This window comes from Balaenoptera musculus, chromosome 4, assembly GCF_009873245.2.
Source record: "Balaenoptera musculus isolate JJ_BM4_2016_0621 chromosome 4, mBalMus1.pri.v3, whole genome shotgun sequence".
In the NCBI taxonomy this organism is placed as follows: domain Eukaryota; kingdom Metazoa; phylum Chordata; class Mammalia; order Artiodactyla; family Balaenopteridae; genus Balaenoptera; species Balaenoptera musculus.
Window position 1 is genome coordinate 143385283 of NC_045788.1, and position 70465 is coordinate 143455747.

Here is a 70465-nt window from a genome sequence, read left to right on the forward strand (position 1 = left end):
TGCAGGGCTGGATGCCCAGGCCTGGGGCCCATGAACACGTCCACCCTTGTCGGGGCCCCTGAAAGGAGATGACACCACCAAGCCGCCCTGGGACTCGAGGGAGGGCCTCCACGGCGCGGCTGCGCCCCTGCTGGCTCCGCGAGCGCCCCCAGTGTCACAGCAGACACTCCCCACCCCGGGGACCTCTCCCTGCCATGCTCCGTGCGTTTTACACGTCGTCCTTCACGTGACAAGTGTAGTCAGCAGAGAGGGTGAGGCCAAAGACGCCCCACATGTCGTGTCCGAAGGGCGGCAGGTCGACTCGCCCCAGCAACGCTGCGACCGCGGGGCCACAGCGGAACCCACCCGGGCGCCGCGCCCCACGGGCGTTCAGATGAGGAGCCCGGGGCGGCGGGGACCCGCCAGCTCACCGGGCTGACGAGGGCCGCGGGGACGCAGGCAGTGGCGGGCTCCGGGGCCCCACCCTAGGACGGAAGGAGGGGCGCAGCCAGGCGGGGGACAGAGCACTGCTCCCCCGGGGCTGCGGGCGCCGCAGACAGCTGCGGGGAGTCTGCGCCCAGGGCACACGCAGCGGCACCCAGCAGGGCAGGCGCTGGTGGAGAGAGGCTCAGGGTGACAGGGCTGGGGGCCCAGGCAGATGGTGCTGAGGGGAGGCTGGAGGGGCGGCCTCGGTGACCCGGCCGGGCTGGCATCCTCAGGAGCTGGGCTTCGCTCGAGCGGGGAGGTGGTGGGCCCGGGGTGGGGCCACACCCAGGACACAGGCCAGATGCCGTGGGGCCCGGGCGGCGGGGGCAGGGCTTGGGGACATGGTCAGGGGTGGGGAAGGCACACTTCTGCCTCTGCAGGGACTGGACCGTGGTTCCATGCCCTCTACAAAGGCCAGTCCAGTGTCCTGCTGTGCTCTGAGCTGACTTCCAGGGCTGGGGCATGGCCTTCTGGCCACATGGCCTACGGTCAGGCCTTGGGGGGGGCCGGGGGAGTGGCAGCAGGCAATCCTGAGCCTCCCCCATGTAACCAGGGTGGGCTCTGTATTCCACCCAGGAGCCCTGACTGACGCACAGGACGAATGCATCACACCAGCACGACCTCTGAAAAATCAGCAACCTGACCTGTACAAAAACCAGACGGAGAGCAGCCACAGCCCACACATGGGAGGGAAGGGTGGAGTGGACCCTGGGGGCTCCGTGTTTCCAGTCATCCGGGGCCACAGGGCCGGCAGGGACGCGCCCCTCCCCCCAGAACACGCCCAGGACAACGCAGTGGGGCTCCCACACCCAGAAGATAAAACCCCGGAACTCCCCTCTCTGTGCCCGGAACCAGACTGGCAAACAGGAAGACAAGGGTGGGCATTCACCTCAAATATCCAAACATTTGCGGAAGACCAATGCCATGGAGAAGGGGCACCAAACACAACACATGAAAAATGAAACACAAAGAAACCTAACAGGGCAAACCAACCTTTTCAATTAAATCTAATTAAAATCCCCAAAGGGGAAAAGTTCAGGATACCTGTGCGGGAAAGAGCACAGCTGGCCTGGGACGGCGTTCTCAGGCAGCTGGGGACGTGCGCTTGGGGAGGGGGTCCCACGTGGTGGGACAGGAGCGCCTCACTGGCCTAAGCAATCTGCACCACAGTATGCCGTGCGCTGCACACCTGCTCTCCCTTCGGGGGCTGGAGTCTTGGTGCCAGGCAGAGGGTACCCACGTGACCAACCCCAGATAAAAACCCTGGGCGCTGGTCCCCCAGGAGCTCCCTGCTGGGGAGTCAAGCGCACCCCGTGTGGCTCCGCTGGGGGTGTTCGGGAGGCCTGTGCCTGGTGCCCCCCAACCCCTCCCCACGCCACGTTCCCTGTGGTGCTCGAGTCCCTGGGCCTTTGGCTGTAAAAGTGGTCCCACGGAACCACTGAACACGGGGGTGGTATCGGGGCCCCCAACGCACGATCACATCAGAGATCGTCAGCGGTAAGAAGTGCGCTGGAAACCCCTGGGCAGAGGCAGGATGAAGGCTGTTGGAGGGCGGGCCCAGCCCCGCCCGGACACGGCGCAGAGGGCACTGGCGGAGGGAGAGGAGGCCGAGGGACGTAAGCAGGCTCACGTCAGCAGCCGTGACGAGACTGGAGACGCGAGAGCGGGACAGAAGCGCCACCTCCGCGCCTCCTGGTCTCTCCTCGCCCGACGGCCGTCTCTGCCAACACTCACAGGTCGAGGAAAGGCCGAGGGTCAGGGGAGGCTGGTGAAAACGTCTGCAGACCCCAACAGGGACACCCGGGAGTTCCAGGGGAGACCAGCGGGCGGAACGAACAGGAAAGAGCAAAATTTCCCGAAGCTCACGTGTCTTGGGAAGGAGGTAGTAGTGGGAGTCCTGGCGGCCGTGCCACCTGTCGGGGGGCACCCCCGCCACCCGCCGGCCACGGGGTTCCCATACGATTATATTAAAACACGGCAGAGAAAACACTGCTCGGGACAGGGGGAAAATATAGCTTTATTTTACCATAGGAATTAATAAACTCCGTCACAGAATAATGACACCATGGGACTCCTTCTCTTTTGTTTCATTTAATAAATACAAATGAATAAAAATACTTTCTTTTGCAAAGAGACTGCCTCTTTCTTCTCCAGATTTCCTGAGCCCCCGTGGCCACAGGCCCACACTCCACCACACCCACCTTCTCCTCTCTCTGGACAGGGCTACGTCCCATCCAACACGCCCGCAGATACTACGTAGGTACAGTACCTCTCCTTTCCCCGCCCCCTTCCGAATGCAAGTCCTCGTACTGCATTTCAACTTGTAAATGATTCCCTTCTGAGAAGGAGAGTCTGGTTTCCACAGAAGCCCTTTAGCCAGTACCACGTAACACCAAGAAATGAGCGAGGTTTCAGTAAAAGACTCCTGCCCGTGGGCACATTATGAAAGGGAAAGGATAACGTAAAGTAAAATGTACGTCTTGTAGACTGTCCCTTATTTCAAAAATAGAAACTCCTATTTAAATTTAACCTGTTTGAAACAGGCCAAATATTTGACTGCACGCAACAGATCTGTTATTGCTTGAAACGGAGCCCCGGCCCCGCGGCTGAGCTACCCACGCCGGAGGAATCCAGACCACCTCAAAACCACGAGCCGCAGCTGAGCGCCCCCCACCGGCCCGGGGACGCCGGGGACGCCGTGTGCCACGCTCCCATGAGCGCCGGTCAGGTCTGGGATGCAGCACACCTCCGTGCCCTGCGCTAACGGCAGCGGCCCTTCCCAAGTGGCGAGAACGGTTTTGTCCCAACAGTTAAAGTTCCTGCTGCAGCCACCATGTACAAACGCTTAGAACTTTCCAGTTTTCAGATTGGAATAGAAAAGCTCCGACACACCCAGAAGACACTCTGACTAAAATCTCGGTCTCATGTGCCCCTGCTCTGGTAAATGCACTAGGAACTGAGACACGAGCGTAAAGTGTGATCAACACCAGCAGGGAAAACGCCGGTCTTCATGGCCAGCAGGAAACTTCTTTTCTATGTGCCCCATTTTTCATTAGTCCACATTTTAAAAAAGTATTTATTTCCTGAAAGTATTTCTAAATGTGATTATTTGTAACATACAACAAATGAAAAATGTGACTAGATTGCAAGAAAAAAATCTGCTTGTAAAACAAAGTACTGAAACAAAGTCATGTCCTCCTCACGGGGGACACGGGAGCCCGGAGGGGCCCCCAGGGACAGCCGGCCGCCGCCCCCCTCCTGGGCTGCAAGGCCCCGCGTCTTCGGAAGGAGCGGCACTGGTTCTAGTCTCTGGGGGCCGGCGCGTACGCCCCGCCCCGCTCCGCACTAAGTGCTGGGTCCGCAGGCACGTCCGCTGGAGAGGTAGTGGTGACAGCTCCCATCATCCCCCTGGGCCACCTCGGCAAGAACGAGGGGTGGGTCCCTCAACTGCACCCAGCTGTCATCGTCCTACAGAAACCATCACTGCAGAAGAGAAGGCTGTTTGGGGTGGGAAAGGTAGAAAAGAAATAGATGCTGTGGTTCTGCAAGCTTGCCTTTTTTGGTACCAGCACAGAGTGTCACTGTCACTAAGTGTTTTGGAGGAGAAACTCCAAAATCTGCTCGGTGGTGTGCCTGCACGCACGCGCGGGCACACGGCGGTGCACACACGTGGGCAAGGCTCAGAGCCCCAGCGACTTCTGCACGATCTGCTTGGCGATCTTGTAAAACTGCTCCCGGTCATCCCGCCACATTTTGGAGGCATCCACGTTGGCCCCGCTTTCATCGTTGGGCTCTGAAAGAGAAGGAGAACCTCCACGTGAAAGGGGCTCAAGGAAGAAGGACCTGGCAAGACCTCCCACCCCCTGGAAGGACACCACTGATCTTCCCAGAGAGGTAACCGGAGACAAACCGGAAGCACCAAGGGATGTGGAACTCCGGGCAAGGACATCAGTTCTGTGGAGACAAGAGCCTTCTCCTGAGGGGCGGGGCTGAGCAGCGAGAGGGCAGCGGACAGACCCACCCTCAGGGCTCCTCCACCCGCGTCTCCCAAGGGCCCACACCAGCCAACTCGGCCTCACTCAGGAGGCACCAGCCGAGCAGATCAAGCGGCCGCTGTGGGCCTCCCCCTCGGGCCTACCGCTTGGCCACCAGCTCCCTCCGTTTGATGCGCCTCCGTTTCACGGGTGCTCTCTTCCCCTGGGGCCGCCGGGCCGTTCCTCTCTCGGCTCCCTCCCCCCACGCGCTGCCCCTCACCTCCACGGCCAGTCCTCGGAGAGCCCCCGTCAAGGCAGCCACTCACACAACACCCCGAACTCTCGTCTCCCCCGAATCCTGCTCCCTCTGGAGTCCTGTCCCCACAGTCAGCACCCCTCCACCCCGCAGTGAGGGCAGGAGCAGGAGCGCCCCCAGGACGCTGAGCCCTAGAGCCGGAGTCTCCAAGGTCCCCCTCCCCAACCTCTCCCATCCTCTTGGCCTGGGACCCACCCCGCCTGTTTCAAGCACGTGGGCTGCAAGGGCGATCCGCGGTCTAACAGCCCCACGAGCGGGTGTCAGCTCCGGGCACGTGCAGGTCCACAGGGCGCCCCGCCCCCAGCCATACCAGTCCTGGCGACGCCCCCAGAGGGTCCGCGCCCCCCACCAACCTTGTTAACTCCCACATGTTCTACACTCACCTTGGGAAGTGGCCTCTGTACCCTGATCTCAGAATTTATCACAGTGTCCTGCAATAGTCGGTGGCTGTGAAAGTTCCCTGAGAATGTGGGGCCTTAAGGTTGGGGTCAGTGTCACCTGAGCTTTACACCCCAGGACACGGTGTCTGCAATATAGCGCCCACTGAATGAATGAAATGCCCACGGATACTCATGGCCAACAATGTGATACGCACGAGACCATCTTTACATCCGTAATTATAAAAAGCAGCTTACGCTTGGAGAAGTGTGTATGAGTAACATTACATGAAAAAGCAGAAAAGAAAACAGTATATACCGACTCCTCACGGCGGACAGGGAGCTGTAAGACAAGGGTTAACGAGGAAAGAGAAGCAGCACCGAGCGTCGGGTCGGGTCTCCCCCCTGGACGCGAAGCTGCGGCGTGTCAGGAGCCGGCGGGGCGGGCGTTACCTGCCAGCATGCTCACCACCGACAGCAGGATCTTCTCCACGCTCTGCACGGGGCTCCACCGCTCGGCGCTGCTCTCGTAGCCCATGGGGTCGTCGCCGGGAGCGTGCAGGATGGAGATGCAGACTCTGCCGTCGGGGTAGACTGCGGGGTCAGAGCACACCCGGTGAGCGGGGGGACGGGCCCGTGACAGGGCGCTCGGTCAGGCCCGCAGAGAGAAGGCAGCAAGCGGCGCAGACACCGAAACGGAGGTGTCTGCACGCGGCACAACCTGCGGCCCCAGCGCCACGCTCACGGCCATGCTCGCGTCCGCGCGCTCCCCGCGGGCCCGGCCGGGCTCCCAGGGCACCGCCCACGCACGGACAGGGTGCTGGGCCGGTCTGAACAGTTCTAGTATCATGGGGTGACTCCACCTTCATATGGATTTTAAAAGCATTATATCCAAAGGGGATAAATGAAAGGCTGCCTGGCAGCCAGATATTCCACCAAAATATCTCATGTAATTAGGACTCTTCACAACACTTTTAATAAAAAGTTTCTTAGATATCCCTCGGTCTGCCATTAAATCCCTGAAATGGACTGTGTAAAATATACGTTGCCATAGCTGGGAAAAACGCTACAGGAATTACGTAAATATCCAGAGAAAGACAGATACCAAGATTTCTCCTGGTAACTTACAGTAACAGAAAAACGACCGCCTGTCTTCTCTGGAAATCAGCTGTGCCTGAATCTAAATGCATCTCCCATCAACAGCATCCCTAACAAGACCCTCAAGATCTGATTCAAGAAAAATAAATTTTCAATTCAAAGTCTGGGGTTGGTCCTGTCAAAAAGGTCAAAAGCATCTGTTATCTTTCTTTTACACGTACTCGGGGAAATTCTCAGATGATTCAGTATATGCTCAGATATCCAGGAATCACTTGTAAAACTGTAAGGCTATTAAGTTATAATAATAAGAATACCAGACAATTTTAAATAAATTTAATTCACCCTCACTCATGAGCTCAGCATTTCGTGACCATTTAGAAATGTGAGTCGTTATAAACAGCCTTTCTTTTACACCTGGTCCCTCGTTTTCCCCATGCATCCCTTGTTCTAGTGGTTTCTGCGCTTTGAAACTGTACCGCAAACTCTCACTGAAGGGTTAGGAAACCACGCGCGATCTGTCTCAGACACCAGGATGTCCGTCTGAAGTCCACACACACGGGACCTGGCGCCCAGAATGCTCTGAACAGTTCTCTCTGCCACGGACAGAGAGGAGGTGTTGCAGAGTTCTCAACTTCAGTGTCACTTCCTCAAGGTGACAGCACCATGTGATGACACCGCTGACCCCAGAAACATCAAAAAGCAGCTGTGTCCCTGCCACACCCCCCACCACATCAGCGTCACTTCCTTACCCTCCCAAGTCCCCGCCCAGCCGAGTCCCCGCCCAGCCGCAGCGCTTCAGCGCCAACAACTCCCGCTGGTGCCAGGCTGGCGGTCTCCCCTCCAGGCCACGGCAGCGACCCAGCACGCGCTCCGCTCCACCTCCAGCCTACACCACAGTCACCCTTCAAAGGCCATGCTGGTCACGCCGCCCCTCACGCTCACTCCCAGCCCCTCAGCGGGACTCCACTGCTCCTCGGATAAACATCAAAGTCCTTAATGCTGACTGAAAGGCCTGAACCGGTTTGGCCCCTCCCCCCTCCCCCTCCCCCTCCCCCTCCCTCCCCACACTGGGCCTCTGCACCTGCTAGACCCCCTCCCCGCCCCAAACAGACCCCTGGGCAACTCCTACAGCTCCTCCTGCAGGTGGTGGGTTCAACCACCACCCCTGCAGGTGCCTCCCTGGCCTCCCATGTGGTTTCACATCTCCCTGTATGATTCCTTCATCAGCGTCCATCGCTGCCCTCAGACTGGGAGCTCCTGACCGTCCAGCCCCTCACCTCTGACGGTCTGCTCACCACCCCATCCCAGCAACTCTCAGTGAATCTGCTGGATTATTTTTTTAAGTATTTATGGACCGACCAATTTTTATGACATTGGTAGACCTACTGAATAGCTTTTCTCAAAAATAATTTTTACAAAATAAGAGTAACACATACCCACCTACAGTAACGCCAAATTTAAAAACTATTTGCATTGATTACCTGAACATCAAAAATAATATTATCAGGCTATTCTTAGTACACACATAATTCAATCAGTTTACTGGCCATATCTGTCTTCAAACCACATCACAGATATCGTTCTAAAGAATGTATTTATCTTCAATATAATCTTATTATTTATTTATTTATTTTTGGCTGCATTGGGTCTTCGTTGCTGCGCGCGGGCTTTCTCTAGTTGCGGCGAGCGGGGTCGGGGGGCTACTCTTCGTTGCGGTGAGTGGGATTCTCATTGCGGTGGCTTCTCTTGACGCAGAGCACGGGCTCCAGGCGCTCGAGCTTCAGTAGTTGTGGCACGTGGGCTCAGTAGTTGTGGCACACGGGCTTAGTTGCTCCGCGGCATGTGGGATCTCCCTGGACCAGGGCTCGAAGCCGTGTCCCCTGCACTGGCAGGTGGATTCCTAACCACTGCACCACCAGGGAGGCCCTTATCATTTATTTTTTAATTACCCATAATCCTCTTCATAGTTGCATTTTATGATTAATCACCTTGAACTTGTTGACTTCCTCAATCAACTCTTCTGACCATAATGAATTTTTAAACTTTGTATTATGGAAAATTCCAAACACAGAGCAAAACAGCAGTATACCATGAATGCCCACAATCTCTAGGCCTCTCCTGGAACCATCGAAACTACTTCAAAAGCACTTACTGTTGGGATGAAACATCTCACAGGTAAATCTCATCTTTGGAGGACTTAACGGGTAATCAAGTGGGAAACTCAGGATGGCAGGAAAAACCCCAAACTCAAAACAGGTGTCTTCTGGGCCCCTAAAAGATACAAAATACAGAGACAGAACTTCAAGGTAGATTTTTTTCAATGTCTACCACACTTTAGAAACGAGTTAAGGAAATATCTATTGCTTTACAAATGCGCATGAAAAGATTATCTAAATATTATAATAACGATGAATTGGTATTTTTTTATGGTTGGAAAGTAACGTGTCATTGTTCTGTTCCAATCAGGTTGAAATCACAAAGACCGGATCACAGGCACAGTTTTCACATTAATAAGGTTGAGAGTGGGGCAGCAACACCTGCTGAAAATGATGGGATCAGAGAAAAGAACTGCAGCCGACACTGCAAGATCGCAGGGATTCTGTTTTTCTATGTGGTACGATTACATTTTAGGATAAAGATAAAAATCATGGTACATGTTAGAGCAGGATTCTATTGTACTAAATGAATGAGGGGTTAAGAGTTGTTACTTCAAAGCCTATTTTTAATCTTTAAATGCGCCTGAGAAGTGGTTTGGTAACCTTCGAGAAACAGGTACAGAGCACACACAGATCACCGTGACGCTCGCGCGCACGTGCGTCAGCCGCAAGCCCTGACCTGCAGGCCTGGGCTCGTGCCACATCCTGGGACGACGCAGTCACCTGAGTCCTCACCGTCACCAGGCACGTGCCTGCCTGCCTGCCTGCCTAAGTTCACATCCTCCTCACATGGAAAAATGGCAGAAACGGGCCAAACCACTTCCAAAGTCCTGTCAAATTTTAAAGCTCTATATGTGTACATGAACGCTATCTTGACCAACAGACAAGACGCGAAGGCCAGCCGGAGAGGGAGGGGGACAGCAGCCCAGCTCGCACCGTAACAGACAGAGGGACGCCTCCTCCCCTCACAAACGTCCTTTATACAACATGCACGACAGCAGTTTAAAATCTAAGACCACCCTTCCTCTGTACATTTTTATCAGGAGGCAGAGCTGCTGAATGACAGCTACACACAGCGACACCAGACAAGCACTCTGGGAAGACGGGTCAGTTCAACAACGAAGAAGAATCCCGTTCTCTTTCTGGGCGCGGAGAGGGCAAGGCCCCACGCGTGTAACACACGAGCCCCGAACCAGCACAGGGGCCGAGACCCCGCGCTACAGCAGCAGTTCAAGTAGACAAAAAATTCTCAAAGAAAGTGTGCAGGCAGCTTCACTTCCACCCGGTGACAACGCCCAGGGATTTCGACGGCACCAGTGCAGTGGAGGCCAGGACTGCAGCACGGGGTGCGGAGCGCGGGGGTAAAATGGCCAAAACAAGAACAAGGCAGCAAGTGTTTGGTGGAGCCACATTTTTTTCAACTGAAGACACACATCTGGATTCTGAAAACTGTGTCCTTGCTACTTTTGGGGAAACCAAGAGTGGAAAGCTACTCTGTCGTGGAGGGATGAGCGTCCCCGGACAGCGGCACCCAGAGCCCCGGCAGGAAGCAGGGACAGGACGGCCGCACGGAGAGGGGAGCTCGGGGGCCGGGGCTCCCCGACAGCCGCCCTCCAAGCCCTCCGCTCTGAAGGGGGTCAGCGCCGACGGCAGGGGAGAGCCTGCGCCCCCTGCCCCTCTTCCAGCCTACAACTCACAGTAAAGGATAAACACCACAGCGCTGGCCCTCACACGGCCTCCCGAGGGAAGGTGCCAGGAAGCAGTGCTGTCACCTCAGCGAGGGTCACCTGACTCAGGCCAGGTTCCCGGGTCGGGTGGCTCAGTAGGGAGCAGAGGGCAGCTCCGGCTGCTGACCCAGGAGCCTGCGAATCAGGGCTGCGGCCACACCACGAATGCTCGCAGCGCCTCGGTATTCCTGGCACCTCCAAGTTAGAACGGAAAAGAATGTCTGGGTAGTTAAGTGTTTTTGGACTGAGCCAAATGGTATTTTCTCAAGACTTTGATATTTGCTCAGGTCTTTGTTTCTCATAATAGAGCTTTCTTTAAAATAAAAAAAAAACAAAACCCACTAGGTCGTCCATAGCTTCAGAAGCAAGATCAAACATTTCCTGAAGTGCTCCCACATCTGAAACATCAAAGCCATTTTCAAATGCTCTGGTTTGCTACTGGTTTGAAACAGGGGCTTCTTTCTCTTCCAGAATGCCCAGTGCCTTGGCCCAGCATACAGGTGCGCCCACGTGCACGGGGGCCTGCCCGCTGACTTCATGGAAAACGCTATCGAGTAAATTCCTGGACCAAGACAGGCGATATAATTAGCGTTATTTTTGGACACGCTTTCCTGTCATACTCAGGACAGCCTCACTCCTCTTTCACCAAAGAAGGCCTCACCTCGAAATCAAATTTATCTGAGGCAAATACAAACTCTTCAAAGCCTGCAAGTTATTTTCTATCTTAATTGATTAAAATAACGGCCTAAATTATTTCAGAGCTCTGAGGCAAGTGTTTTATTTATTTTCTGAGACTAGTATTAAGAGTAAAGCAGAACGCCCTTGCTCCCCTCTGTAAAGGCAACAGTGCACTCTGACCTCCCGGCTTCAGGGGAGCGAGAGGCCAGGGAGCCAGCACCGGGGGAGTAGCACCCACGCTCTAAGCCCAACCAGGGCCCAGCAACGCTCAGTCCTCCCAAAGGGCAGCGCTGGCTCAACACCCGCAGCCACGCGCCGTCACTGGTGGTCGGTCACTTGCAGAGCCAATAAAAACTGGAGACACGCTTGGTTAGTCTTCCAACATTAAACTCGAGTGAGGCACCGTGCTTTGCCTTTCATCTCTAAAACTGTACGGAGAGAACAAAAGCAGCCCACGGCCTGCGTACTGAAGGCGGCAGGGAGGCCAGAGTGCTCCACCGTGGAAGCTGGGTGTGTCCGGGCGTCAGTGAGCCATCTGCCCGCCAGGCATGTTCCAGGGCCGCAGCCCGCACGTCACTCCAGCTGCGGCAGGTGTGGAAGAAGCTGTTCTTTTGCAAGTTTGTCACAGCACACAGACAAAATTCTCAAACATACATACGAGGCTTGAAATAATGGAGACCGTAAACTCATTCACTAGCGCACACTTGAACTGGATTACCAAGGGACAATTATTCTCCAAAGCCATGACCACTTGAAGCATAAAAAAGAAGGGCATACTGCTTCACAAACACCCTCCAGCCCAGGCGAGGGTGTCACTGCCCTCGCTCTCTCGCTGCAGAACCCACACGGAGCACCCGGCGGTGGCGAGAGGGGGCCTGGCGTCAGAGCAGGGGCGCCACCTCCTTCCTGCGCCCCTGGCTCCGCAGCTCGGCCGAAGCTTCTTGCCAAAGCCCCCACCTCCCCAGTGCAGGTGGGCTGCAAGCACAGCCCCCAGGCCAGGGGCTCTAGAAGCCACGACTCCAGCTCCGGGGTGCCCTGCTGTGCCTCTAAGCCCCCAAGTCACTGAAGGAGCGCCTGTTGCGTGAGGGTCACCCCGCCAGCAGCAAGGCTGCACAGAAACTGACCGGAAGGTCCCGCTCACAGGACCTTCACACCGGCAGGAAAGCCAGGACGGGCTGCAGGGAGCTGTCGTCCCGGCGACAGTGCCCTCGCTGCCTCTCCCCTTGGGAGCCTGGTGGTCTCAGCCGGACTATGTGTCTACACCCATCTGGCACCAGCCCTGACTCAGCGCCGAGTCTCTGGGGATGGACCCAAGAGCCGCTTTCCTCTTCTGTTGTGTGCTAAGCACCCTAGCGATCCTGATGTAGAGAACCAGCGCTGGTTAAACTGTGAGGGAGGAAAAGGACAGGGCCTTCCATCTCAGGAAAGCACGGTGGTAACAAATACAGGCTTCCTTCCATATAATTATGGGTCAACTGATTCTGACAAAGGTCCAAGGCGATTCAATGCAGGAAGGATTTTCTTCTCAACAAATGGTGCAAGACAGTTGGACAGCCACATGCCAAAAAATGAAGCTGGCTCCTACCTAATGCTATACTCCAAAATTACCCAAAATGGGCCAAAAACCTAAATTTAAGAGCTATAAATATAAAACTTCTAGAAGAAAACACAGGAGAAAATCTTTTCAATCTTGGGTTATATGACACCAAAAGCATAATCTATACAAGGAAAAACTGCTGAACTGCGTTTCATTGGAAATGAAAACCTTTGCGTTTCAGAGGACCCCATTAAGAAAATGAAAAGGAGGGACCTTCCCTAGCGGTCCAATGGTTAAGACTCCATGCTCCCAATGCAGGGGGCATGGGTTTGATCCCTGGTCAGGGAACTAAGATCTCGCATTCCACACAGCTCGGCCTAAAACATAAAAAAGAAAAGAAAAGAAAAATGAAAAGGAAAGCTGCAGAATGGGAGAAAATATCTGAAAATCATATTGATACATCTGATAAAGGACTCTGTATCCAAAATATATAAAGAACTCTTAGGACTAAATAAGAAGACAACCCAATTAAAAAATGGGCAAAAGTTCTTAAGTTCACCAAAAAAGATAGGTGAATGGCTCATACGCCCATGAAAAGATGCTCAACAGCATCGGTTATCAGGGCAATGCAGTCCAAACCCACGAGACCCACCTCACACCCAACAGGACAGCTGGCATCAGACACCACCAAGAGGGTGAGGAAGTGGAGAGCTGAGAACTCAGCACTGTGGGTGGGAGTGTAAAATGGTGACACGACACGCCGGGAGGCCCACTCCTGCGCATCCAGCCGAGGGAGGGGGAAACCCGTCCGCACAGACTTAGGTCCCGTGTTCGCAGCTGCACCGTCACAACAGCCAAAGAGGGAAGCAGCCAAATGCCCGTCGACGGGTGAGCAGGTCCATTCCCGGTGGACACAGCTCGGTGGTGACGGAAAGGAGCCGCTCCCACAGGCTGCGCCGGAACCTCGAAGACACCACGCCCAGGAAAAGGAGCCAGACACCGAAGATGCTGTATCGTGTGATTCCACTTGCAGCAGAAGTCCAGAAAAGGCAAACTGACAGAGTCAGAGAGCAGATCAGAGGGTGCCCGTGGCTGAGGGGGACTGAGTGCACAAGGGCATGAGCACGTGTTTGGAAATGCTCTAAAAGTGAAGTGTGATGACTGCAAAACTCTATAAATTTAATTTACTAAAAATCATTGACTTGTGCACTTAATACAGGTGAAACTCTGCATGTAACTTCTATCTCAATAAAGCTATTGAATGCACCCGGCCACACCAGGCTGAGAGATCAGCCTCAGTACCACTGCCACCTCGGGCGTCCTGGGCACGGCGGGGCGCTCAGCGCTCTCCCACCCGGGGCCAGTAGAGATCTCCCCCTGCTACCCTGTGTGACAGCCACAGTGTCTCCAGACACTGCCCAAAGTCCCTGGGGGCGAGGCCACACCTGGTGACAACACTGGTCTAGACCCGTCGTCCAGCGTCTGCCTGAACCATGGCAGTGCTGCCGGCATCCTGCTGATTGGATGTCCGTAACTTATACTGGACAATGACGTTTCCACTTTCTTTCATGACTGCAGTGAATGTTGTAATAAACTTCCTCACACAGAGGTTTTCCTAACAGAATGTCTGATGAAGACATTCCCAGGGTGGGAACCACTGGGTCAGAGAACATACAGTGCAAATTATAAACATCTATTGTAGTATCTCAGGTTTATCTGAGCAGGCACAATCCTGACAGGAGCCAGGCTTCTGTAAAGAAGAAAGGCTGGTGCGGAGGGCAGTGCTGTGACCGTGGCCTGGGCACCCAGCATGAGCCAAGCACGGCCTAGGAGGAGCCGCAGCCGGGGGAATCCTCCCCGCCGCAGGTGTGAACCAGCTGGGACCCAAGTGCGCCAGCGGAGATGCGGGATAGGGTCAGCCAAGGGCTCCCAACCGCTGGGGAAGGGAAGGGCCTTCTCATCTCACCACAGCCTCGGGGCCCTAATCTGGAGACGGGACAGCGGCTCGGCCACAGACCAGGCAGGGAGGTCACCATGCAGCTGCTTGAAGAAACCTGGGGCAGGACAGAAACGGGGCAGCAAGACGCCAAGGGCTTCATGCCTCTTCCAGCCACGGAGGATAAACCGCCGTCCTGCACGGCAGGGCTCCTCCTGTCCTGCAGAAGCTCGCGTCGACCCTCCACAGCTGCCACGCCGCAGCCAAGGGCCAACGAGGTTGCACAGGCCAGAGACCCTGCAGCTGGAAGAGGTGGAAGTGAAGCCACTGGTCTAAAAAGGTGTTGAGGCTCTGTACTGATCCTAATAAGTGAAGGTCAGAGAGGCAGAGTGACTGCCTAAGACCATAAAGCCAGGCCAGCCACACACGGCTCAGGGGCCGGCAGCCGTCAGTGTGACTGACCGGAAGCCCCAGGCCTCTCCCACTGGGTCACAGGCTCAAACTCCGCCCTAAGCTCGGCCGGAGTCACTAGAGTTCTTGTCTCCTTTTAATCAGAGAACAGGCTGTGGTGATTTTATTGCTGTTGGTTAATTTGTTGTGTTCCCCACCATAGTCCCCTAATCTTGTTCTTTCAGGGTAGAGATTTGGGGTCACCTAGAACACGCCTGTATCCTCAGACGAGGGCCCTAATATAACAGGCACTCAGTATTTGTTGCCTGAACATCTGAAAAGATGTTCTCTTCGTTGCACAGCTGAGGCTCCGAAGGTAAGCACTACTGCAACAGCACCAGACTCGCAGAAACGGAGGCAAGTGTGGTTTTTAGAAGCAGTAGGGTATGGAAGAAACTCTGGAAACAATCAAAGAATAAAATGAGAGAAGAGAAAACCTATCACTAAGGAGTGAAACTCAGCCAGCTGTCTGCCAAAACAGCGGAGTGAGACAAATCAATAGGAGGACAGTTAATTCCTTAATAGATGTTTTAAGTACATTTGTAAACGGCCTCTTGTTTGTGAAAGGATCTGGAACAGGACCAAAACCCACAAACTCACCAGATCTTGAAGCAGGGGAATTCCATACTAACGCAAAAGCCTTATTCAAACATAAAAGTGTTCTACCTAAAAATAGTTCTAATTACTTTTTAAGATAAGTTTTCAAAATATTGGTTTAATTTTACGTTATTTATCTGTAATTAGTAATATTTATCCTAACGGATTCTTAACAATAAACACTTTAAAAAAAACCATACTGGGAGGCTCAAGTGTCCCTGGAAGGGCTTCGCAATAGTCTCCCGTGGGTGCGCACCAGCCTCATCTTCCAAAGACGGAAAAACCGTCAGGGGCCCGCTGACCTGTGCACTCACAAAGGCCTTCCACTCATCTGTGCACCCCAGCCAGGCCAGCTGCCCTGGGGCGTACTGTTTCCCTAAAGATGAAAAGCTATAGCTGACCCAAGTGCACAATGCCCTGTAACATCAAACGAAGGACACCACTGACCAGGAGACCCACCACACAATTTGTAAGTGCTTCAGGGGGTGAAAGACACAACACCATATTAGATACAAACACAGACTGTGAAGTCATCATCATGCCAGAAACATTTAAACAGAAAAAAAATGGGTATCACAGGCCCAAACAATTAGGGTATAACAAATGATCAGGAAATGTTAGGTGCGCTGTACTTTCTCTGGATAGTGTTTATTATTTTTAAAACAATCTGCTTATCAAAACAACTCATTTTCACACCCATTTTCATGTACTACTCTAAGCTCCACAGACAACACTGAGCAGCAAGCTGTTTCTCAGACTAAATGGGATACAAGCACGGGGCAAACGCAGAAGGTCTGGCGAGGCTGACACTACACCCCCTCACACACCTTCCAGGCCCACCCCACTAGAGCACGCCTCAGCCCAACGAAACCCCACCTGAAAACTTTCTAGCTACTTTCTCATTTTACTAACGAGACTACTGAAATGGATTATAAATTTCAACTTCCTAAAGTCTACCTAACCACATTTTGTTAAAAGTACAGTCTGAGAATGGCCAAGAATTGCACATCTAAGGTAGAAACATGAGAAAAAAAGGGCCTGGGTCATAGGGCCAAAGAATACTCTGGAATCAGGGGTCCATTTGGCTCTTTCCAAGCAACATCACTGTAAGTGAAATATGAAATCCAGTCAGGATCTTTCTAGAATGAGGTCAGGACCCACACTGCTCACCTTAGAACTAAGCCAGATCTCTAAGTCAGGGACAAGGGAAGGCCAGACAAGGAACACAGAAAAGGAGGAGCAGCAGAGGAGCTGAAGAACTGGGAAGGGAAGGGAGGGGGAGGGGAGGGGAGGGGGAGGGGGAGGGGGACGAATCCAGGCACACAGGTGGGCAGGGCCCAGGCGGCACCAATAGGCCTGGGGCGTCACCCACACCCTGAGGACCCCTCCGCACCGTCAGAGCCCCAGGCTCACAGGGACTCCTTGAAGCCAAAGCCCATTCTGTTTGAGGCTAACCCAACACGCAAACTTCATTATTTTGAAACTCTACAAATATAAATACTTACAACTAAACCTTTTACTGGTTCTAAGGAAGTACTTTCATTTCTTTTGGATGAACGTACGTGTTGTCTGCTTTCAGATCCGCGGACACAGAAAAGCTCGATGACAGAGGCGCACTTGGCCTTTTTTCCCCATTGACGCTTCTGATCACTCACAGTGCAGAATGTGATTCATGGCTCTAATTTCCAATAAAGGCTTAAAACCAAACAACACATATGATTAACTTACATGATCAATGCCTCCCATTCAAAAAAATTCTCTTCATTCATGGGGCCTGCAGGAAAAGAAGAAATTCCATAACTTTACTTTGAAGGAAACTTTGGCAATTAGGAGTAAATGATAAAGAGGCGAACTTCACACTACCTTACCTGCCACAATTCCTTCCGGAGGATTCAGTGTTAATTCTATAAGGTTAAAAAGTAAAACCATTATGAAAAAGAATGAATATTATGTTGCATTTTAACAAAAAACATTAAAACGTATACAAGGCTATAAATTATATGGCATACATATTAGCAGATGAAAATTAAAATTCTGCTTGTCCCAAGTGAACACCTGCTGCAGTTACATTTCTGATCAAGACTATGTCAACAGCTCTTTATACCAGCAAAAAGGAGAATTTTAGAACTGTCAACACTTTCACTTTACAATGAAGAAACAAACAAAAGGTGTTGTTAACTCTCTTTCCAAAATACTCCTGCTGGTTATTTTGATTAAAGCTCATAAATCAAACACGGTATATTATTTCCTAACTGAAGGGATTTCCTGTCATTTTGAGAGTGGGCACAAAGCTTTCTGAATGAGACAAAGTAGAGCTATGAGCCCGCGCCAAGGTTTCAAAAGCCTGGTATTATCAAGTCCGTCAGCGCCGTATAGGCTGGCTGTCGACCTCCGACACCACGCTACAAAATCCATGAGCCCCCCCACGTGTGAGGTCCCGCAGAACAGCAGAGTGAGAGAGAGGCAGGAAGAAACCATCGGCAGCAGCATTCCTCAGCAACTGAAGGCTAGTAGTTGTTCTAAGGCTCTGCCAACCTGGAAGCTGTCCTTTCCACTCCTGGCCTCCTGGCTTTGTATGAGATACGGGAGGCTACAGAATGAAACCACACCTGCGGGCAAATGTGGCAAATCTGGCAAGGAGAACACCGGGCGACGGAGGAGCACTCGGCAAGAAGGACGGCCACGGGAGCGAGGGGTCAGGTGGCAAGGGCACCCCCTCTGGGCCGAGTGCAGGGCCGGGACATGACTAAAACAGTGAGAAACACACAGGAGATCAACAAAACCAAAAGCCAGTTCTCTGAAGAGACATAAAACTAACAATTCCCTGCCAAGTAAACATAAAGCGTAAGGACCAGAAAAGAAAAAATAATCATTATTCACAGATGCTCCGCTTACCTACATAAAGTCCAAAAGAGTCAAAAGATAAATTATAATAAAAAGTGATTTTGTCAAAGTTGCTGAATACAAGGTCAATCAATACATACAACTGAACTGTACTTCTATATATCAGCAAGTTAGAAAAGTCTAAAAAAGACACCAATTATAATGGGAAACATGCAGAAATTAGCTTTTCAAAAATGTGCAAGATCTGTAACAGAACAGAAAACATCATTAACAAAAAATTTTAATAAATGGAGATTATATCACGTTCATAGACTAAAACATAATGGAGTTATGACTAAACTAAATGGAGACCTTAATAAATGGAGTTATAGACTAAACTAAATGGAGACCTTAATAAATGGAGATTATATCACGTTCATAGACTAAAACAGTCAACATTGTCAAGTTATCAATCCTCTTCAAACTGCACCTACGGATCGAGCGCAACCTCAGCCAAAACCCCACCAGGTTTTCTTGTCTGCCTCTGCCTAGGTAAACACACGTGAACATGTGAACGACCAGAGCAGCCAAGGCATTCTCTAAACAGGGTAAACTGAGAACCGTCCATGGACTAGCAAGGCTCATTACAAAGCTGCAGTAAGCAGGCAGCAGACACTGGCACAAAGTTCCGTAGACGACGGCACAGAAGCGAGCACGCCCAGCGCAGGCCACGCACAGAGAGGTCCTCCACCTGCCAGGAAGGTCGCCCACAGGAAAGAGGTGAAAGAACAGAAGAACACAGGTGAAAAAAGAAAACCCTTTTCCCTATCTCAAACCACATACAAAAATCAAAGTATATAAGGAAAAGGGGAGAAGGGGCATGAGAACTAGTAGAAAATATACACATGGGCCTCTGCCCCAGTTCCCAGCAAAGCTCCTAAGTCCCTCGTAAATTCCCAAGTGACAAGAGCACCAGGCGCATCTCCCACTGTGGGTGGCTGCTGGTCACAAGACCGAGCCATGATTAGAAGGTTTCAGGCCCACCCTCCATTCTCCAGAGTGAGAGGGGCTGGAGATGGAGTTAATCACCAGTGGCCAGTGATTTAATCAACCAATGCCTACGTAATAGAACCTCCATAGAAACCCCAGACAAAGGGGTTTGGAGAGCTTCCGGGCTGGCGAGCACGTGGCGGGGCTGGAGATGGAGTTACGGGTGAGTGAGGCCCACGTGGGGAAGCCACCATACAATCCCACCAGCATAAGGGCAGGGAGCTTCCGGGCTGGCGAGCACGTGGCGGGGCTGGCAGGGAGAGGCGCCCAGAGAGCAGGAAGCTCTGGGCTCCTCCCCACCCCTGCCCTCTGCTTCTCTTCCATCCGGCCGTTCCTGGGTTCTACCCTTCTACAATATACTGGAAACCATGCAAGTAAAATGCTTCTCTGGGTTCTGTGAGCTGCTCTGGCAGGTTAATCAACCCCAAGGAGGGGGTCACAGAAACCTCCAATTTATAGCCGCTCAGTCAGAAGCACAGGCGATACCCTGGATTTGCCATGGGTGGGGGAGGGGGAGCAGCCTCGTGGGACTGGGCCCTTAGCCTGTGGGATCTGACACACTAACTCCAGGTAGGTAGTGTCAGAACTGAGTGCAATCGCAGGACACCCAAGCTGGGGTCACAGAAGTGCCGGGTGCAGGAAGACCCGCACGCGTCTGTCGTCAGAAGTGCTGTGAGTGCGGCAGTTGAAGGAGCGTAAAGGAGAAGTACAGGACAAGTGAGGTTTTCTAAACAGGGCAAGAGAGTGCAACCGGCCCATCACCAAAGCGGGCACGGAGGCAAACGAGCATGTGGGAAGATGCTCAACGGTGACTCAGAGGGAAACGGAATGAGGACCACTAACAGACACTGCTCTACAGCCTGACTGCTGAGAGTCTCTTCACTTGGACCAGAAGAGCTAAAATTCAAAAGACTGCTAACACCAGCATGGGTAAGTTCTGCAGCTGGGTCTCTCACGCTTCACCAGTGGGAATGCAAAATGCTTTGGCTGCCCCTGGCGAACAGTTTAAACATGTACTCACCCTGAGACCCTGCAACTCTACTACGGACTGCCTACCCAAGAGAAATGAAAACCTGTTTTCTTGACTACCTTGTGCACACGCAGGAGCCCTGTCCTGGTGGTCAGTGAGCCCCTTCTCAGCACCTAGCAGAGCACCTGGCATGAAGTGGGTGTTCAGGAAATACTTGATTGACTACGTTGTTTATAGAAAAGGTTTACATTGTACTTTCATTTGCTTGCTTTGGTGCTGTAAATCTGTAATATTTTCTTATGCTTGATTCTCAGGGATTAAAGACTGTGGACAAAGCAAAGTACCTCCTTCCCCTTCCCCAACAGAAATGTATATTATTTATCTTAACACAAAGTGTATACGTTCAGTTAATAAAAATGATATAAATAATAGTTTTATCATCAAAATGGTAATACTGCATTGAGGATCCTGAGATCTCTTGCATTCCTCTCTGGGAGCTGACCCCCCGGCTGCAGCAGACCCAGCGTTCAACACCTGCTGCTAAGGTAGATCCTGCCACACTGCTCCTACAACGGAGCCAGCGAGCACGAAGCCCGAAGGAATCCTGGAGCCTTGATACCAGCTGCACGGCTGCAACCAGCATAACAGACAGCGCGTGCTGAACTCTGTAGGCAGCTAAGGACCAGGAGAGTCAGGGATGCAGTAGCGCGTCGAACTTGAACCACACGGAGAATGCGTGCCACTGAGTTGGAAAACCCCACCAGAGAAACACGTTTCAGAGGGAAGAAAATAGTCTAGTTCTGAAAACATCAAGTTAAAGATGCTTGTAAGTCATCTAAGTGCGGACGGTCAAGGAGGAAACTGGACGTGAGACTAGAGCCCTAAACAGTAGTCCAGACTGGACACATAAAACAGGGGTCCTGAAACAGGATGGTACCTGAAAATAGGAATGGAATACAAACAAATGAAATTAAAACTTCTGTCCCCAAGGACTTCTATGTGAATGTGCCCAGCAACTTTACTCACAATAGCCCCACACTGGAAACAACCCAAATATCCATCCACTGGTAAATGAATGAGGGGTGATCCATCCACACCAGGAATACTAGGCAGCAACAGACAGGAGCAAACCACCGGCACACGTGACAACAAGGGTGACTCTCAAAGCACTGGGCTGGGTGAAGGAACCTGACATAGAGGCTACACACTGTGTCTATTTATACAAAATTCTAGAAGAAGCAAAGCTATAGCAATAGAAAGCAAATCCAACATTGCCAGAGACCAGGGGCCAGTCACAAGGGAACTTTCCAGGGCAATGGAAACAGTCTCTCACGATTGTGTTGACGGCTATACACAGCATACACGTGTCAAAGCTCAAAGAATGGTATACTTGGAACTTCCCTGGTGGCGCAGTGGTTAAGAATCCACCTGCCAATGCGGGGGACACGGGTTTGAGCCCTGGTCCGGGAAGATCCCACATGCCGCGGAGCAACTGAGCCCGTGCGCCACAACTACTGAGCCTGCGCTCTAGAGCCCGCGAGCCACAACTGCTGGAGCCTGCACGCCTACAGCCCGTGCTCCACAACAAGAGAAGCCACCGCATCGCAACAAAGAGTAGCCCCCACTCACCACAACTAGAGAAAGCCCGCACGCAGCAACAAAGACCCAACGCGGCCAAAAATAAATTAATTAATTTTTAAAAAATGGTATACTTGAAATTGACACATTTTATAGTGTGTAAATTTTATCTCAATAAAGTTGACCGCCCCAAATTAATGTTTTTTTATGAAATATAAAACAATAAGTCTCCTAGAGGATAATGCAGAAGAATCTCTTCATGCTCTTAGTGTAAAGACTCCTTAAACAGAACTAACTGTAAAGTTAATAACCAAAAAGCACGAACCATAAAGGAAAAGACTGATAAAATTAAGAGCACTAAAATTAAGAACTTCTGGGAATTCCCTGGCGGTCTCGGGGGAGGGAGGGAGGCAGGCACAGGTTCCATCCCTGGTCCGAAATCCATAAGCCAAGCAGCGCAGCCAAAAAAAAAAAAAAGAAGCAAACAAAAAGTCTCACATCAAAAGATATCTTTGTTTTTAATATTCAAAAGAGACAAGGCAAGGCCACCCCCCGCCCAGGGCACAGTCACAGAGCCTCGCTGGAGAGATGGGAGCGGATCAGCAATCCCGGGCCTGGGCCTCCGGCAGCCTGATGTCCCCCTCGAGTCCTGACAGCCAAGGCCCGGCCACCACCTCCTCCTGACACTCAAACCCACAGTTCTTTTAACCCAGCTGACCCCTGCTCTACCCCTGCCTGAGTCACTGGCACCGACCGCCAGGCCAGCTCCCTCCACTCCAGCCAGGGGGTGCCAAGCCCCAGAGTCACCTCTCCTACCTGCAGAGCCCGCCCTGAGGAAGCACTGCTGACGTCCAAGCCTTCACTCCCTCCTGCCCACCCACCCTTCCTGCCTTTTCCCCGAGAAGACCCTTCTCAGAGGACCCTTCTCAGGAAGGCGTGCTTCTCCCCTATTGCCCACTTTATACAGTTTAAAGGCTGTTCTTATTTTAAATAATACTAAAATAGCTTCATTACCCTAAAAAAAAACCCAAAAAACAAAAAAAAAACCACCTTTAAGAGAATGCAAAGGTGAGCCCCGGAAAGGAAGAAGACATCTGCAACAGATATAGCCAACAAAGAGCTACTATCTGAACTTTGAAAGAATGCCTTACAAATCAATACAAATACATAAACAACCCAAAAGAAAATCAAGCACAAGCAAGCCTTGAACAGGCACTTCACACACACACACACACACACACACACACACGACACCTAAGTGGCCAATAAACCTAAGACAAGGTGTTCAACCTCATTAATTGTGGGGAAATGCAAACTAAGCCCACAATCAGAGTACTACCCCAACCAGAATCACCCAGTGACCACAGCTGAGAGGGCTGACCCTACGAAGTGTCCACACAGAAAAGGAGCCACAGAAATAGAATGCCGGAAGGAGTGTGAATTGGTACAACCACTTTGAAAATGAGGTTGCTCTCACCTCCTATGACCTAGAAATTCCTCTCCAGAGTGCAAACTCACAGAAATATGTGCACATGTGCACCAAGAGACATGTTAAAGAATTTTTTTTTTTTTTTACTGTTGATGTCATGACTTAGAAGACTAGCTTCAGAATCTAGGTAGCAACCAACATGCAGAGCAACTTGAAACAAATTATAACAATCCCCATATGTGTCAACTTCTGGAAAAACATGGGGAAATAGCAGGTGAAATGTCACTGGATGTGATTAAGGAATTTTATATTGTAACATGTGGCACTCTCCCAAAAGGGACAGAGAATGGGCTCTGACCAAGGATAGTAGCTTAAGCAAGAGTAAGGAGGAGAATTCGCCAGTACCACTGCTGAAGAGCCTTGATGAATCTAAATCTTGTAAGACAAAGGACAATCTAAGTATTTCTCCATTGTCATGAAAATATTGTTGACTGGTGTTTTGAAAGTTGGTCATGTGTCTCTATTTTGCTATATAATGTTTTTTTGTTTTGTTTTTTAAATTTGTTTATTTATTTTTGGCTGTGTTGGGTCTTCGTTGCTGCGCGCGGGCTTTCTCTAGTTGCAGCGAGCAGGGGCTACTCTTTGTTGTGGTGCATGGGCTTCTCATTGCAGTGGTCTCTCCCGCTGCAGAGCACGGGCTCTAGGCGCACGGGCTCAGTACTTGTGGCGCTCGAGCTTAGCTGCTCCGTGGCATGTGGGATCTTCCCGGACCAGGGCTCGAACCTGTGTCCCCTGCATTGGCAGGCAGATTCTTAACCACTGTGCCACCAGGGAAGCCCCTATATAATGTTATAGTTACAATCCTAATCACAGACTCATTCAATTCCAGGCGGTATTCTTCTCTCTACGCTTGCTTCGTGGTGCTATCTGAAGCTCTGAGGAGCTAGACAAGCCGCAGGGCGATGGCTTGAGCACCCACACCTGGCCAATACGACCAGAAGCAGCCAACCACAAATCACGTACCAACTAACAGATACCAACTACACTTCCTCCCTGCAAAGCTATTCCAGGCAGCAGGGGTGTCGTGGTGAATGAGAGACAAGGTCCTGCCTCCAGTGAGCTTCAGTGCTAGTGGCGGAAGACAGGCAGTGAACACGGAGACATATAAACACAAAGAGTGTTTCAGATACTGACGAGCGCAGTGAAGAACACAATGAAGTGACAGCACGACATGGCCAGGTGGTCAGGAGAGGCCTGCTGGGCAGGTGGTACTGGAGGTGGGCTCTCTTTTTTTTTTAACTGAGGTATAATTGATATGGAACATTATATTAATTTCAGGTGTACAACAAAGCGATTCCATAATTGTATCTATTGTGAAATGATCAGCACAATGCGTCTAGCTAACGTCCATCACCACAGAGAGTTACAAATTTTTTTCTTGTGGTGAGAACTTTTAAGACCTACTCTCTTAGCAACTGTCAAACACACAACACAGCTTTATTTACTACAGTCCCATGCTGTACATGGCATCCCCAGCACTTCTCATCTTCTATAAGAAAAAGCCCCACGCCAGATTAGGGCGGATGAATTGCAAAGTGCTAAGGAGGGGCGGAGGATAGAATGTCGGTGGGAAAGGGAGCGGGGCACCTGAAGCCTCGAGGAGGAGCTTACACCAAAAAGAGCTGGCCTTATTTCTCCTTTGCGGAGATCCCCTGGGAACTCCCCTACGTGACACCCTCCCTTCAGGGTCACAACTGCCACCTCCAGCAGCCTGCCCACCTGCATCCTTGGTCAACAGCGGCATCTACCGGTCAGCAAAGAATAACAGCAACCGAGTTTTCCAGACGGAGGGAATGTTTCTAGATTACATTGTTTCCTTGTTTTGTTTTTTGTTTTCAAAACACACACCCACAACCATATAGTTTCATGTTTAATGATAAAAACAACTTCAAAAAGAGAAACAAAATCTTAACAATATCAGAGAAATTTGCAATGACCATTCGTTGGCACTGATTCCTTGAGAATGTTAATTGGTTAATAAAAACACTGCTTTAAATAAATAGTGGCTTTAAAAATAGACACCACACAAAATAAAATATAAATATAAACTTTGACCAGTAGTCCTACTTCTCAGAATCTATCCCTCGCCAAGAAAAGACACATGCGTAAAGTTATTCATTTCAGGACTTTTTGTAATAGCAAAAAAAAAACTGGAAACAACCCAAATGTCTATCAATAGGGGACCAGTCAAATTATGATACGTCTACTGATGGGACACTTTGCGGCTGTAAAAGGGAATGATGAACACCTCTGTGTCCTAGTACAGAATGAACTCCAGGACATAGTAAATGACAAAAAGTGCATTAGAGTGTGTAACTAGGGTCTTTAAAAAAGAAGTAATTAAATGAGGTCATCGGGGTGGGCCCTAATCCAATCTAACAGATGTCCTTATAAGAAGGAGATTAGGGCACAGACATGGACAGAGGGACAAACGCTGTGAGGACACACGGAGGAGGTGGCCGTCTACACGCCCAGGAGAGAGGCTTCAGGAGGGACCAGCCCTGCTGCAACTGGATCTCCGACTGTAAGGGAATAGTTTCTGTGGTTTAAGCTCCTTAGCCTGTCATACTTTGTTACAGCAGCCCAAGCAAACTAATACAGTGCTCAAACAACTGGACGGCCATTTGCAAATCATCTCCAAATAAACCTTGACCTTTATCTCATACCACATACAAAACTTTACTTGACATTGAAACGTAAGAGCTGAGAGTATAAAGAAATCATAGGACAAAACCTTAGTGATCTTCTGTTAGGCAATGATTTTCTAAACACAATACAGAAAGCAAGAAATGTTTGAAAAGTCAATCTACTGGATGTCACTGAAAATTTTAAAACCTTTGCTCTTTTAAAGGCAATGTTATGAAAATTACAAGGCAAACCACAGGAGCTGTCATTCAAGGGACAGAGCCTTTCCGTCCAGCCTAGTGAAGGAGCAGCAGAGCCCTGCCACACAACCACATGCACACGGCTCACAACAATGCACTGTACACTTCAGATGGCAACAGGGCAACAGTATGTGTTTCTTACCACAATTTTTTAAAAGGCAACCTACAGTCTAAGTGAAAATGTTTACAAAATATCCAACAAAACACCTGTACCTGCATTATATAAAGAACTCTTACAACTTAATAAGGAAACAATAAACTCGATTAAAAACTGAGGAAAAGATTCAAGACACGTTATCAGAAAAGATATGTGGATGGCATATACAAACATGAACTAAAACCACAATGACATGTCACTGCACACCCAACAGAACGACTAAAACTTCACAACTGACCACACCAAGGGTCAGCAACGAAGTGGGACTCTTGATACACTGCTGGTGGGGATGTAAAATGGTACAACCACTTGGGAAAACAGTTTGGCTATTTCTTAAAAATTAAACACACACCTCACATATGACCCAGGAATTTACTCAAAAGAAACAAAAGCATATGTCCACGAAAAGACAGGTTTCACCCTAACCCTAACCCAAATGTTCACAGCAGGTTTATTTGTAATAGCCAAGAACTGGAAACAATCCAAAGGTCCACCAACAGGTGACTGCAGCAACAAGCTGTGGTCTTGAAGGGACTACTGACCCAAGCAACAACCTGGATGAACTGCAACATGATTATGCTGAGTGAAGGACCTCTGACAAAGAAAGCACAAAACAACTACAGGAGTGACCGAAGGCAGATCAGTCATTGCCTGGGACCTGGGGGTGCAGGAGAGAGAAGGCCAAGCCAGATTACAAAGAGGCAGGAGGAGACCGGGGGGCGGTGGTTACTCAGCACCCTAACTGTGGCAATGGCTTCACAGGTGTGTGCACGTACATCCAAACTCATCGAATGTACGCTTAAATACATCAGCTTACTGTATGTCCATTATACCTCAATAAAACTGTTTTTAAAAGGGTGGCTAGGGCTTCCCTGGTGGCGCAGTGGTTGAGAATCTGCCTGCCAATGCAGGGAACATGGGTTCGAGCCCTGGTCTGGGAAGATCCCACATGCTGCGGAGCAACTAGGCCCGTGAGCCACAACTACTGAGCCTGTGCGTCTGGAGCCTGTGCTCCGCAACAAGAGGCCGCAATAGTGAGAGGCCCATGCACCGCGATGAAGAGTGGCCCCCGCTTGCCACAACTAGAGAAAGCCCTAGCACAGAAACAAAGACCCAATACAGCCAAAAATAAATTAAAAAAAAAAAAAAAGTGTGGCTAAAAAAAAAAGACACCACAAAGGTTGAAAAGACAAAGCACAAACTGGGATAAAATACTTGTAACACATATAACCAACAAAGGATTAGGAATATAAAAAGGGATAGGGAATTTATAAAGAACTCCTACAAATCAGTAAGAAAAAGAAACCACACTATGGAAATCTGGTAAAAGATACGGACATTTCACAAAGGGAAAACATGACAGGATGCTCACCTTCATTCATTAGTCATGATCTACAAATTAAAACCACAAGGAAGCACATCACACCCACCGGATGGGAGGAAACAGACCCCACACAACACCAAGGTGTTGGTGAACATCCACAGCGATGCACGCGGAACACACACACAGGGCAGCATCATGCATAAGGCCGACCCGCGAGCGCTCCAGGGCTGCGTCACACCGTGCACAGGCACCAGAAATGTCCACAGCAACCAATCTGTATAATAAGCAAAGGCTGGAAATAACCTACATGCCCAGCAGTAAAGGACAAATTGTGGCTTATTCATAAAACGAAATACTACACAGCAGTGAAAATAGACACAGCTATATGTTTCAACATAAATGAATCTCAGAAAGAGTGCTGAGCAAAGATTCAATTTGCAGAATACATACTGTGCAATCCTATTTCCACTAAGTACAAACACAGGCAAAAGTAAACAAAATGTTGTGTAGGAGGATATTAAGTGATAGAACTACAAAGAAAAAGAAAAGAACAAGTCACACAAAATTCGGTGGTGGTAACTCCTGGTGGGGGTGGGAAGGAGCACAAACCAGACTGCTCAGTTCCTGCTAACGTCCCACTTCTTAGGCTGGTGTCACAGGTACAGGTGTTCATTTCACTGTGTCATCTGAAAGTACACCTTTTATATCCTTTACATACGTAACATACTTTACAATAAAGGATGCTTTAAAAAACTAAAACGGGTTAATGACAGGGAAGGATGACAGTAATGGGAAGGACAGGCTGAGTCTGGTGGTTCAGAGAAGGTGTCTCCAGGGGAGCAGGGCGAGGAAGGGCCGACACCCCAAGAGGAGTGCGCTGCTGCAGCCACCAAGTGGGGCTGGGGAGACGCGCCGGGGCGCAGGGGTCAGTGAGGTCAGAGGCAAGAGAAGGGCCGGAGCACACAGAGCCTGAGAAGTCACTGCAAGGGCTTCTGGACAGAGCGACCTGATCTGACTTTGCTGTGCTGAGAACCGAGCCAAGCGGGGCAAGAGAGAAGCAGACCGCCGTCAGGGCTGGGCTGCAGTTACTCAGGCCGGAGGCGAGCGGCCTGAGCCAGCACTGGACTCCGCATAAACGAATAAAGTCTGAAGGCAGGTCAACAGGTTACACTTGGATACAGAAGAAGGTGAGTCCTCAAAAGACCAATCTAAGGTTTTGAGCCCAAACGGCTGGAAGAATGAGGCCGCCACTGAGACAGGTAAGGCTGTGGGACAACAACGAAGCAGGAGCACAGCGGCTCGGTGCCACACCTGTAAGTTCGGGGTTCCTACTAGACACTGTACTGGGTTGAACAGTGTCCCCCAGAACCTGTGAAAATAACCTTATTTGGAAACGGGGGCTGTGCAGATGTAATCAAGTTAAAACGAGATCACGCTGGATTAGGATGAGCCCTAAACCAGTGACTGGTGTCTTTATAAGAGGGAAGACGACCACGGGAAGACAGGGGCAGGGACGGGAGTTCTGCTACCACTAGCCAAGGAGCACCGTGGGCTGCCAGCAATGCCCAGAAGCTGGCAGAGGCAAGGAAGGATCCTTCCTAGAGCCTCTGCAGGGAGCCTGGCCCTGCCAACACCTTGATTTGGGACTTCCGGCCTCCAGAGCTGTGAGAGGATACATTTCTGTTGTGTTGTGCTACTCTGTTACGGCAGCCCTGGCAACTAATACCTAAGTCCATCTCTGATACTCCTAGAAAAGGCTAGATGAATGCATGAAGATAAAACAGATAAAACATGGAGAAAAGATATCGGTTTAAGACACCTTGTTTCTTTTCCTGTCTTTCCTTTTTTCTGGTTGTAAGAACCTGGGCAAATCATTTTGTCTGTTATTCAATTTCCTATAAAATTTGTAAAATTAGGGGCCTGAATGGAATCATATCCAAGGTCCTACCACCTCTGAGTTTCTGCAGCTCTGTGACTATTCCAAATACAAGACAGGGGGCCTGAACCCCATCCAAATCTACCTAAACCCATTCCGCACAGAAGTTGCTTCTGTAAAGCCTACCTTTCTACTGGATGTGCCGCCTTAGAATGTGGTAGGAGGGCAAACCAGATGCTAAGACACAAAAGACAAGAATCACTAAGTGGGATTTTATCATGTTCCTAAGATACCACATCAACAACCCCCGTCCCCAGCAACACAATGGAGTCATTTTCTACGGCTGATGTGACGATGACCACAAACTCAGTGGCTGAAAACAACACCCACTGATGATCTCGCGGCTTCCGTGTGTCAGAGCCTGGGCACCGCACAGGCCACTTGGTTCTCTGCCAAGAGCCTCACAAGGCTGCCGCCCCAAGTTCATTCAGAGGGTTGGCAGAATCCTGCTCCCTGCAGCTGCAGGACGGAGGCTCCAGGGCCCTCACCGCTGTCAGCCGGGGTCATTCTCAGATTCTAGAAGCCACCGTGTTCCTCAGCTCCTGGCCCAGCCACGGCAGGGGGTGCTCCTCCTGCGCTGGGTCTCCTGCCTCCCCTCTCCTGTCTCCTCTCCCGTCTGGGGGCCTCACGTGACAATGGGGCTCCACCTCCATAACCCAGGACACTCTCCCCATCTTAATGTCAGCTCGTTAGTTATCCGTAAACAACATCTCCAAAGTCCCTTCACACGGTGCCCAGGTCGGTGTCTGATTGAGTAACCGGGGTACGGGAGTCTTGGGGAGACACCTGTAGAGCTCTGTCTGCGACACACTCCAAAATGTCGTATATTTACACATAAAAACACACACGATACGCTTCTGTGACACAGCTTTGGAAGTCAACTGCTATTTACGTTTTATTACTACAAATTGACAACATGGTTGAGATACTGGATGGGACTTTTGTAAGCACAGAAAAGGGGAAAATATTAGGAAATACAAGTTCAACAATGCAAAGACCGGGCTGAAGCAGTCACCTAAATTCCCCATGCAGGGGTTTAACAGAGTCCTTCTCTACAGAAACGAGAAAATAGTACCTGCTGGCAGTCTAGAAACAGGGCCAAATAAACTAAAACAGATGCAGCGACACAGACCAGGATGGCAGGAAATGGCACGTGTCCCCAAACATCTGACCCCCAGCCAGGTTTCCCATGAGGAGACAGAGGCAACGGCCCCCATCTCCAACCCTCTGTTCAGGGGGAACCATCTCTTCCCCCACTCTGCCCCCCAAAGTCTCACCTAAATATACATTCTTACTTTAGAGAACACTAGATGGTGAGCGTTATCTAACCATTTATTTTAACGAGCCTGCATTTGCAACTCTGTGGTTTGCTCTAGCCAAACACTGACACCCGCTGCGCAGTGCCGCCAAGATGGTTTAGGAAACTCAGCTGCGTGCGTATTTACCAGTTAGCTTTACGACATTCGTTATTTTAGTTTATGTTCCAGTTTCTTCGGAAAGTGTCCTCAGTGTAATGACAAAAGGAACAGCTCACGCTGCGGAGAGCCAGCTGTCAGGTACCTGGCTAAGCACCATCTCCACAGACGCGGAGAGGCAGAGGGCGACGTCCGAGGTCAAGGTCCACAGCTAACAAGCAGAGGCAGGTGTGAACCCCCAGCAGGCTCCCGCCCACCTTGCGCCCAGCAAACACAAGGGCATCCATCCCCGGCTTCTCACAGCGACTCCTCCAAGGGAGCCTCCGCTGTAAAAGGGAGAACACGCTTCTCGCTTCTCCCTTTGCTTTCCCCAAACATCAGAAAATTCTGCGGGCTACGAAAGCACGAAGGAGGCTTTTGCAACGCTACCCGGGAAGAATGGCAGGTGGCACTGTCCAAAAACCCTGTTCCCTCGTTAAAGAGAAAACCCAAATCTGACCTTTCGCCTCCGCCTCATCAGTACGCGCTTCCCCTCCTAGGACGCTTCCCGCAACTTCTCACTAGGCCGGTGAGCTCTCTCCGCCCGGCCCGCCGGCGTCCGCGAGGCTGGGTCGGGGAGCCCTCCGGTTACTGGCACAGCCGGAGCCCAGGGTCCCCAGACCAGCGCCGCGCCGGCTTCTCCCCGCCGGGGGTCGCGGGCGGCCCCCGGCGACCGCACGAAACCCGCCCCGACGGCGCACAGACGGGCCGGGCTCGGCGGCGGACCGAGTCCACGCCCCGCACCCGAACGTCGGGGCGGCCGCCAGCAGCGGGCGGGAGGGGGCGCGGGGCCCGGCGGGGGGCCGAGGGGCGGCGCGCGGCCCCGAACTCACGTTTGTATTCGGCCATCAGCCTCTTGAGCGCCGTCCCCGCCATCTTCCGGGCAACAGCTGCGCCGTCGGCCTCGCCTCCTCAGCGCTCCTCCCTCCCGCCCGAAGCCCGGGCCGCTTCCGGGTCGCCGCGGGGGCACAGGAGCCCTTCCGGGACGCAAGGCGCCTGCGCGGGGTGGGGCGCGTGCGCTGTGGGCGGGGCGGGGCCCTAAGCCGCTTTGTGGGGTCAACGCCGCTTCCGGGGATCCGGATTCCGGTAGGGAGCTCTGCAGAAGATCCCGGAGCAGCGAGTGCCTGCAGAGTGTGTGTGAACCGCCTGTTCCGGCCTTTTGGCCTCAGGGCGGCCCCGACGGCGGGGACGGGGATGGAGGATCGTGGACAGAGAATGGAGACGGCGGGGAGGGCGGACGAGGGGGGCGGTGGGCAGGGCTGGCCACTCGCGGGCCGGATGAGCAGATGTCGTTCAGACTATTTGCTGAAGGTACACCGTGGACCGTGTCGGGGCTCTCTCGCTGTCACCCGTGCAGTTCAGAGGAGGCGACTTTCAGGCCCAGCTGCAGTAAGAGGGAGAATCCACGCGCAACACATTTGGTGCCCCGGTGGCTACCCTCACAACGCTTTAGGTTTGAAAAAGTGAGATTGGCGATTGTGGCGGTTTTATGCCGTGTCGGTGTGGTTCTGGATTCCACTCGGCCAAGAGAGGAGCTTTGGGAGCTCGAGGAGGGAGCAGAGCAGCGGCCAGACCTCCCCCACCCCAGGTGTGGATGGGCTCCCCTCCCAACCGCCAGCCTGCTGACCAGCAGCTCCCAGAGGCAGCGGGTCCAGACTTCCCCACGGCCCCCTTGGCAGTCCCCCAGGCCACTGCTTCAGGAGGCTAGCAAGGGGCTGTCATCTTCCTCAGGCCATACATCCCCCCCCACCCCCCGCCCCCGCTGCTGCTCTGGCTTCTCCACTGAGTAATGTGCATCGGATAACTAGACGGGCGAGTCTTTTTTTTCCCGTAACATTCATGGTGGTTCTACTGACTGGCCCACTGATCTGTTGATCTGTTTATGCCTCTTAGAACCCCATTCTTACTTCAGAGAAAGTCAGCACCTTTAGTGCTTTGTGGCAAGGATATATGCACCTTTTAAAAAAGAAAAGTTTTTATCTTCACAACACATATCCAACGTACTCCTCTATAGAATTTCTACGTAATGTCCTGTATAATTTTCTAGCATAGTACACAACTTATCTGTCTCCTGTAACCAGAAACACGTCCCATGAGGGCAGGGTGCTCTTGTCTCATGTGTTCCTGGATGCAGCCTCAGTACCTGGACGTGGCAGGAGGTATCTGTCGAGTTCAATAAAATCAAACAATTCGCACAAACCTCACAATGGTGCATATTTTGCGGTAGAGGTGTCACAAAAATTCAGTCTGACACTGTCTTTTCAAATGACCATGGTGATTTATAGAAACAACACAGTACTTTTAGACAGTTCCAAAGAGTAATGGATTTGCACAAATACTCATGAGGTTTCCTTCTCCTGTTCAAGTAGTTGCCCTCTCTGCGATCAGACCACACCCCACCCCCCCCCCAGCCGGTCAGGGGTCAGACGGTGTGGTTCCCATGGAGACGAAAGGAAAACTCCACTTGGCCACCTAAAGGAAGTGTGGGTGATGAAAAGCATTGTCATCAACGTTATGACGCTCAGACAACAGCGCCTGTCAGATGCAGGGTATTTTCTTAACTGCGTCCACGTCTGTGTCACTGCTGTCTTTGTGACATCATTTTCCTGTTGTAGAGCAGTGTGTGTATTCACAGCTTGTACCAGGATTAGTTTCAAGTGACAAAAACCCAAAATATGAGGTGCTCAACGTAACAGAAGGCTCTCACCTCACTGTGGCTGGTGGGACGGCCTCGCCTTCAGGGAAGCGGGCCCCCTCCGCACGTCTTCTCTGAGATTCAAGTGTAACTGGGCACCCTGTATTTTATTCACTCAATCTGGCAACTCTTTGCTCGGTCAGTCGGTCCTGGTATCCCCAGGGTTCTCAGTAGCAGGTGTGTGGTATCAATAGTTAGAGGCTTTGGCCCACTGGACAGGCCAGCAAGTTCAGAATAAACTAGTTTCTTTGGGAACTGAAGTTCTGAGGTACAAAAAGGATCTGCTTTTTGCAGTTCCTTTCCATGGAAGCTGTGTCTCGTGGCAGAGCCAATGTTAACACATGCTTCCCCACCTGTGCCCTGCAGCACAGCCAGGCTGGCACCGCCCATGTACCTGGAACTGAGGGGTCCTGGGACGTGGGACTTGCGGTACCGAAACTGAGAAAGTGCCAGCTGGGACCAAGGGCACCAATAACAGCATCAATAGGGCCTGTCTCCTACTGAAGCATCAATTTAACCCAAAGATTCTGGGAGTTGGGTTTAGGTAACAATATTTTAAAAACACTGGTATCAACAGATTATTCCGAATGCACAATCTGCATACATTTCTAAGATAAAAGACAACCTCCAGGACATTGCCTGCTCTTCGGTCAGGCAGCACTGTTCTAAGGTTCCCAAGGGAACAGCGCTGCTCCTAACCTAAGGCACCCTGACGTGTCCCTCTCGGCTCAAGTGCAGGGGCTGCCCTGCTGGGCTTCACCCCCCGCCGCGGCATCTGGCAAACGACCCAATCCCTGTGCTGTGCCTTTACCCACCTCCTGCTGCTGCTGCTGTAAGCGAATCAAGTGCTCCATTGCCCAGCTGCCCTTGAGCTTTCAACTCGCGCTCACCTCACCCAATGCACCCTGGTGCTGTCACAGCGTAGCACGCAGGGAAGTTCTCAAATTAGTGCCAACTCACTTCCGTGTCAAACAGATGAGTGAGTAGGTTGTCAACTGCACCAAGGAAAAGTCTTATACTCAAACACCAAAAATATCGAGAAGCCCAGAGTAACGGCGACCCTCCACCCAGGACGCCCAGGAGAGGAAGGAGGAGAGTTCTGAGGGTGAGGGGGTGGCCTCGGCAGGAGACGCCACCCGCCTGGGAAGCCTGCGCGGGTGCAGAAGGGGGGCAGCGGTGAACCGGCCTTTAGATCAAAGTCTGAGTGGCCTCGCTGGAGGGTCGCTGCAAATACTGAATGTGACACAGTGCCCAAGCTCCAAACGCAGTATTGAATACAAGCCGAGAGACAGAATACCAAACTATATTTACTGTTGACAGTAGTAAAGGACAACAAATAATGTACAAACAGGAATAAACACAACAGAGCCAGCAGACATCCCACCCGTGCCCGAAGAGCAAAATACAAAGGAAAAGCAGACATCTTCAGCGAGATGCCAGCCAAACAAGAGATGACGGTGGTCGTGCTGCCCAGGTGACCCGAACAAGCAGTGCCGGGCCATCCGGCGGCAGTGGGTCCACACACAAGGGCAACAGGACAACTATCGGAGTTTAACCGGGACAGACCCCAAATGCTTCACAGAACTGAAATCACATGTAACACGTAAACTCCATACCAACTTGGGGAGCAGAGCACAGCCCATGGGGAGAACCTGGAGCCGTCTTTCACATCATAACCGCATGACCTGGAGCCGCCAAAACCATACTTTGAAGCAGCTCTTTTACACAAAAACGTTAACTGCAAAACAGCAATACTCAATCTTCCTTTTTTATATACAGACCATCGTTATTCATCAGAAGCAAATACTGGAAGAAATCTGAGGCCCCGGCACTATTACCAGGTGAGACATGTGGGAATTACTTCTTCCCTGTTAAGGAAAGGGGAAAAGCCAATTTTCACTGCACCCGAACAGCATGACTGGCCATGGGTGGTGATGGGTCCTAGGCCCCAGGCCCCATACGGGGCCACGTTACTGAAGAACTTCTTACCTTTTAAGAAACATTCCAGTATTTTCCCTTCAACTTTACTATATTCTGACAAAGCTTACACTTGTAATATTTAGCATTAAAAAAAACCTGTGCCAGCGAGAAACAGTAAGTGAAAGTTTGTCTCCCATCCCGACCGTGTCCCCAAAACTCACCCCAAAGAAACACCCCCAGAGCAGTGACGTGAGTTCTCTACACGACTGGAATAGGGGCCAATAGCTGGGGTAAGAGCCCCACCTAGACGGAAAGTGGGCACTCAGGCCACAAGTTTGGGGGAAATGTCATAGGAGGGAGAAAAAACAAAAATGAAAGTAAAAACAAAACCAAAACCCCTCGCCATGCATTTTTCCCAAACAGAGGTACCGGGGTGATGGGCTGGGGGAAGCCGTGGACATCCCCGCGGCCGCACTCAAGTACGTCAGAGAGCAAAGTCCTTCTGGGGAATGTCCTCGGTGTCTGAGCCTCCCTGGGGTGGGCATGGTCACACCTTCACTGTTCAATAGCGAACACGAGCGCAGTGACACGAGGGGACGGTGGCTCTAGAGGCTGCACCGCAGAGGCAGCTGGCCGCCCCGGACCCCCCCGTCTGCTGCTGGAACACGTCGATGGTGTCCTCGTCCTCCATCTCCAGCTGCAGGCACAGAGGGGGCGGTGAGTATCCTCACGTCACAGGAAGGGCTCCCACCCCGCTGGGCGCCAGGGTCTCAGAGCTGCCCCCGCCCACGCCAGGGACACCACCCTGAGGTGCCTGAGCCCCGAGCTGCCCTCGGTGGGCACCCGGGGACAGAGGCTGAGCTGTAAATTTCCAACAAGCCCGCTTATTCCCCAAGCTTCCCCTAACAAAGAAACGGTCAACATTAGGGGCTTGACCTGATAGAAACACTAAGTCCTGTTACAAATAAACAAGTGTCTATAAAGTTTTACTGAAAAGTACAAACTGGCTAACGTTGCAGACCCAGTGCCCAGGCTGCAAGTGGGTGGTGACCGCATGTGCCCGGCTCGCCCACAGCCTGGAGACGGCGGCGGGGATGACCAGGCCCAGGCCTTGTCCCTGTCTCTGGAGCACCTCTGCCGAGCACCCAGCCCTCCTACTCCTTCTCCCAACACACAAGAGGCTGACAAAGGACGTTTTCCTCATTCGAAAACTGAGCCTCAAAATTACAAAATCAAATGATCTAATAATTAAAGCCATTAAGAAAATGTAGGGACTTCCCTGGAGGTCCAGTGGTTAGGACTCCACGCTTCCACTGCAGGGGGCACAGGTTCAATCCCTGGTCGGGGAACTGAGACCCCACATGCCGTAGAGCACAGCCAAAAAAAAATTTTTTTTTAATAAATAAAGAGAAGGTAAGGTGGGTATTCCCCGGTGGTCCAGTGGTTAGGACTCTGCAATTCCACTGCCGAGGGCCCAGGTTTGGGGAACTAGAATCCCGCAAGCCACTTGGTGCGGCCAAGAAAAAAAGAAAGAAAATGTAAGGTATTCTTTCTATGTGAGAAGCAATCGGTGACTCTCAAATGCAAGTATTCCAAATGGCAGTTATGAAATGCAGATCAGAAGAAGCCCTCAAGTATAGACAGGGTTGGCTTTCCTACCTGTGCTGGGGTGTCTGTTTCATTAATTGGTTGTCCATCAAACCTGAATCGAATCTGTCTCATTGACAAGCCCTGAAAAGAAAAAGCAATCATCATGAAACATTTTCAGCTAACACATTAATTCAAAAAGAATCACACATTTATGTGGAAACACCAGATTTCTGAATATACAGATTTACGACGCAGTGGACTACGAAGCCTCACCAGTGGGGCTGCAATCTAGCTCATGTGATGCCCCCAGAACAACCTTTCAGACATTGCCGTTCTAGCACCTTCTAGCTCCTGGGGCTCCGCCCTCATCCATCCCTCTCGCTTCCCTCCAGGCGCTGAGCAGAATTTCGACACCGTTGGCACCATCACTTCCTCCCCTTTAAACAATTCTCAGAAATAGGTCGGGCGACCCTGAGGCATGTGACGAGCAGCCTGCCTGAAGCTGGGAAGCGGCCCTTCTGCCTCCCGAGGGAACAGCTGGACGTGGTCGGGGGCACAGCTAGTTCCTCAGGACAGACAGGACTAAAACACCCATCTCTGCTCCCTCCTGAAACCTACTGCTGTGACATACAGAAACAAAAAAAGGCATAAACAAGGACAAAGAAAACAGGAGAGGGGCCAGGCCAGCAGACACAGGGCGTCACCTCCGGGCTGGAAGCTACAGGGCTGTGGACCCTAGACCCCAAGGTCAGGATGCGGTGCACTGGGGGGCAGGAGGGCGGACAACAAGAGCCCCGAGAAGGGCAGGGGCCGGGCACACAGGTGTAAGAGGCAGCGATGCAGCTGATTTGGGATGACTGCTGGCAAGTCCATATCCGACTCCCAAAGCAGGGCCCCCAGCCCCAAGGTCGGGCACTGTCCCTCCCACAGGCAGAAGGTCCCCGTTCTGGAGAGGTGGACTCAGAGCCCTGGGCTGGGGACACAGGCACAAACGGGGCAGTGACAGGTGGCCAGCGGAGGCAGGCGAGTGACGGCCAGTACACCCGGCGCCCCGCCGGGCTGCTCCTCCCAGCCGCCGCGCTCCCAGGCGGGAGCCTGGGGGCCACTCCGGGGAGACTTAAAGACTCACAGATTGCAACACTGGGACCCCCACAGAACACCCACCCGGGCAGGCCACCCCGCGACAACACGCGGGCCCCATCCACACACCAGGTGTGCAGCTTTCCACCAGCTTTTTAGTGCTTCATGCTTAAATACGAGCCGTCACCCAGGGAGAGAGAGCAGTTAAAGAAAGACCAATGTGTGAGGGGTCAAAGCAAAGAAGAAAAAAAGGGATGAGGAGGGCACAGCGGGAGGAAGGATCAGAGGACGCCGGGACACGCGCGCACACGCGCACTCAAAGATGCGCACAGAGACACAGCCACGCACACACGCGCGCACACACGCGCACTCACACGCACGTGTACACACGCGCACACACACACGCACTCAAAGATGCGCACAGAGACACAGCCGCGCACACACACACACACACTCAAAGATGCGCAGAGACACAGTCACGCACACACGCACGCGTACACACGCGTGCACACACACGCACTCAAAGATGTGCACAGAGACACAGCTGCGCGCACAGGCACGCATACACATGCACGCGCACACACACGCACTCAAAGATGCGCACAGAGACACAGCCGCGTGCACACGCAAGCGTACACATGCACTCAAAGATGTGCAGAGACACAGCCGCGCGCACATGCACGCGTACACAAGCAAAGATGCGCACAGACACAGCCGCGCGCACAGGCACGCGTACACATGCACGCGCACACACGCACTCAAAGATGCGCACAGAGACACAGCCGCGTGCACACGCAAGCGTACACACGCAAAGATGTGCAGAGACACAGCCACGCGCACACACACGCGTACACACGTGCACACATAACCACGCGTACACACGCGCGTACACACACGCGTACACACACACTCGTACACACGCGCGCGCACACACACATACGCACTCGTATACACGCGCACACAGATGCATACACACACCTGAAGCTCTTAGGGAGACAGAAAACAACAGAAAGTTCCCCCGGGGAAAAAGGAGCCTCAGAAAACGGGAAAGAACAAGAACTTTTAAAAATCAGAAATCATGACAGAAACAAGACCGTCCATAAAAAGTGGGAAGACGGGAGTTGAGAAAACCTCCCAGAACAGAGACCAATAGCAACAAAACGCAGTGCACGATGGGAGGAAATGATCCAACTGAACACACCTGGAGCAGGTAACTGCAAGCCGGATGGGAATTCCAGTGGAGAGGGACACAAATTACCAAAGAACTAACAGAAGGTCTAGTTCCTGAACTAAAATGAGTTTCTAGACCGAAAAGGCCCAGAATGTGCCCAGAAGAGTAAATGGTAAAACTGCCTCAAATCACGAAAACAAGGTCCCAAAAGCTATCAGAGATAAAGCAAGCCGCAGAGGAGAGAGAATCAGAATGCCATTGAACTTTCCACACCAGCGTTGGAAACTAGACGAAAATGATGCAATAGCTCCAAGAAAAGAAAACTGCAACCTATGTGCACTCAAACATTCAAGCGTGAAGGTTTATAAAGCAAATCACTTTCCGACGTGCAGTATTTTGCAGTATTTTTCATACCCTTTCTGAGCAAGATACTGGAAGATATGCTCCATCAAAACAGGGGAAGATTAATCCAGAACATACACAGGAGGCAGCTATGGGATGATGGCTGAGCAGCAGTTCAGGTGGGGCAGGGGGGGAGGGGCCCTGGGAGGGACGAAGGGAAAGCAAAAGACCCAGGAACATGGGGGACGGTGCAGCACGGCGGGAAATTCAGGGCATAAATTAACCATGGGCCCCCAGAAAATGACACACACAACCACCACCAGACCAGGAGAAACAGGACTCAGACAAGAGCCAGAAATCTTCACAGGCTGCTGTGTGGCTCAGGGCTGGCGCTGCCCCAGTCAGGACAGAAGCAGGAGATTCCAGAGCGATGGTCTGGAGTCCAGGGAAGGAGCTGTGTGCAAGCGCGGGTGGTGGATGTACGGCTGGCGGGCCAGACCTGAAGTCCCACCTTTCACAGGCGAAAAAATCTCCAAAATCAAAAAACGTGAAGCAATAGAAGCACAAGCATATTTACCAAAGAAAAGTGAAAAAAAAAGTTGGAGTTGAAGGTGATCTCCTCTGAGGAACAAGGTCTAAAAAGTGGGGAGAAAAAGAGTTAGGAATGGAGATTTTGTAGGGTGTTTTTAATAATAACAACAGAAAGCCCAAGGCAAGGATTTATCAAAGCCAAGAACGGAAACTAACAAAGGTCCAGTATTTCCGAAGCATCCTGAGAAAAGCTGCCTCACCTGAAAGGACGGGCTCGGGGGGAGAGACCGGCAGGAGCATCAGAGAGCACAGGGGACCGAGGGGCCCAAGGGCACAGTCACGCTCACACGTAACACACGCGCCACACTCCGGGCGGTCAGTCTCTCTGGTCACTGTGGGAGGGCATACGAGCATCGGCTCCTTATTTTGAAATGTAGTAAACAAAGGGCAAGAACCAAGCATCGTCTGGAAACCGAACTGTGCCAAGGGCAGTGGCTCCACAGACGCAAAGGTGGAGGGATGGAATCCCAGGCGAAGCCACCACTCTGATTCCAACAGCGCCACGAAGACATCGCCAGACATCCACCCCTGACCGGGGACAACCGTGTGGCTGAAGAGGGAGTGACCGGCCAGCCTGGAGGGGAGCGCCTCCGGGGGAGGTGTGCACACACACAGACACACAGGCACGCGCACACACTCCGGGACCCCTCCCCACACCTGGCGCTCGCAGTAGGCCTTCATCAGCTTGCTGAGCGGCGTGTGCCTCTTGATCTTGAACTGGACGACGGAGCCATCCTGCCCGGCCACCTTCAGGTTGATGTGGTCATTCTCCGTCTTCACTCCCTCCTGCAAAGAGACATGAATCTCGGCCTCCAGCCCGTCGCCCCACAAACACCACTTTAAAGGCAAGTGTTTGCGTGGCTGCTGGTCTTTCTTTAAGTCTTAAAACCAAGCTACTTCTTAAAACTCCCCAGCAATTCAGTCACTCGTGTGAGTGTTTGATTTCTACACAGAACTTATTTTTAACTTCTACTTGCTGAGTCAGGAAATGCCCTGCCAATCTAGTGTTTCCACAGACTGTCAATTCAAGGGGGAAAATCTGCTCAATAGATCCAGAAAACAATGGAGAGAAAATCCATCTTTGTTCTAAGATCGCTCTCATGAGACTAGGAACCGCACATATGCACAGGTGATTTATACTTACGCACGCGGGTGAATGAGACCAAACGACAGACGTTTCCGGCCGGGAAAGCGGGTTGCAAGTGGCTTGGGGTCCAGATGGCCCGCAGCTTCCCTGCTCGCCACCCAGGGAGGGCCACCCTCAAGTCCGTTCCGTGCCACCAGTCCCACCTGGACGGGGTCACCGCCATATTCTATCCTGACATGATCCCGTAGCAGGGGTCTCTGGCCCCTGGAAACTACTGGAAGTTGATGCAAGAAGCTCGTGCTCAGAGCAGAGGCTCAGCCTGAGAGTACCGCTGGGGAAGACAGGAGTTGTTTATTTTTTAGCAAAATGATGAAGCTGACCCCTGAGTCAACCTGCAGACGAGCTAGGATGGAGACCAAAGCGGGTTTGTACGCTGTCCAGCCACGTGCTCTCGTCCTCCTCCTCCTGAGGCTCCGGCAGGTCCGGCCGCCGCGGGCTCTCTGCTCCTTCCCTGCTGCTTCCCCTTCCTCCCCCGGGACCCACTCCCCGCCGCTTCCCCGCCGCCTCCCTGCCTCACGGAGGGGGAGAGGAAAGGAGGCCACTCAGCACTCTGGCCCCTGGAGACCCCAGTAGGGGAGCTCGGGCTGGCCCGAGAAGCGGCCCCAGGAGGCGAGGCTCCAGCAAGGGGCCTCCTCTGATGGAGCTGGGGCCCCAGGATCACTCCCCAGAGACTGAGGATGCAGCTGCTTTTCCTTTTTTTCAAATAAAGGTTTTATTTTGGAATAATCTTACATTTCCAGAAAAGTTGCAATACCGAGGCACAGTGCACTCCTACACCAGCCCCGCCCGTGTTAACATCTCACGTATGGCAGTGCCCATCACACCCAAGAAACCAACACTGGCACACCGCAACGGAACTGCAAGCTCTTTTGTATTTCACCAGGTTTTCCACTAATACCCTTTTTCTGTTCCAGGATCCAATCCAGGGTACCACCTTGCATTTACAGGTAAGATTTCTTTTCCATTTATTCATCGTGTTAAAATGCACATAAAATTTACCACCTTAACCATTTTCAAGCGTACAGTTCAGTAGTATAAAATACAACCATTGCCACCATCCACCTCTCAACTCTTTTCATCTTGTAAAACCGAAACTCTGTCCCCACCGAACACTAACTCCTCCCCCTCCAGCCCCTGGCCCCCACCGTTCTTCTGCCCTTATGAGTCTGACTCCCCCAGGGACCTCCTGTAAGTGGAATCACACAGTATTTGTCCTTTTGTGACTGGCTTATGTCACTCAGCATAATAATGTCTTCAAGGTTCATCCCTGTTGTAGCATGTGTTTAGGAAATCCTAAAATGATTTCCTTCCTTTTCAGGCCCGAATAATATGCTGTTGTATGCATAGACCAAGTTTTGCTTATCCATTCATCCATGGACCAACTGACACTTGGGTTCTTCCACAATTTTAGCTATTGTGAGTAATACTGCTATGAACATCGGTGCACAAATATCTCTTTGAGGCCCTGCTTTCAATCATTTTGGGTCTATACCCAGAAGTAGAGCTGCTGGATCATATGGTAATTCTACTTTTAACTTTCTGAGGAATTCCCATACTCTCTTCCACAGCAGCTGCACCATTCTACATTCCCACCACCAATTCCAACTTCTCCTCGCCAGCACTTGTTGTTTTCTCTTTTGTTTTTTGAAAGCAGCAATCCTAATGGGTGAGGTGATATCTCACTGTAGTTTTGATTTGCATTTCCCTGATAATCAGTGATGTTGAGCATCTTTGCATGGGCTTCTTGGCCATTTGTATGTCTTCTTCGGAGAAATGTCTATTCAAGTTTTTTTGCTCATTTCTGAATCAGGTTGCTTATTTCTTGTTGTTGAGCTTTAGGAGTTCTCTATATATTCTGGATACTGATCCTTTATCAGATATACGATGTGGAAGGAAAATCAAAATGGAGTCAGTGTTGCTCAGAGAGCCTCTCTAACGGAGCCAGGAGGCCACTGAGGACGGACTTTACGCTCATCTCAGCCCGGACGGAATCTGACCCTGTGACCACGTCCTGTCCTGACAAAGGCATCCAGGACACCTGCCAGAAACTCAAGATGCCTGTGGGACCCTGACCCTAAAACAACTCGTGACAGCCATCCCTTAAGGACAAATATCTCCTTTCTTGCATCAGAGCTCAGCCTCGTGGCTTTCGCCTTTATTATAAAGCCCCTGATTCTTTCTCTTCCTCGAAAGCTCTTTCGGTTTTACCCAAATCTGTGTCTCCCAAATTGCAATTCTTAACACCCCAAATAAATTCTTTTCTTATCTGCAGCCTTCTGTGGTCCTTTTTTTGGTTGATAGTGATTTGAAAATATCTTCTCCCCTTCTGTGGGTTGGCTTTTTACTCTGTTCACAGTGTCTTTTGATGTACAAAATTTCTTAATTTTCATGAGTCTAGTTTATTTTTTTCATGTTACCTGTGCCCTTGGTGTCATATCCAAGAAATCATCACCAAGTCCAATGTCATGGAGCTTTTGTTCTATGTTTTCTCCTAAAAGCTTTATTGTTTTAGGTCTTACATTTAAGTCCTCGAACCATCTTGACTTAATTTTTGCATATGGCGTTAAGAAAGGTCCAACTTCATTCTTTTGCATGTGGATAGAGGATGCATTTGCTTTTTTAATGAAAAAATATGGGTGTGTTCAAAACAAAGAGACACAGGGGCCAGAACACAAAACAAACAGAAAGAGGGTGGACCAGGCAGAGAAAGACACCAAGAACAAATGGCCTGTCCCAGACCCCCGGTGAATCCCTAATAAACAAAGGAACTTAGAAGAGAGGAGGGGAGGGGAAGGGAGGGGAGGGGAGCCTAAAAGCCAGAACCACAGTTCACACCGTCACTCCCCCGCCTGAGCTCTCCAGGGGAGGCAAACTGTCTTTCCCAACTAATCCACAAGGTTTTCTTTCTGCCAAGGTGGCCTGGGAGTGCACCTCCTACCCTCTCCTCTCCAGGCCCAGAGGAGAGAGTGGCTCCAGGTAGGGAGCAGTGCCCGGCAGGCACAGTGGGCACTGGTGGGGCATGAGGCACAACCATACAGTTGCCTTGGAAGTAGTTAAAACAAGTTTATTCTACTGAATCGGGCCTTGGACGTTGACCACGTGGGAGAGTTAAGTTTAAACACACTGAAGGGATGGTACTGTGTGTATTTCGTTGCCTATAAACTACAGTAAGAGGAGGCCACCTAGAAATCATAAAGAAAGGGCATTTACATTTGGTCTCCCCAAGCGTGAAAAGCAAAGGCAGTTCCAACTGCACCTGGAGGGAGGAGGCTCCTGGAGGGTGACTTTCTCACAGGAGAGGGCAGCTTCCGGAGCCCCACCGTGTGATCCCGACCAGGGAGGGGCTCCGTGACCGGGGGCCCCAACCTCAGCTCAACCTCCAGCATCAGCGGGGTCAGCGGGAGCCTGCACGCAAAGCACTCAATGCGCAGCAGATGGTCCACTTCAAAAAGACCCCAAGAGTGCAGACGAAGAGCTCCAGAAACCTGTTTTTAAGACTAGTTAGCACAACCGCGGGCCTTCGCGAGGACTGCCGGCCAGGGCACCAGAGTGCGGAGCGCACACCGGGTGACAGCGACGGGAGGTGGGCGCACACCCTGGGGGCGGCAGTGCGTCCAGACGGGTCCGGCCTCTCAGAGCCCCTGACCAGCCTGCGCCCTCTCGGCGCTCCGCAGTGAGGACTAAGGAGGGGGCCCCGCGCACGCGGGACAGTAGGGCCCACGCCGGCCCGGACCGTGGGTCCCCGCGTAAGGGGCGTAGTGGGGGAGGGTCCCGGCGAGGGAAGAGGTCCTGGGGAGAGGCGGTCCCAGAGAGGGACTGGGGACGGGGGCGCGATGTCAGCGGAGGGAGAGGGTCGCAGCCAGGAGGACCCGGGTTAGAATCGCCCGCTCTCCCGGACTCGGCCCACCGGAGGGGTGGAGCTCGGACCGCGGAGGAGGAGTCTGGGCGGAGGGAGCCGGGGGGCGGGGCCCGGGCAGGGGCGAAGCTCGAGGGCGGGGCGGGGCCTGGGCGGAGGGCGGGACGTGCGGGGGAGGGGGGCCGGGCGGTGCGGGGAGGGGGAGGCGGGGGTTGGAGAGGGGAGGGGGGAGGAAGGCGGGGAGGCCTGGCGACGCCGCCGGGCCTGGGGCCCGGAGGCCGGCGGCGGAGGGCGGCGGGGCCTGGGACACGGGGGCGACGCGGGCGGGGGGGCCGAGTCCGGGGCCCGGCCCGCGCCCGCCGGGCCTTACCTTGGGCTTCTCCTCGGACATGGCTGCGCGCAGCGGGCGGCTGGGCAGCAGGCAGCGCCGAGCGGGCGACTCACGCTCTCGGCCCGCCGCTCTCCCGCCGCAGCTGCTCGCGGGGCCGCGCTTTGCCCCCAAATCCCCGCGCGCAGGTTGGCCGGCGCGGGTCACGCGGTGGGGCGCGCGTGCACGAGGCGCGCTCCCGGGCGTCGGGCGCGTGCCCGGCCGGTCGAGGTTCCTGGCGGTTTCAAATGCGTCAGCCGGCGGGGACCGCGCGGTCCGGCGTCCGTACTTCGCGGGGCGCGCTGGGAGCCGGGGGAACACAGGGCAGCTAGGGTCGTGGGGGAAGGGGGCAGCTGTGTGGGTGGGGCGCGCTGGGACCCCAAGCGTGCACGGAGAGCCAGGCCATCAGCCCTACAGGTGCGGGGTCGGGGGCAGGCCTGGCACATTATCTTGGCGCCTGAGAATGGCCCGTCCGTCCCCCGAACTGGCCCCTCACCTGCCGCAGCTCCACCAGCTGAGACCGGGTGTATCCACTGGCTTCTGTGATGAGTGCGTCTCACAGGGAAACAAGGACAATAAAGCCAGCCAGGTGAACCACCTCCAGTGGCCCTGGCGGACGTGCGTGAGAGAGAGCTGCCCGGGGGACGACCCCAGGGAGGCGACCCCAGGGCTAGGAAAGGCTCGGTTCACCTTCACAGAGGAGCCGAGTGTCAGGTCCTGAGGAAGTGGGGGTGAAGGAAGAAGGCCTACCGGGCTGACCCACCGGGCAGCTCCGTCCACTAAGGACACACCCGGCACGTGTTCATTTGGCGAGACCACACAAGTCCAGCTGCTTCCACCCAGAGCTCCCAGTGGACAGAGGCCTAAATGGGGCATTTCTAGGAGGGGGTCAGGGCGGTGGAAAGTCTCTCTCACTCCGTCCACTTCTCACTCTGCGCTTAGCCAGGCTGACTCTCTGCGGCTCCTTTGTCTCCCCTTGTCCAGCCCCCTTTGGGGCCTTCGGAGCCCAGCCAGTGGAAGCTGAGCATCTGGGAGACAGTGACCTAGCCCACTGGGTTCAGCTCATTTCCTGTTAACACTGAAAGGCCATAGAGCCAAGTTTTCACGGTCCTTAATTTCACAAACCAGTTTTGACTCTTCAGAATTCACTTCCTGGGCTAGAGGCACCATTTAGGACAGGGAAAGGGGGCCCCCCCAGAATGGAGCTGCCATGTCACAGGCTGACGAAGTCTGTCCATTGAAAGTTCTGGTCAGAGCCGACCTCCATCTCAGCCGGGTCCAAGGGTTTGGTCCCTTTCACCCTGGACTGTGGTGCCTCTACCAGGGGACTCCCCAGGCACAGTGGCCAGCTCGAGCTGTGCTTCCTGGAGAGGGGAGTCTCCAGGAACTGGCCCCTTCCAGGACAGAGGTGGACAATGGGAACCAGACCCCCCCCCCAAGATTATTGGCTGTGGTGTAACTTCAGGTGGGCAGAGCTTGGACCCATCATCCATCATCGACTCTAAGACATCAGCAATTATAAAACATTGTTTTATCTAACACACACGTTAAACTATGACAGGTTATGGATGCAAGACACCCCAATTAGAACTGATGAAATACAGTATCTAAATGTGTTACAAGAAGGAGTTAAACTATGGTTGATTCATATAATGAAAGGCTATGCCACTATTAAATGTGTAAAAAGAAAGAGTAGTTGATCACAGTAAAAGATGCTCACACATTATGTGTTTTTTTAAAAGCAAATTATAAAACTATTACGGTTTTGAACAACAAGAAAATCTGTATAAAATATTTTGAAAATCTGTTTGAAGACACCCGATAACTGCCAAAACAGAGAAGACTTTCTTGAGGAGCGAAGATCCCACAAAGAAGGGACGTGGTTTTCCTTTTGAGATATTTAGCGATTAGTATGATGTTTTAGTCAGCTCAGCAGCCATAACAAAATACCACAGACTGGGCAGCTTAAACAAATAGTCTCTCACAGTTCTGGAGGCTGGAAGTCCAAGATCAAGGTGTGGGCAGGATGGGTATCTCCTGAGGCCTCTCTCCTTGGCTTGTAGATGGCCGCCATCTCCCCGTGTCCTCGCATGGCTTTCCTCTGTGTGTGCAGGGGAGGGGGAGAGGGAGAGGGAGAGGGAGAGGGAGGGAGACACACAGTGCAGTCCCTAATACGTGCGGCACACAAGAAGTTGAGACACTGAGCACAGCTTTTGAGTCTCATAGGATGGGGGAGACAATAATTGGGCGGGACCTACTGCAAGATAAACTGGTCGGGGGGCTCTGATAATAACCTGGACCTTCAGCTGGAACACTGAAACCTACAACAAAGGAGTGAGGCTGAGGTGTAGATCAATCCTCACAGACTGAAACCCAGCATCCAAACGGCTCACTCCCAAATTGCACCAAGCTGATCTGCTCTCCTGCCCATTGCCAGCCTGAAGCCAGAGGAAATCTCTGGAGGACAGCAGCAGCACCTGGGGCCTCAGGTTAACTAAAATATCTTCATAGACGATATCCAGAACAGAATAAAAATTCACAAAGAAAACCAGAAAACAAATGATCCAAAACCAAGGGAGAAAGTATGTATATACTAGTAATAAATCCACAGGAGAACAGGATATTGGCATTATTAGATTTTTAAATAACTCTAATATGTTCAAGGAAATAGACTATGAGATGGAAATTTTCAGCAGATTAGTGAAATCTATAAAGAAATGGAAATTTGAAAACAAATACAATCACTGAGACTATGAATTCAGTAGATGGGTTTAACAACAGATTAGACACGGTGGAAGAGATTATTATGAACTGGAAGGTAGGTCAGAAGAAAATAGAAGCAGAGGGAGAAGATTGTCCCAAGGATAGGAGAAATAACTTTCAAACCACTGCAAGAACAATGCAACAACAAAACTCAACCAATCTGACAACGTCATAAAAACAGATAAAAGGAAACAATAGAAATAACAGAAGACATTTATGTAGCACTTATGTGACTTGCACTCTCATACCTTCATACACATTAATGGAATGAGGTAGGTACCATTATTGTACCATTTCACAGATATGGAAGCTGAGGCACAAGTTTCACATCCAAGTTTACCTGGTTACTAAAAGCAGCAGAGCAAGGATTCAAGCAAAGGCAATTATACCAGCTCTACAACAAGAAAGTAGAATAGAGCATACAAAATAAGATAGTAAGAATAAGTAAAGATCAGCAATCATACTAGATATGTATGGATTAAATTGTTCTATTTAAAACAGTGGCTCCCTACGTGGGTCAAAAAAATACAACTATGTTTTCTTCTACTGTAGAGTAGAGAAAGGGTAAAAATAAAAGGCAAAAATGCTATAGCTTATAACAGTTTTCATATCAGATAAAATACATTTCAAACTGCAAAGCATTAAATGGACAATGAGAGATATATTACATTAGTAATGGGTCCATGCCACCAAGAAGCAGGTAGAAAAATGCAAATAGGGTCTGACTCTGTTTTTTTTGATGTTTAACAGCTGACATCTTTAAAGCCTCATCCCTGCCTCTTTTCTTTCTTCCCCACATCTTAGCAGGCAGATAAAGACTGAGCGCTGCCTCCTTTGGTACCGGTGGGAAATTCAAACCACTCAAGCACCTGCCCATGCAGAAACCCTCACCATGGCCCCGCCCTAGCACAACAGAAGCCCCAAGTGCATCTCCTTTCCTGGCTCTCAAGCCATTTTCAGACCAGCTTGGGAGGCCTGCACTGTTCTCCCTAGAAAGCCTCCTTATGTGAGGGATGAACATTTCCATACCCTCTTGGTGTGTGTGTGTGTGTTGTCACCAGTCTTGACAACTGGACCAAACTTTGGGTGAGGGTCCCTCTTCTTTCTGAAAGGTGTCACAATGACAAAGACTAAGTAAGCATATAGAAGATCTGAATAACATAATCAATAAGCTCATGATAATGCATAGAGAGAGAAAGAATTTGGAAACCAATGAAAAATTTATGTAATATTTTTAATCACCTGTGGAATATTTACAAAGTTTGAGCACATATTAGGTCTTTAAGAAAACCTCATTAAATTGTAAGAAGCAAAATCATACAGAGGGCGAGTTCTGCCTAGGATGTAGAAAGCTGGAATGATCATTACCCCCATCTAAAAACAAGAAAAGCTGGACAACCTCAAAATCATAACTTTTCCTAAACCTATCAGAAAGCTGGGATTTTGGCCTCCTTGTCTTTAAGTTTTGGGTCCTCTCCCTAATCTGCCTGCTATTATTAAGCTTTCAGAGTCTCAGACAGTTGCTTACTTTGTCTTGTTCACACCAGAACTCTCTCCATTTTTGAAGGTTAGTTTTCTGAGTATAGCAATCTGAGCTTAGGGACTTCCCTGGTGGCGCAGTGGTTAAGAATCTGCCTGCCAATGCAGGGAACATGGGTTTGATCCCTAGTCTGGGAAGATCCCACATGCCTCAGAGCTACTGAGCCCACGTGCTGCAACTACTGAAGCCCGCTTGCCAAGAGCCCGTGCTCCGCAACAAGAGAAGCCACCGCAATGAGAAGCCCGCGTGCAGCAACGAAGACCCAACCCAGCCAAAAATAAATTAAAAATTTAAGAAAAAAAAAAGAAATCTGAGCTTAAAGCCTTTAAAGGTATCATTTCACTGTCCTTATTGTCAGAATACATCCTGGGCCCAGCCCCTTGGAGGTCTTCTGTCTCTGGAGAGGAAACAGGATCACTGAATAAGTTCCACCCCAAGATCCAAGGACATGAGGCCCGCATCAATGTGGACCTGGACCAGGGCAACAGCAAGCCCTACCAGCCGTGCCCCGTTCCAGGACAGTCAGTGCCAAGAAGCAAGCTGGAGGGGCCCATCACAGTGAGGGGAGAGAGGACCAAGAGGCTGGAGAGAGCCTCTTCCCGAGGTGCACAGGGGAGGCCTGGCATTCAAGGCGGAGAAAAACCCTCCAGCAAACCATCCTCCACCCTCAGCACGAGGCCATGCCAGAGGAATTTGAGGTCAGTGGACACTAAAGGTAACCACGGCAACCACAAAACCCAGAGCCAGTCAGCCCCTAGCCTGCCTGACCCCTGCAATGGCAGCCAAACAGAAGAAGAGGAGGAATGTCAATTTCCAGATATAAATACTGCTAACCTCAGTCTCTACTGCCCTAAAGACAATATCTGGCTTTCAGTAAGTAATTACAAGACACAAAAAAGAAGAAAAAACCCCCCACAATCAAGACATGAAAATCAACAGAACCAGACTCAGATGTGACTCAAATGCTGGGATTGTCTGACAGGATTTATGTTAAGGCTGTAGTGGGAAAGATAACATGAAGAAAAGGGCGGGGAGACTTTCAGCACAGAGACGGAGACTCTGAGGAAGAGGCCAGTGGAAATGCTGGAAGTAAAAACAGAGTAACAGAGGTGAAGAATGCCTTCAACAGGCTCACGAGTAGACTCAGCACAGATGAGGAGAGAATCATGAGCTTCAAGATAAGACTGTGGAAATTACCCAGACTAAACAAAGAGGAAAGGTGGACCCCCACCCCGCCAACAGAGCAGAGCAAATGGAAGCCCTGGAATAATTTCCAGTGGTCTAACACATGTGTAATCGGAGTCACAGAAGGAGAGGAGAGAGTGGGCAGGAGAAATGTTGGAAAAAATAATGGCTACACATTTTCTAAAAATAAAGACACCACAGCACAGATCCAAATTCAGAAGGATTTAAATATATACATTTAATAATATATATAATAAATATACAAAAGGCACAACAAGACACAGCATATTCAAGCGATGAAAACCAAAGATAAGGAAGACACCTCGAAGGCAGAGAGAGGGGAAAAAAGACACGTTACGTGCACAGGAACAAGGATCAGAATCACAGCACACCTGATGCAGAAACGATGCAAGCCGAAGACAATGAGGACAAGGACACGCTGCCTCTACACACACGACGCTCAGGTCTCTATACTCAGCAAACCAGCCTTCAGACGCCAAGGAGAGACTTCTGGTGTGGACAGGACACAACCCTCCGAGGACTCTGAAAGGTCAGGAATAGCAGGCAGCTTTGAGAGCAGACCCAAAACTTAGAGACCTGATGGGGTGACTTTCCAAGTGTTCCTCCTCTTTCATCGGCCAGCTTCGACCAGAGGGAGACCCCAGTGTGGGATTACATACCAATGCAGGTGTCAAAACCTCCAAGAGAAAGCCTCTCTCTCTGGCCAGAGGAAAGGAGACGCTGCGAGCCAAAGCATGTGAGTGAACCCAGGTTTTGGTTGGTTGGTCGGTTGGCTGGTTTTGTGCTTTTTACTCACCGGATCCTGTCCTGAAGAGACCCCGATCCTGGAGCTGCACTGTGGCTGCCGACCAGGCACCCCAAACCTCAGGAGAAAACCCATCCCTCTGGCCACAGAAAACGGGAAAAGGGGTCCTGTGGTCCAGAGAGCGTCAGGGATCTTTCATTTTATCCCTCTTCCCTCCCTGCCTGGCCCTCAGGCAGCCCCAGTCACATGACCCCACCGGCCCCTCCCCTAGGGAGGCGGGGCCTCTCCACTGACCGCCTCCCGGCCCCAAAGAAGGGTCAGAGGTCCACACAACTACCCGAAGGTTGTGGGTCCTCACCAGCTATACTGGCAGGGTCTGGGAACATCCTAGAAACGGAGCTCACACCTGTCAGGCCAGGGAGATGATGCACAAGCCTGACTGGGCTGAAGGTACCTTCGTGAGAGCCGCCCCAGGATGTGGGGATGGTGTCACCAGTCTGGCTAACGGAAACGTGGGCATCACCGGCATCCAACCGCTTAGAATAACAAACGTCCCTGGCATTCTAGAGCAATCTTCCCGACGTCCCTGGACCAGCAGCACCCACGTCTGCTGGAAACGCGTTACAAGTGCACACTCTGGGGCCCCTCCCAGACCCGCTGGATCGGAAACTCTGGGGTGGGGCCCCTCCATCTGGGTTTTATGAGCCTTCCAGGGGGTTCCGACGCAGCTCAAGCTTGAGAACCCCTGGTGGACAGCGGTGCTGCTCAGATGGGACGCTGTAGACAAATCGTCAGGGAATCTTGGCGAAACGCAGGTTCTGACTCGGCAGGTCCTGGGTAGGGACTGACGTTCTGCAGGCCTGTCGAGCTCCCAGGTGATGCCGGTCTACTAAAACCTGGGCTGCGCCATGAGGAGCAAGCCCCGAGGGCAGTGGTTCTCAGCCTCGGCTGTGCATTAGAACCACCTGGAGATGTTGGGAAAAACCCACCTGTGAAATGAGACCCATGAGGTGGGTGTGGCTGGGAGTGCGGGCTGGCACTGGCGAGCGCCGTGAGCAGCCGAGGTGCAGGCCCGCTGCTGCGGAGGAAAGGCCTGGGCTCCCAGAAACGGGGGTGTCGGTGGGCCTGTTACGTGAGCCTGCGCCTCTCCCCTCCAGCTGAGCTCAGGACACTCCCTGCACAGAGCCATGGAGAAATGCATGGGCAAAGCGCCTCCGCGGCTGTCCTCTGCAGACCGGGGAGGCTGCCGTGGGGCGGGGTCACCCGATCTCCCTGGGGATGAGGGGTCCTGGCGTGGTGGTACCAGATGTCAGTGCTTAACGCTAGAGACAGACGCAGAGGAAATAATCATGGAAGGAGAGGAATCAGAATTTTTTGAACCGATGGCAGGGACCCTGGGAATGAAACTGATGCACAGCTGCTAAACTAGCAGGCAGGATAATTCTAGGTCTTTTGGTCAAGCCCCAACCTGTCACCGTAACGGGGGTCCCTGGCTCTTCCCAGCAGCTTCCGGGACTGGTGAGGAAGGAGCCTGCAATTCAGCCACAGGTGAGACCAGCAAGTGGCTCTCAGGGCTTCCTCAGAGGGACCGAGGACCATTTTCAAGGGTCACTGTGTCCTGGAGCAAAGGAAAGCCCCTGACCCTCAGGGGTTACTACACACCAGCTCTGAAGAGGCCCGGTCAGCCACTGAGGTCCACTGGCCAGAGTGGGCTTGTGGAGGCCGGATGAGAATGGGTCTCACCCCGAGTCTCGCTCACCGTGGGCCCGTGGGAACCAGAGGCCCAGAACGTGTAGCGGGAACAAGCACACTTAGCGCCCTATGGAGTCTCCCGACTTGTGCTCGGGGCCGGAGCGGAGGCCACGCCGTACAAGGGCCCCGTGGAAGCCCGCGGAGCCCTACCCCCTGCTGCGGGAGGCGGACCAGAGGCGCCACATCCCCCGAGGGAGTGCTGCAGGTCAGGGCGCCCCCCAGGCTCGAACGCAAGGCTCCCTGCCTGTGACTAGCTGGACTGTGTCCCCCAAGTTCACAAGCCAGAGCCCTAATCCCAGCATCTCAGAACGTGCAGAATGCGGAGAGAGGACCTTTAATGAGGTAATGAAGTTAAAACGAGGTCGCTGGGTGGGTCCTAATCCAACCTGACCGGGTCCTTACGAGGAGAGACAAGGACACAGACACACACGGGACGAGCACGCGGGGGCACGGCTGTCCACATGCCCAGGAGGCCTCGGGAGGGACAGCCCTGCGACCCCTGGGCCTCGGACTCCCAGCCTCCAGACTGTGAGACGATACATGTCTGTTGTTTAAGCCCCAAGTCTGCGGTGCTTGTCATGGTGACCTGAGCAGATACCCCACGGCCAACTGAACCCCCTCTGTGTTTGTTACAGAGCAGACGGGTCCTGAAGAACGGCTGTGGCTCACAGCCAGGGCCCTGGGGTCGTAGCTCCTGGCACCCGGGCTCTGCTCTCTTCTCCCGACCCCGCCGGCCGAGGTCGCCAGCCGGTGGGTGCCTGCACGGGCTGGGAGAGCAGAGCGCCTCCATGCTGACCTCGGCCGGGCGACCTTCTGGTCCGGTCATCCGCAGTGCACTCCGACATCCCTGGAGGCGGTGGGCCTGGTGCACAGGAGGCGGGGACAGCCCAGATGCTCAGCTAGGACCGGTGGGGCCCAGGGTGGGGGAGGAAGAGGCCCCGGCTCAGGGCACGTGACCCTGGTGCCCTGCTCGGGGAAAGGGGCGGGAACGTGGAGTCGGGGTCACCGGGGCCTGGGGGAGCCTGAGCAGGGGGAGAGGGTGAGGGAGCTGGCCCGGATCTGAGGCCGGACCCTCGGCCACCACGCTCTGAAGCCCAGGACCGCGGGGTCAGAGTCGCCGAGCGGGTGGGCTCCTGACGAGCTGGCACAACCTCTCCGTCCCTTGGGCAGGGGGTGCCCTGACCCTCTGGGGAAAGGGGCCGGCTCCCCCAAGCAGCCATCCAGCTTCACTCCCACCACGGTTTCCCCTCGCGAGAAGCCGGGTCCTGGGGTGCGGCTTTGAGCCGCTCGGTCCCGGGCGTGGGTCGTTCCTCCTCCCGGGGGCAGCCGGAGGGGCCAGCAGTGCCCGCCGTGCCCTTCCAGTCACCGTCAGCAGCCGTCACTGAAGGCAAGTTCCTGTGCCCAACGCACAGTGAGGCCAAGCCAACCAAAACATTGCGGTTTGGAGCAGAGAAGGGCCCAGCAAGGAGACGGGCTCAAAAAACCCCTGGGCTTTAGCGTGGAAGATGTCTGTTGCTGGTCACTTGCTTCAAACAGGAGAGCCAAGGACTCCGAGCGCAAAGGTACAGCTGCTTCCCCTGCAGCCCTCTGTACCTGATCCCAGCGCTGCAGCAGGGACAAACGGCGGGGCCGATCCCCGCCGGCCGCGTGTTGGGAGGGAGGCTGCTCGTTCACACCGATGGGTGCATAAGCCCGTCTTTACCCGGACAGTCCCCACTGTCCTCACTCCCCAAGCAATCACGTCCACACCACCCAGCAATGAAACACAAGGAACGCAAAGCATAGTCAACAAAAGCGTGTATTAATCTGCTGGCTGGAAACTGGTTAAAGATTAAGGCACTCAGGCTCATGGTCTCCTTGAGGTTACAGTTTTGGCTGCTCTTAGTACCATCTCAGAAGCTCACGGCTACAGTGACGCTCCCGAGGCGGGCCCCGTGCTGTGTGGGAGGACGGCGCCCGCTCTAACAACTCGCGCTAACAAACCGGCTCTGCTTTCAGCTCGGCAGCCTCAAGTCAAGAGAGTGATTTTACATCCACACCAACTACCGTGTTAATACAAAGTTCACTGAAGTCTATCACAAAGTTTCTTTTATGAACAAACAGTAGAAAGTAAAAATTTGCAAACTGTTATAAAATACTTAGGAATGTCTCATAATACTTTCACTGCTATCAAATGCCCAAGAAACCAGAGAAGTAAGACTAAAGAGTTTGTTAAAGGTTGTTTGTGAAACTTAAAGGTAGAATTGTTAAACAGATCTGTGTAGCTAACAAGGCACGTGCAACCGTTTGACGACATGTCCTTTGATCACTGGGTCCGCACAACTCACTCACTTCATGTGCTTGTTCACCCGCCTCCCCAAAGCTCAATAGTTTTCACATTCAAAGCAATTTGGCAACTAGGACTATTTTCAGATTTAAGAAAGGCTGTTCACGGTGACTCCACAGTCTGCTGTCCCTGCCAGGAAGCGCTCAGACCATTTACTGCAGTCATGCATCTTGATCTGGAAGAAAAGGAACCACCACGTGCGGCCACTGAAGGAAGTTCCCAGAACACGGCCGAGACAAAGGAGCAGGCCGGGAGCTCAGGCTGTCGGCCAAGCAGGACAGCCGCCAGCATCTGTCGTGCGTGGAGATCCCATCAGCGGCCCCGCGGAGCCTGGCCAGTGCAAGCCACTGCCTGCCGAGGGCGGACCTCCGGTCACCTGCGAGCCCTAGGTGACCATCGCAGATGGCAGGGAAGGTCTGATTCAGGAGACTCCGCCCCTGGGGCCTGAGGCCTGTGGTCAACGGGGCGGGAAAGGAAGCAGGCAAAGCCTCTTAGACACGCCCCCCTGCCATCCACGCACCAGCACCTGACCAACTACTGCCCTTCAGAGAGGTTTTATAATTCAAACTTTTATTGGAAAAATATCTTGATGTTCCAGTAAAGAGACACACTAAAAAATCATCCCCTAAGTGGCCTGAACTTTGACAGTAAAGCTTTCTGGTGGAATCTTTTAGGTGGGAGAATAAAATCCAAGAATTATAAAAAAAAAAAAAAAAAAGATGTAGGGTGAGTTTAACTACCGCTCAATGCTATTCGGTATAGTCAAGGTCAGAAAGCAAACCCTCGTCCGACTGCGTCCTGTACCCCGAGGTCAATGGCAAGTCGTCTGTGCTTTTCTGGGGAAATGACAGGGGCTGGAGGGTGGCCCCAAGATGGACTGCAGACGCCCCACTTCCTGCGTGTGGAGCTGCGCAGGCCCGGACGCAGGGAGACGGTCTGCACTGGCTCGCAGACGGAGCAGAGGCCTGGGATGTGCAGTTTCCTCCCCAAATGAACAACAGAAAAGCCCTGACAGTCTTAATGTCTCAAGTGACTAAATACAGAAATGAGAGAAGAGGGAACAGAAGCTCCCAGGCCTGGGCCTGGAGGGCAGCTTCCCTCCCCAGGGTCGGAGGCGGACGGGGCAGCAGGTCCCTGCTGACCCACAGCCCGAGGAAAGGCGTGGAGACCGCTCGCCGTGCCACGAAGTGCATCTCAGTTGTTCTCGAATCTAGCATATGGGTTTTCTTCTCTAAACAAACCTGAAAACAAAACGGGCCTGATTAGAAATGCACTCAGCCAACAGGAAACGAGGGTCAGAGAGCAGCATGTGGTGTCTTCTATGAAGATTTACTGAGGCCAAAAGGAAGACGGGTACGCTAAGCAGGCTCAAACACTACCCTTAACCTTTCGCGAAAGGCGCACCACAGGTGACTTTAAAACTGAAGTGGAATTTACTGGAAACGGTATTTCTAAGAAACACAGATCCTAAGAAATAAAGACTTGTTTGCTGATTCTCTCTAAATTATACAGAAGAAAACAAAACAAAACCACCTTACTTTAGATGTTCTTATAAATGCTGATTAATTTTCAGAATTAAGGCCACACAAAGAAGGTGACCGTCAGTTTAACTGTGAAGGAGCTAAGTACCCAAAGACTCGGAGTTTTCTCTCTGCATCGTGGAAACACACCCTCTCCCCTCTTTAAACATCTGGTCTGTACACGCAACTATCCGGAGCTACTGCAACACATCTACTTACACAGGGTTTTGGGGGGCGGGGGACAATGGGGGAAAGGTAAGGGCAGAGGGGAGAATGCCCTCCTGTCAGAGGAACAGGGCGAGCTTAGCCTGGGGCAGGGAAGAGCTCAGCCTGGGCCGGGAAGCGCTCAGCCTGGCGGTGGGGCGGAGCACACAGTTGGTTTTGGGTAAAAAACTATCATGTGCCAAATACCAAATACGAGCAGTCTTGTTAAGGCCCTGTTGGGAAAACAAAACCCCAAAAAACCCCCCAGATCCTGGCTCTACTTCTAGTTTAGAGGGAAAAACAGACATAAACTGCTTTGTGATAAAGAAACCAAAGGCCTTCTAAACTCAAGAGATGGTTTCGTCTGCGGTGCATTTGGTGTTAATAAGGCCAAGCACCTCCCTCCCGCTCCCACCAGGAGCTCGAAGGTTCCACAGCTGAGGGTTCCTCCTTCCCAAGTCCAGGCCACTCAAAGGGCTTTACACAAAGGGCACAAGGTAATTCTTTCAGTGCAATTAAAGGGCAACTGACCAGCTCCAAGATAGGAACACAGCGAATCCGTGACTGTTCCAGAAAAGGCCTCGTGCAGGCCAGGCAGAGCAAAGGTCCAGGATCCCATCACTACCTGTGCTGTGTTGTGTGTGTGTGTGTGTGTACACGCACACGAGCACACAACCATCCTGTCTTTTATTTCCATTAATGTTAATCAGATGCCAAAGCTCCAGGATCCCATCACTACCTGTGCTATGTTGTGTGTGTGTGTGTGTGTGTACACGCACACGAGCACACAACCATCCTGTCTTTTATTTCCATTAATGTTAATCAGATGCCAAAGCTCCAGGATCCCATCACTACCTGTGCTATGTTGTGTGTGTGTGTGTGTGTGTACATGCACACGAGCACACAACCATCCTGTCTTTTATTTCCATTAATGTTAATCAGATGCCAAAGCTCCAGGATCCCATCACTATCTGTGCTATGTTGTGTGTGTGTGTGTGTGTGTGTATACACGCACACAAGCACACAACCATCTTGTCTTTTATTTACATTAATGTTAATCAGATGCCCAAAAGCTCCTTTCCATGATTTCCAAATTTCGTTGGAAACCAAGTGCCAGGGAGCAGAAAACACCAATGATATCGGTGGTTTGAAAATCAGTACAGAGCCAGCTAAACACAGGAACAGGTTCAATGCTCTCAAACACCGAAAAAATAGTTCCCCCACCGAAAACCTCACCAAACAAAAACCCAGAACAGAACCAGGACACAGCTCCCGGGAAACAAGCGGTCCAAGGCCTCAGTGTGGCTACTGCCAACTCGGTCAGGAGGCGGGCCAGGAGCAATTCCAGCACAAGGGAGAAGGCGGGCAAAGCCCCGCAGGTAAGGAACTCACCCCACCGTAGGGCAAACAAGACCACAAGGTGGGAAAGGGCGACAGCACTTCACCAGCAAACAGGTGCCAGGAAGGCCGGCAGAGGCAGAAACACTCGTAGGCCTCGTCTTACGAGAAGCCGCTCCCGGTACAGCCCTCACCCTACAGCAGAGCCCGCCGGGCGCTGGACGTGGCCAAGACGGCCCGGCCAGCTCCTGCCAACGGAAATGGAGAGCCAGGCGATTCTCACCATATTTCCTTCTGATTTCATCATGTCTTGACTTCATCTCTGCTCTCCTAGAAAACACAGAAATCTCGTTCAGCAGCAAATTACAGTGTAAATTTCTTGTGTGTGTGTGTGTGTGTGTGTCTGCAGGGCTTGCGGGATCTTAGTTCCCCGACCAGGGATCAAAGCCGGGCCCCCTGCAGTGGAAGCGCAGAGCTCTAACCATTGGACCGCCAGGGAAGTCCCCACAGTGTAATTCCAACAGCTGTGCCTTTCACTCCCTGTGGCCTCCGGGAGCCAGAGCCGGGTGGTGGCGGCTCTGACGTGGCCACGGCCACACTCCCACCGGGACGGGCAGGGTGCTGAGCACGGACCCCTTCATTTCAAGAAAAGCAATTCCAATACCCTGTACTGTGATTGAGGACATTTTTTTCCGTATGAAAACGAACCAATCGGCAAAGATCTTACGCTTGGTTCTGAAGATGGTTAGGAACACGCAGGAGCCTCGGCCCCAGCAGCTGCGGGCTGACAAGCCCCCCAGCCCCACCGCGCGCACGCCAAAGGGCTCCGGAACCTGGGACGCACGGTCACCAGAGCACTAGTCACACAAAAAGCCCGGTTTGGGCTCGGACAGACAGGAGACCCCAGTCAGAAGCCTTCCTCCTGCTGAGCCCCCGCGGGCTCAGAACCGGACGGGCCCCGAACCCCGGGCTGGCGGCCACCGGCCAGGTCCCTGCCACGCGGCTTCCCACCCTCCACGCCACCACCGAGAAGCCCCCTCGGACGCCCGACACGGTCCTGACTTTTCCACGGGGAGAAAGCTGGGACCGAGTAACCGCCCCGGTCGCGGGGCCTCACCGCTCCTCCTGGCGGACCCGGCGCTCCTCGCGCTCCCGAGCGGCCCTCTCCTCGCTCTTGTCCGGCCGCCGGCTCCGCCGCTTCCCATAGCAGCAGCAGCAGCAGCAGCAGGCGACGCCCAGCAGCAGGGCGCCCCCCAGCACCGACAGGGCGATGATCAGGGCCTCGAAGTTCACTGCCAACGCAAAGGCGCAGAGTCAGGGCCCCGCTCAGGCCCCGCCCCCTCCGGGGGGGGCGGGGGCGGACGACGACACCCCCGCCTTCCTCAGCCTGCTGCTGTGACTTCGTCACCATTTCCATCAACCTGAAGCAACAGGTAGCTTTTCTCATCACCTGATGCTGAAAGGCTGTTTCCAACCTGAGAACAGTTAACAAAACCAGGAAGAAAGAGAAGCTCCGCGGTGCACTCAGCTGCTACGACACTTGACTCAGTCTCGCGGAATCGGATGCTAAGCCCGACGCGGCTTCCGTGATTATCTAAGTCAAAGCCCAGAGCCTCCCATCTGCTGCCAACAGGACACACGTCTGCCCGCGTGGGCAGAGCACCAGCTGGAGCCACCGCCCAGGCCAACGCCCGCGGGCTGGAAAACGGTGACTGTGACTTCCCGTCCAGACCAAACGCACTCAGAACAAGTTGCAATTCTTTCCAACTTCTCTTGAGGATTTACAAATTAAAACCAGTCAGTCGGTACTTTTCCACTCCATTCAAGCCAGAGCCCATCACAGGACAGGCTGACACCTTCCCGTTAGCACAGCCCCGCCCTGGACAGCAGCACGACCCTCACAGGACGGCCCCCTGCCGCACACAGCTAGTAAGCTCTGGTGCCACTGGTTTCTTGGTTGGGGGGGGGGGTGGGCTGGGGTCCGGAAGGTGAGAGCTCTTCCTTGGGTCAGGGAGGGGAGGGAGACACCAGTGCCCCGCTGCCCCCAGCCCCCCTCAGGTTGCCAGTGTGACAGCACTCGCTCTGCCTTCTGAGCTTTGAATCATGTGGTTTTTCCTCCTCTGTCCTGTTCTGGAAGTACCAGAATTGCAAGATACAGTAGTAACAGGAGACCCCCACAGGCAGATGGCGTAACTTTTTGACTAGAGAACTCGAGAACAATCAACTTTATTTTTATTTATTTCTTAAAATAAATTTATTTTATTTATTTATTTTTGGCTGCGTTGGGTCTTCGTTGCTACACGTGGACTTTCTCTAGTTGTGGCGAGCGGGGGCTACTCTTCATTGTGGTGCGCGGGCTTCTCACTGTGGTGGCTTCTCTTGTTGTGGAGCATGGGATCTAGGCGCGTGGGCTTCAGTAGTTGTGGCGCACAGGCTCAGTAGTTGTGGCTCAAGGGCCCTAGAGCACAGCCTCAGTAGTTGTGGTGCATAGGGTTAGTTGCTCCGCTGCATGTGGGATCTTGCCGGACCAGGGACTGAACCCGTGTCCCCTGTGTTGGCAGGTGGATTCTTAACCACTGTGCCACCAGGGAAGTCCCGAGAACAATCAACTTTAAAAACCGGCGAGGGACTTTCCTGGTGGCGCAGTGGTTAAGAATCCGCCTCCCGAATGTCAATATTATGACATAGTATGAGTGTGTTTCATGTTTGGTAATTGCAATCATTGTTGCTTTTGTTGTGGTCATCCATGTACAATGTTTGGTGTCAGTCTATTTATCTCTTGTAAAAATAAAATACAGTGTGTGTGTGTGGAAAAAAAAAAAAAAAAAAAAAAAAGAATCCGCCTCCCAATGCAGGGGACGTGGGTTTGATTCCTGGTCAGGGAACTAGATCCCACATGCTGCAACTAAGAGTCTGCATGCCACAACTACGGCGCCTGTGAGCCACAACTAAGGAGACCACGTACCACAACTAAGGAGCCCATCTGCCACAACTAAGACCTGGTGCCACCAAAATAAATAAATAAAATAAAATTTAAAAAAAAACAAAAAAAACAAAACCCCGTGAGACCAATGAGACAGCTGGCTCTAAAATACACCTACCCCCACAAGAGCTTTTCTGATTAGCAGCTAAACCATTATAAAACAGAAACAGAAATCCCACCATGATGGGAAACAAAACTATGGGCTTCTTTCCGAGAAATCTACTCTAGGACGTACTAGACCTGAACGGAGAGAGACACCCGTTCCCAGACGGGGGTTCAAACGGTAAAGATCTTGCTGTTCTCCAACTGAACGTGTGTGTGTGTGTGTGTGTGTGTATATGTATTTTTGTTTGTTTTTTGGCTGAGCTGTGCAGCATGTGGGATCTTAGTTCCCCAACCAGGGATCGAACCCAGGTCCCCTGCAGTAGAAGTGCAGTCTTAACCACTGAACCACCATGGAAGTCCCCTGAACATATATATTTAAGGTCATTACAATCACAACCCCAAAACAATTTTGCCTAGAACTGGTTAAGATGATTCTACAGTTACTTGTAAGAATAAAAGCACCTGTGGCACAGGGCTGAGTTAGTGTGAGGTGCTGCCCTGACGGGGTGGACCAAGAGGGTCTCCAGTGGCCTGACCGCAAGGCCCCACCCGCTCGGCTCCCGTGGATGAGGTCCCAGCTCCCTGCAGGCCCGAGGAATAAACCCGACAAGGCCAACGCACCTTCTCTCAGGAACCGGGGGCACTGCACCCTCCCGTTACTACAAAGCCTGCCCTCCCGCGCCCCTGCTCACCCCCGTGAGCCCGTGTGCCCCCGTGCTGCCTGGAGTGGCATCAGCTGGGGCAGCCACTCTTGAGAAACGCGTGGCCGACCGACTAAGGCTAGACACGAAAGGGGTACCACTCAGCAGTCTGCTCCTAAGCGCACGCCCAGGGCGGTGGGCGTCTGTGTCCAGCCCACGCGGGAGCACACGGCAGCCGCACACAGCCCGGTGTCCACCAGTGCACCGCAGCAGTCGCCCACGGTGTCCTGAGGGACAGGTGAGCGCCGGACGCGGTCCGTGTGTTTTCCTGAGTGGCGATAACCTGCAGACTCACATGAAAATTCACTGAGTACACGGGCATTTGTATATGCACAAGTGTACATGCATGTGTGCACGCATGTGTCTGTACTTGCACGTGTGTACATGTGCGTGTCCTCTGGAGTCTAGGGCCCGGAGAGAGGGAGCGAGGGCTCACGTGTGCACTGTGTTAGAGTCATGCTTCAGTTTAAAAGCATTTTAACAGTTAAGGCCCCATATGCCGATGGTTGGTTCCCTGGTGCGGGAGCCGCCTGTGCGGAACAGATGGGGAGGGAAGGTTCCACGGAGGAGGCAGCCGCTAACATGGAAGCAGACGGCCGTGTGGCCCAAGGAGCCTTTCTGGAGTGAGGGCAGCAGAGGGAACGGCCAGCCCTGGGAGGACGTGACGGGTGTGTCTGCACATGTACACACACCCATACACACACACTCCCACAGACACAAACTTCTGGGTTCCCTGGGTTTCAGCTGGTGAAATCAGAAGTGAGTCATTTCAGATGGAGGCTGACAGATTCTGAGATGGAAATCAATTAGAAAAAAGACAGATAAAACAGATCATCACAATTCTCTGCGAGAGCACTGGCTCCTATGACCTGTAGCCAGGCGGCCTGTCGATGGCCCCAAACCTGAAGCCATAAAGGAAAGGATTAATAAGCCCAACTCATAAAAATGAGTTCCACGTGCAACACACACCACAAACCAACTTAAAAGGCCACCTAGGAAACAACCTGGGTCTCCCCTAGGGCTCACTTCCCTCGGAGAAAGAGCACCACTGAGACAGGTGCTGACGCGCCACCCGCGTGGCCCCGGGGCGTGGGGAGCCGCCTGCAGAGCAGAGCCAAGGCCGCGGCCTTCAGGGCAGCTTCCAGACCCGGGCCGCCACGTTCCCAGACGCCACCGCTCGCGCCGGCCTCCCCACCTCCCCGCTTCTGGCAGCTTACAGTAACTGAGCACAGCCAGAATTTTCAAAACGGCCCTGGTTTTGCAAGAAGCCAATGAGAACAGCGACTTACCCCAGCACACGCCCCAGCGCGCAGAGCTCAGCTTGCAGAGAGAGCTGGGCGGCAGGATTTTGGTCACCGGGTAGTCCAAGCACGCCTTGTCAGTGTTGCACCAAAGACACTGCAAGAGGCGATGACAGGGCATCAGACGCGTAAACGCTGAAGGGCAGACGGGCCAGGGTCCGACCTGCACCAGCCCCGCCAGCCACAATGCTGTTCCCCCTCGGCCCCCTTCCCAACACTGGCTCGACGCCGCCAACCCACCAAGGCCCTCCTCACTCAAACCTCTTCCACCAGGCGCCCTGCCTGCCTCGTAGCCTCCTTGCTGATCCCCGCCCGGGGCCTCTGCGTGGCCTGCTCCTCCCGCCTGGACGCTCCCCTCCCTTCCGAGGCACCACCTTCTAACGCCCAGAGCACCCAGGCGTCAGCCGCCTGCAGGAAGGCAGGCCTTTGCGCCCTTCTCCACGTCCCCCTGCAGGAGGGACCGAGCCGGGCATGGTTGGGGTGGTGGCCACCCATGGTTATCACCCTGTAAAGATCCTAATTTGATCTCTAGGACTGGACCGAGAGGTCTGTCTCATTGCTGGCTGTCTTAAAGATGATGCAACTAAAGCGCAAGGGCATCTGTCCAGAACCGCAGAGCTGGAGAAAACCTGGCAGGTGTGCCTGAGTCCCTGGAACGCACGGCAGAGACCTGGCCAGCACACCAGCCGAGGGGCCCAGAGCTGGGCAGGCACTGGCACAGATGTGAGCTTTGGGTCAACCTAACAACCCGCCCAGGTCAGGACATTCAGGATATTTTCAAGCTTGAAGGTAAAGATTTTAGTAAGTTTTTTTCTTTGAGGTTTTAACAGGATGGAAAAGTCATGGTATGTTTTGGTCCCAAGTTAGGGCGAAAATCTATTACAAAAAAATGTTTTAGTGAAACCTGGGGCCCCAGTGCCACTGACACAGTGTCCACTTTGGTGTCTTGTGTTCAAAATGACAAACAGCAGGGAGGCCCTCTTCATTTTGGCCGTTTCAGAATACCTTCCACTCCAGTGGTTCTTTCCTGGCTTAACAATTTCTGGGAAATCCACCATTTTCAAACAGCTCGTTTTAAACACCTAATTTTCCATTTTTACATGACAGTTTTACCGAAAGCCGTATGAGCCCACTAGGAGGATAAGTTCTCTTTGTGGTGGTGTCGTGGCTGTTTGTCACTCTTGTTTTTTAGATTAATGAGGTACACGCGCGCGGTGAACAACGCAGGGGCGCCAGCAGATCCTTCCGGAAGCCCGCGTGCTTTAAGAATTCACACGCGGCGGGGTCTACCCTGGCCCTGGCTTTCCTCTGCACTTCTGACCTCACCTGTCTGGGTTCAGAGTGGGGGTCAGGCCTTCAGAGGAGCTGTGCACCCCGCTGTGGTCTGGGCACCCCCCAACCCCACACAACGAGGGAGAGCACGGGCACTCCAGCTCGCGGCCCCCTCAGCACTGCATGAGCCCGGCGGGGGGCCGGGAGGGCTCCGAGCACACCCGCCGCGTCTCGGGGCCCGTCTGTAAGACACGAGGCCTCCAAGGTGGAGTGAGCCCCGTGGGAAAGCCCTGGGCACAGGTCAACAGTCGCAGACGAGAGGCTAAACATGCTCCCACCCTGCTGCCGGGCACCTCTGCTCACGCCTGTGGGCCCCGGGAGCTCACACAAGTTCCGGGCTGTGTGAAACTTAGGTGTTTTATTTCAGGAGTCGAAGTAGCATGTGAACAACACTCAAGTGGTGTGTGCAGCTTTCACGAGACGGTTTAATATGCCTGAGAAAGGCTGTTAAGAGCCATCATGAAAAATACCTCCACAAACCCCAGACCACAGAACCCTGAACACACACAAGCGGCCCTGGAGTCAGAGACAGCGGGTCTGCTTCTGGATCACGTGCTGACCCTGTGCTACTTACAGAGACGTTTTTCAGGCACTCTTCACAGGTTCTGTTTGTGTTCTGAGAACAACCTGCAGGGGAAAGAACAAACATCACTGAGAATCCTGCGGCATCGATGTGGGGAGGGGGAGGGCAAGTGGCGCTCAGAACCCGGAGACGGACGGCCCCTCCCGCGCAAGCCTTCAAGGCACAGACTGAGCCCCTACCAGCAGGGCCCTGGGAGGACACGCAAGCAGCACACATGTGGTCCTGACCCCAGGGGTCTCCTGGGAGAGGAGACGGTGCCGCCCAGCAAGGCCGGCCGCCTGCCTCTCACCTGCGTGGTCGCACACCACTGACCGGCTCGTCAGCAGACACCCTGGAACCAGAGGCCACAGCGATGCCGGGCCAGACTCAAGCTGGGCCGTGGCCCTCTCGCCGGTCCCAACCCTGCGGAGCAGCCCCTGCACCCCCGGGCACTCTTCACTGCGCAGGCGCTACGGGAAGGGCTCAAACCCCGGGCAGCTGACAGCTCTGGGACGCAAGCTAAGCAGAAGTGAAAAGCTGGTGCACGAATAAAGGATTCCAATCCACCATCAAGCAGCCGCTCTCCACCCCACGCCGCCCCTTAAGACACGCACACGCTTGGAAGAGGCCTGAGCACACCCCATCAGCCAGCAGGAAAGGCACGTGAGAATCGCGGTCAGGCCCCACTTCACACCCACCGGAACGGCTGCATTACAAAGACTGACGACGCTAACGGTGGTGAGGACGGGGGCTCAGCGGCTCGAAAACAAACACGTGCTCCTTCGAGACCTGGCAATTCCACTCTCGGTCTCGTACCCAAGACAAACCAGAACACACGTGCACAGGGACACCTGCACAGGGGGGCTGATGGCAACTTACGCATAGGAACACCTGAGAGCTGAAAGTGGCCCAGATGTCCAGGCGCCCCGCACGCCCCTCGGCCTCCCCACTGGTCCTGAGAGCTGCCAGCTGGCTCCCTGGCCGGGGCCTCTGCGCGGCCTGCTCCTCCTGCCTGGACGGAGGACGCGACCCTCCCCGGGAACACCTCCTCCTAACACGCTGCACCCAGGGGGCAAGGGGACAGAGGTCGCTGGAGGATGGACAGGGAAACTGGCCCAGTCCTACAGTGGGACACTCTTCAGCCCTAAAAAGAAGTGCGCCGTCTACGCCACACGTGATGACTCTACAGATGACCTGGGCTGGGGGAAGCCTCCCGCAAAGGCCCGCAGCGCAGGGCTCGGGGATGGGTGAGGCTCATCTTCGGGGGCGGGGGCGGGGGGGGAGGATGGGCTGGGTGGGGCCCCAACCTCCTGGAGAGGCCAGTTCTGAGGCTTGTAGGAGGTCAGGGTCTCACAGGTGTAACTCACTGGATGGCGCGCGTAGGATTCCTGCATTTCACCGTATGTAACCTTGAGCTCAAAAGAAGGAGACGAACGTTGAGCTCTCGGTGACGATGTGCACGGGGAGGAGCTGGGGGTGGGTGGGGCGTGCGCGTCTGTAACTTCAAAACGTGACAGACCCGGTGGTGGGCAGAGGGGTGCTCACTGCCCAGGTCTCTCAGCTTCCCTCTACTTTCCAAGATTTGCCTAATAAAATGCACGGGAAAAGAGCTTTAGCTTTAAGTTACGATTGTATTCATGTTTGCTAAGCAGGACCCATACAGCAAACTGCTACTTTGAAAGAGTTGGAGAGTTCTTCTCTTCAACAGTCTTCTACGTTCCATTTTTAAAAACCAAAATCCTATTTTATCTGAAATGAAAGCTCATTCTGTCACAACATACCATTCTACGGCAGTCATTATTAACTAGTACCCTCCTCAGGGCCTCTAGTGGCGTGCTGCTTGTTTTGTGTTCAAGCTGATCCTAAACTGCTTTACTCCCTCGGCCCCAGGAAGGCAGAGCCAGTTGGCGGCCCCCGAAATACCTCCACTTCTCAGAGCACTGCCGAGAGGGGCCCCGGGGCCCTGTGCACCGGCAGGAGGGAACAGCCCCGAGGACGGTTTCACTCACAAGCCGGATTCCTAGTTGTGTCCACCAAGGGGCTGAGAGAGGACGGCACACATGTTGCCAGGCCTTTGGTCTCCAGCCACTGTCCCCACTAAAAGGAAACGGGCAGAACAACAACGCCAGAACCGGGGCAGAGAAAGGGCAACACCAGCCTTGGACAGCTTGCTGAGCCAGAAAGTGGCACAAGGACCCAGAAACCAGCGTGGAGGGGGTCCTCCTTGCCAAAGTGGCACAACTTAACATCAGAGTGAATGACAGTAATGGACTCTCACCTCCTGAACGCCCATGATTTCACACGGACACAGAATAAACACAGAGAAGGACAACTAGCCAAGAGTCTCCGTCGCAGTAAACAGGGACGCCAAGACCACTGCGCCGTTTGCGGAGGGACAAGATGTTATGTACGGTCTCAGAGCACCCCCCGCCCCGGTTTAATTATACTTGTGAATAGAAAATGGCACCTGAAAAGTGATTGGAGATATCACCAAGACAACCTGTGACAAGACAACGGCACAAAGTGACAGCAGGTGCCTCTGAGGGGTGCAGGAAGGACAGTCACCCAGTTGCTGAATCCTCCCCAAATGCACCCAAATCAAATCAGAGGAAACCAGACAGGACCACAAAGGGGCCTCTGAGCACAAGGACAGGCTGAGGAGCTATTGCAGGGGAACAGAGGTTGAGAGACATGACACCTAAAAGCAACACGCCAGCCCGGGGTCAGAGGACCGAGGACGCTATTGAGGTCGCTGGTGATCTGTGTGCACAGTCGTGTGTTAAATCAAGGGTCCGGGATCGTACCAATGGTCACTGTGCAGACTTGACCGTCACGTTCTGGCTACGTCCTTCTTAGGAGATACACCCTGGCGAATTTAGGGTAAATGGCCACATCACAACTTGCTCTCAAACGGTTTGGTGACAACAGTAACAGGCAGCGACTTCCCTGGTGGTCCACTGGTTAAGACTCAGCGCTTTCACCGCGGAGGCCCGGGTTCAATCCCTGGTCAGGGAACTAAGATCCCACAAGCCGCCAGGCAGGGCCAAAAGAAACAGAAACAAGCAGATACAGACAAGGAGCAGTAAAGCAAATATGGCAAAGGCTGTAAGAACAGAAAAGGACTCAGGAGTTCACTGTACCGTTTATTCCTTCAACTTTTTCTGCTAAAGCGCTGGGCAGGGAGGTATGGTGGGGACCTGCACGACGCCTACCACACCCCCTCTTGAGTCCTTCTGAAGCACTGTTAAGAGAGGCCCCAGGGAGCAGGTGGTGAAGCGTGGGAATTTTTTCTCAGGCGTCTCCAATTTAAAAGTCTGTGCGATAACTGGTCTTGCGTGAACTAGCAGACCTCGGCTCCAAGATACACACCATAAACCCGTCCACCCTGGGGTCTCTGGGTCACAGGCCAGATGAGTCAACAGAGAGGCCCAGGAGGGGAAGGGCCAAGAAGACGGGTCGCCCTCCTCCTGCTCCCAGCATGACCCGGAACCGGGCAGGTTCTCAACCCAGAAACGCCAATGTTAAACAGCCCTCCCAAAGTCAGTTCAGAGCTGAGAGAAGGTCGTTCCCTCCTCGCCCTTGAAAACACCAGGGTGTTTTGCGCAGTAAGACAGGGAAATACGTTAACCATTTGCAGCTGCTTCAGAGACTGGGCGTCAGCAGTCACTCACTGGATCTTATCTCATCCCGGAAACAGAAAACTGTGCTGAAAGCCAGAGACATGTAAACATCTGGCCTGAGTTTCCGAGGTCTAACGCTGAATGTCACTGTTCTGACTTCGGAGGGCCCGTGGCCGGGACTCTTCAGCTTGCATTCTCCTTACCAGTGACTAGAGAACCTTAAGTCTCATGTTCTTGGGAAACTAAGTTAAAAAAAAAAAGGTTCTCAGGACACACTAACCCATGATATATTTGAGTTCTTTCCAAAAGTTTCGGGTGAGTCACTGCTTAAGCACAAAAGGACACACACTAGTGCGTGTAAAGAGGTATGTTTTTAAAAAACAAGGAAATGAGTTAAGTATATTTACCATGGAACACAACAGGCCAAAGGGCTGCATTCGGCAGTGCCCTCAGCAGTGGAAAAGCCCCAGAGCCGGGCACTATGGCCATGCCGCATGGTGACAGGGCACAGAGAGTGCCTGCGCTGTCAATTTCATGTGAGAAACGAGGCAGAAAGTTCATCTAGACAAAAAGTCCTGGCTGTCCTACCACCTCAGCAGAAAAGGGGGAGTGAGGAGGGCAGAGGGCAAAGGCTCGGACCCACGCACACACCCAATGCCCCGAAACCTGCCTGGAAGCCCCAGTTCTCAGCAGCAGGACCGCTGTAAGGAGACCCCGCCCCCAGCTACCCT

The 70465-nt window shown here is 52.6% G+C and overlaps 3 protein-coding genes across 7 annotated transcripts in view; all 3 read right to left on the bottom strand.

Annotated features, from left to right (window-relative positions):
- Positions 1–2464: 2464 nt before the first annotated feature.
- Positions 2465–31912, bottom strand: UBE2G2 (ubiquitin conjugating enzyme E2 G2). Of its 5 annotated transcripts, none has more exons than XM_036850780.1 (7): positions 31811–31905; positions 17921–18057; positions 17180–17215; positions 17040–17085; positions 8383–8501; positions 5586–5726; positions 2465–4258 (listed from the first exon to the last, which is right to left on the bottom strand). In XM_036850780.1, the coding sequence occupies exons 4-7, from the start codon at positions 17078–17080 to the stop codon at positions 4146–4148; spliced, it is 414 nt and encodes a 137-aa protein (XP_036706675.1). In that variant the 5' UTR covers positions 17081–17085; positions 17180–17215; positions 17921–18057; positions 31811–31905; the 3' UTR covers positions 2465–4145. The 5 variants fall into 5 exon arrangements, with proteins under 5 accessions (XP_036706675.1, XP_036706672.1, XP_036706671.1 ...); XM_036850777.1 differs by having other exon boundaries at positions 5602–5726; positions 31811–31887; XM_036850776.1 differs by lacking the exon at positions 17921–18057 and having other exon boundaries at positions 5602–5726; positions 31811–31912.
- A 3047-nt stretch (positions 31913–34959) lies between these two features.
- Positions 34960–45908, bottom strand: SUMO3 (small ubiquitin like modifier 3). Its single transcript, XM_036851128.1, has 4 exons — positions 45740–45908; positions 41024–41152; positions 37252–37323; positions 34960–36289 (listed from the first exon to the last, which is right to left on the bottom strand). Exons 1-4 carry the CDS (start codon positions 45758–45760, stop codon positions 36155–36157), a joined length of 357 nt encoding a protein of 118 aa, XP_036707023.1. The 5' UTR covers positions 45761–45908; the 3' UTR covers positions 34960–36154.
- Positions 45909–55522: 9614 nt separating this feature from the next.
- LOC118894107 (PTTG1 interacting protein) overlaps positions 55523–70465 on the bottom strand; it is a 17680-nt gene continuing 2737 nt past the window's right edge. The window contains exons 2-6 of the mRNA XM_036849812.1: positions 66127–66179; positions 64209–64317; positions 60248–60422; positions 59414–59460; positions 55523–57309 (exon numbers count right to left, since the gene is read on the bottom strand). Of these exons, the coding sequence (XP_036705707.1) occupies positions 57263–57309; positions 59414–59460; positions 60248–60422; positions 64209–64317; positions 66127–66179 (431 nt within the window). The 3' untranslated portion in view covers positions 55523–57262. The remainder of the gene's footprint in view (positions 57310–59413; positions 59461–60247; positions 60423–64208; positions 64318–66126; positions 66180–70465) is intronic.

Bases quoted from the DNA above. Each gene is read 5' to 3' on its own strand.
- UBE2G2 (XM_036850776.1), bottom strand. From the start codon at position 31,853: ATGGCGGGGACGGCGCTCAAGAGGCTGATGGCCGAATACAAAC. The intron at 5,727-8,382 runs GTAAGTGCTTTT...CTGACCCCGCAG, and splicing joins TGAGATGTTTCATCCCAACA to TCTACCCCGACGGCAGAGTC. The intron at 4,259-5,601 runs GTGAGCATGCTG...CTTCTCTTTCAG, and splicing joins AGAAGATCCTGCTGTCGGTG to AGCCCAACGATGAAAGCGGG.
- SUMO3 (XM_036851128.1), bottom strand. From the start codon at position 45,760: ATGTCCGAGGAGAAGCCCAAG. The intron at 41,153-45,739 runs GTAAGGCCCGGC...GTCTCTTTGCAG, and splicing joins TGTCCGAGGAGAAGCCCAAG to GAGGGAGTGAAGACGGAGAA. The intron at 37,324-41,023 runs GTGTGGGGAGGG...TTTTCTTTTCAG, and splicing joins AGGCCTACTGCGAGCGCCAG to GGCTTGTCAATGAGACAGAT.